The 69774-nt window shown below is 50.7% G+C and overlaps 2 protein-coding genes across 4 annotated transcripts; one reads left to right on the forward strand and one right to left on the reverse strand.

Annotated features, from left to right (window-relative positions):
• Positions 1 to 576: 576 nt before the first annotated feature.
• KCNJ1 (potassium inwardly rectifying channel subfamily J member 1) lies at positions 577 to 16626 on the reverse strand. Of its 2 annotated transcripts, none has more exons than XM_064732052.1 (3): positions 16549 to 16626; positions 14292 to 14362; positions 577 to 1715 (listed from the first exon to the last, which is right to left on the reverse strand). In XM_064732052.1, exon 3 carries the CDS (start codon positions 1690 to 1692, stop codon positions 577 to 579), a length of 1116 nt encoding a protein of 371 aa, XP_064588122.1. In that variant the 5' UTR covers positions 1693 to 1715; positions 14292 to 14362; positions 16549 to 16626. The 2 variants fall into 2 exon arrangements, 1 of the variants encoding a protein (XP_064588122.1); XR_010442735.1 differs by lacking the exon at positions 577 to 1715 and adding an exon at positions 13897 to 14089.
• An 18502-nt stretch (positions 16627 to 35128) lies between these two features.
• On the forward strand, positions 35129 to 56668 carry KCNJ5 (potassium inwardly rectifying channel subfamily J member 5). 2 transcript variants are annotated; one of them, XM_064732104.1, is made up of 3 exons: positions 35129 to 35486; positions 43755 to 44701; positions 55894 to 56668. In XM_064732104.1, exons 2-3 carry the CDS (start codon positions 43762 to 43764, stop codon positions 56244 to 56246), a joined length of 1293 nt encoding a protein of 430 aa, XP_064588174.1. In that variant the 5' UTR covers positions 35129 to 35486; positions 43755 to 43761; the 3' UTR covers positions 56247 to 56668. The 2 variants fall into 2 exon arrangements, with proteins under 2 accessions (XP_064588174.1, XP_064588175.1); XM_064732105.1 differs by lacking the exon at positions 35129 to 35486 and adding an exon at positions 41358 to 41453.
• The last annotated feature ends 13106 nt before the right edge of the window (positions 56669 to 69774 follow it).

Consider the following 69774-nt stretch of genomic DNA (forward strand, 5'->3'; position numbering starts at 1 on the left):
TTCTCTATTTCCTAGCCTTGTCCCATCCCTTACTGCTCTGTCCTGCAGCTGTACCAGTCCCAAAGAAAGAGGGAAGGAATTGTTCAAGAACATTCAAACGTGCTCAAGTTCCAGAGCCAGAGACTCTGTTTTCATAGAGGACTTCGGCAACCAGAAAATTTTTTGAGGTTTTGGCTCCTAAGTCCTTTAGGTTTCTTTAACTTTGCCTTCTGTCTCGCCTTTTCACGTTCTCCTTCCAGCAGATGTGTATCTTAATTGTCCTAAAATTTCTTTCCATCTTTTCAGGCTTTTTAACATCTTTGCACACCCCTGAAAACTTCAGTGAGTTGGACACTCCAACATAGCAGCTTCATTAAATGTCCCATGGATATAAAAATATAAATTCTATGAAATATATATAGTGTAGTTAAATAGTGATCACTGGTATGCTGCTCCTCTTTGATTGGAGGCTTTTGAGGAAACAAATGCTGGGTTAGAGCAAACCCAAACTGTCTTTCTGTTTTGTTTTACTGATTATTTATTAATCCTCTCAAGACTGAATTCTCTCTGAAAACTCAGCCCCACGAACACCTGGCACTACATTTTTGTGTCGCTGGTTTCATTGACTTCAGACAAGACAAAGCCAGGGTTGTCATAACCCTTCTTCTCTTTGGCTTTGGCTTCCTTCTCATTGTAGAGGCAGAAGGCACAGTGGGGAGTCTCCACGGCCACTGTCTTGCTGAAGTTCTGGAAGTCCACTCTGTATTTCCCTTCTTTGGTCTTGGACACGATGGGAGCAAAGCGGTACCCCCAGAGCACCTCCTCGGGGATGTAGGACGTCCTCACCTGGCAGGTGGCACTGGTGGCCTCCACGGTGCCATCCAAGAACACCACCAGCTCAAAGTCCTGCTGCAGGAGGGTTTCTGCTGCCATGTGGAAGAAGGGGCTGTTCTTGTCTATGATGTGGTAAATGGTGAGGGGCGAGATGAAGAAGAGATTCTCGTTGCCGGCGTCCACCAAGAACTCGATGTTGACCTGGTCCAGGATGATGGTCTCCCCCTCGGGGGTGATGGTGGTCCTCAGCAGCTTCCCGTAGATGTGGCTCCCGATCAGCAGGCTCTTGCGGAGGTTGGCCACGCGGATCAGGAGGCAGAGCTTCCCCCCACGCTTGCTGATGACAGCGTTCTTGCTGAACGTGATGGTCTTGGCCCGGTTTTTGGACCTGGAGATCTTGGCCAGGATGGCCCCACACATGAAGGAGTTGATGATGACGCCCAGGATGGACTGGAAGATGAGCAGGAAGATGGCAGTGGCGCACTGCTCCGTGACACACCTGAAGCCGTACCCGATGGTCACCTGGGTCTCCAGGGAGAAGAGGAAGGCTGAGGTGAGGCCATTGATGTTCTCCACACAGGGGGTGTGGTTGAAGGAGGGGTTGAACTCGGGCAGGTCCTTGTGGATGTAGGCCACGACGTACCAGAGCAGCCCAAACAGGAACCAGCTGCCCAGGAAGGCCGAGATGAAGATGGTCATCTTGTACCTCCACCTGAGGTCCAGGATGGTTGTCCATATGTCGATCAGGAAGACAAACCTGGACTGCTCCACGTTGCCAAACTCGATGTTGCACCTGCCATCCTTGGAGACGAGCCTGGCGCGGCGCCGGCTGCGCTCCCGGAGGCGGCTGCTGAAGCGCTCCCGGAGGTAGCTGAACATCCCCAGCTGCTGCTGACAGGGCTCTGCAGGGCGAGAAACAACCACCAGGAGGGTTTAACCTCTGCCTGCAGCCAGGGGAAACTCTGACACAGGCCCTTGATTAGATCAAAGTGATATAATTTGCATATTTTCCCGCAGTTGGTGGGGAAGAGTTCCAGTGAGCTGGGGAGGAAACTCAAGAGTTCCTTGCCTAAGGAGCATTCCAGCAAAAACCAATCATTTAGGCTTGCTCAATAAACTCTGAGCAGTCAAGTGTTAATATTGTCCTGTGCTCGGTTGTGTAAGTGAAGCCTGGAGCAGCAATAGCTCCATCATGGGCATGTGTGGGGGAAACTGCTGGGTTTGGAGACCTCTCTGCCTTTTACGAGATGAATCCTGGTCTGTTGATGCAGTTTTCTGTTTATCTTGACATTAGGAGACCCTGGATGAAATGTGGATAGGAAATTTAGGGACAAAGGGGAGCAGATGCAGAAAGCATAATTAAGGCAAACAGTTATTTTTAGCGTTGTTAGAGATGAGTTTGGAGGTGTGAAATTCAGACCCTGGAATCACACAAGCATCTCAAATAGGATTATTAAGTGAGAACAAAAGAAAATATGAAACTACAGCAGGAGAATTTGGGTGTTTGCTCACCAAAAAGGTGATGCTAAGACTAAGAATATATTTCTGAACCTGATCCTTTAAAGGAAAGTGTATCTTTCTGTCCCTCTTATTTTGTCCTGTATGTCCAACCATATTAACAAAAGGCCCAGGGAATAAGAGTCATTGATGGAGAAAATGCTACAGATGTGTTCAGACTGGAATTTGGATCACCCTATGTCTGAAAAATTCCAGTGTTGGAGCTCCTCAGACACACAGGTGTGGGGAGAGGCTGATGCCCTGTGGAGTCACACACTGCCTGGGGTGTTCCTGGGCCATCCTGGGGCCTGATTTTGACCCAAAACTTAAGAGTGTTCTCAGAAATGATTGATTTCTGAGTTTATCACCCTTGAAGCATAAAATGTGTTTGGTTGCCAGAGAGGATGTTGGATTAGCGCACAGTGAGCCTGCCCTGGACCCATGTGTGCCTTTTTCTCTTGCTTTTGTTGAACAAAATCCTTCTGAGTGCCTGAATGAGCTGTGTGCTGTGATCGTGTGTCCTGGGGCAAAATGCTGCAGCTTCCAAACAAAGAAAGAACTTGAGGGGAAAATATTCCCAGTGCTGACTCACACAGGGCTGTTCTGGGCCTGCTGGGTGTCTGAGGAGGAGAATCCCCAGCCACACAGAGTGAGGTTTGGGCTCCTGCAGCTGCCAGGGGATGCTTCCTTTGGGAGAGCTGCGAGTGCACCTGGAACGAGGAGATGTTGAGGGCTTTGTGTTTCTGTTGTTACTTTGCCTTTCCAATAGGGAGGGACAGTAAAACAAGCCTTAGGGATGACATTTTTAGAGCAAGCTAAAGATGCTACACCCTTATCTCAAACCCTGCCTCCTATCACCAGCCCACCCAGGCTTCCTTTTGGGCAGCAGCAAAATGCTCGGGCTCAAATTGGTGGCAAGAGCACTGCCCAAGTTTTGCTTGATTTCACACCCTTAAGTATTTGTGGCAAGAGCTGTTTACCTCTCCTAAACTCTAATTTCATGTATCCAAAATGAGGATAATCCCAAGTGAGCTGTTAGACACTGGAGGGAGTTTCTTGTGAAATTTGTCTTATTTAAATGCAGCCATTTAAACTGTGTGCCAGTTGTACAGCTGACACAGGGACTCCAAGTGCCCCCTCTGAGGGTCCCCTTGCCACCACAACAGCTCTATGAAGTCAAGAATTGCTGTTTGGCAAAGTCCCTTAACCCTGTAATATTAATTTAAAGAAGCTGCCTGATGTCTCAGCTGGCCAAAGCAGAAATCCTCCCACTGGACCCAGTTATAGGCACCAGAAAACACCTTCACAGGGGTCAATCAGGAGCAAAGAGAAAATATTAAATGATCAAGGACGGAGTCTAAGTACAAAATAATTGCATTTTGTAAAGCCAGAAGTAATTCTATTATTTAATGTCCTTGTTAGTATCAGCAGCCCTAAGAATAAACTCATTTCTATGTCTCTTACAGCTGCCTTCTTTCTGCACTTGGACTGAATCACCTTCCTCCCCTGCTCAATAAAAGAAAGAAATGAAGGTCACTTTGTACTGTACCTTTTCACCCTTTTGCTGTTGAATTTATTGGTTGCATATGGAGCTGACAGAGGTTAAACTTTAAGCCTGTATTCAAGGAAAGGGGAATGAGTCACACTTTCCTGAGCAATTCTCAAGTTTTATTTTCCTGATGCATTTTTAATATGTCCATGTTAATGCATAGTTTGAACAGAAATAAAAGATTCCTGTGCAACACATTATTCCAAGAAATGATCCAGGGTTTAGACTTACTGTGCAAAAGCACCCAACTTCAGCTGGCCCTTGTGTTCATTTTCTGCAGGAATGTGAACATTGGCTTTACCAGAATGGCAGGGTGAAATTCTGGGATGCCTCACTTTGTACATCATGAGTTGCACTTGCACTCCTTAGGCATAGAGGGGCTCCTGACCTCAGGGAATGGGTGTGGAGGGGAGAAATCTGCAGGAATTCTGGTTCCTGATCTGCCCATGTCCTCGCAGCAGGGGTGATGACAAATCACTGTCACAGTTCTGATCCAGCTCCACTGACACCTCCTGGAATTCGGGTGAGGATCTGAACAGATAACAGCCACAGAAGAGCTGAGAACAAGATGCTCAGCCTGGATCCTTGAAAACAAGTCCCCAGCTCCAGCATTCTTCTCCTGCCTCTTTAAATTATCCATGGCCCCTTCTAAGGCTCCTTTACAAGCCCTCCTTAAGCTACCCTGGAGCAGATCAAAGAGGCAGAAGAATTACACCTCTCTTCAGGCAGGTTGACAAAGGAATTCTCCTTTCAACAAATCCTTTGCCCCCACACACAGCTGAAATGTGTTGATTTGCTTCAGCAGGAGAAAAATTCCCTCCTGGATAAGCATGCTGTGAGCATATCACCGACTGTCTGGAGGAGATTATATAAAGTTATATAATACAGCAATTAAAAGCCTGTTAATTCAAATCAGCAAAGGTGCCTGACTACCTGCTAGCTAATGTTTACCAGGATATGTTTCCTGTTGGGCCCAAGTAAACAGGGCAGTGCTGTCTGTGTGGAATTCTGTGCTGTGGGACTCAGGGAATGCTGCTGTCCCCGGGCATGGAGTGTTTACGGAGGGTGCCCTGCTCAGTTCCTGCACAGGGGCACATTCACCAATAAAAACCCCAGGAACAAACACAACCTGTCAAGGTTAGCTGTGGAAACAAGGAGCTCCCACTTCCCTGGCCCAGTCTTTTGTTTCCCAGTGATCACCAGAGGAAGGAAAAAGTTCCATGTTTCCATTCTCAGCTTTCCCAGCACTCCAGCAGTGCCTCCACCCCAAATATCTGAGCTGTTCCCTGTATTTCTGCCTGCTCTCTGCAGCCCTGCAGGTGGGTGACACCAACCCTGGCAGGTCTGAGCAGCTGGAGCTCCTCTGCTCCCTCAGGAATGTTACTGAGTGCTTCTCTTTGCCCTTGCTTCCTTTCAGCTGATCTGTTCTGAAAAGTTTGGACGTGGGGGATAACGACATTCAATTGTTCCTTGGGTAAGTTTTAGTGCAGGGAATTGGCTTTAATCCCAGCCACGTGCAGCCCTTGAGGAGATCAGAGGAGGGAGGAAGGAAAAGGTGTTGAATATTTGATGGGGGCCTGATAAGAGCAAGGTTCCATCTCCTGCTCTGTCCCTCAGTTTGGTGTCTGTGGCTCCAGACTCCTTCCCTCCCTGCAGCAGAGGGTGAGGGAGCCAGGCTGGCACCAGGGATCATTAGGGGGAGACAGAGCAGCTCCTGAGCCCGCAGCCTGCCTGGAAACATCTTTGTTAGGGATTCAGAGGAAGTTCTAAGCAGCTTAGCTAGAAGAAAGGGGATACAGAGTTAAAGGATTATTTTTTTTTTCAGTCCTGTTCAGTTCTTTGCAAAACTCAGATCTTCTTTCAGTCCTTCCTGTGTTTTTCTTTTTGTTGAACTTTCTCTGAACAAAGTACGTGAAATATCCAATTCCTAATACCTTATCAAATCCGTTTTTATTAGAATAGCAAACTCTAACACTTACTCTGATGGTGTGTTATCTGCTGGCTGCTCCACTGCTGAGCCCTCTGGGGAGGAGAGCTCCTCTGCCCTGTGCTAGCTGCCCAGGGCAGGAATGGGATGGGATGGGATGGGATGGGATGGGATGGGATGGGATGGGATGGGATGGGATGGGATGGGATGGGATGGGATGGGGCTGTTGGGATGGGATACACCAGGAATGGGCCTGCTGGGATGGGATAGCAGTTGCACCATTCTGTCTTGTTGCTTATATCAAAATCAGAATCAAGGACGGCCACAGAAAGCTGAATCAATTGGGAGTGGAAGAAAATCCAAGGTGCCTGCAGCAGCCAGTTGGCCTTGGGGTCTGTCTGTAGAGAACCTGATTGGAACCATCCTCTGAGCATCCTGAGGGACACATCTGCCAAGGGACCAGACCTGCTGGCACTGGCAAGGTTCCTTCTTGGCCCTGGCAGTGCCACCATGGAATATTTATCCTTGGCAGCAGTTGGAGCTCTGAGCAGTGTGGCTGTGCCTCAGAGTGTCGCCTGACATGCCAGCTCCATGTGGGAAATGTGATCCTTCCATCCGGCTCAGAGCTAAGCTGGAGCCTTGTCACAGCTCCAGCCCAGTGACTGCATTTGCCTAAAGCCCAAGTGGAATTTCAAGTGGATGCCCCAAAGGATCTGATCCCCTGCCTTGCCCTCTCTCCTGCTGAACAGAATTACTGTGAGCTCTCTGGGCTGCCCCTTTCCATCAGGACAGGCAGGGGGACACCTGGGGGCATAGTCCATAATATCCCCTGGGAAAATGGAATATCCTTGGAAGAGGTGTGTCCCAGCCCAGATTTCTGTGGGAGCACACAGCTCTGCGTGAGCAGGGAGAAGGGAGAGGTCTCAGAGCTGCAGGAAGCAGGACTGGCCCGGCCAGGCCAGCAGGGCCACCACCAGGACATGGACTGTCCCCTCCCTTGCTCTGCTCATGTCCTGACTCTGTGGAGCAGAGCCCTGCCAGCTCTGACACCTGTGGGATGCAGGGACTCCACAGGAGCAGTTGTTGCTCAGGGGACTCAGGCACCCCAGAAATGCTGCCCTGCCCTGCCCGGGGGGCGCTGCCCCTCTGCCTTACATGAGACCTTCTCACTGTGCCTGGCACCTGTTCTGTAGGGTTTGGGGCTGATGTGCTGCTGCTGAGCAGCCCCAGTGTGACTTGGGTGCCCCTTGGAGCCACTTCCATCATATTTCTATGATAACAAACAGTCACTAATTCCACCATGTGCCCTGTACCCATGGTTTGAAAGGAGGGGCTGCAGTCTCCCCCTAGATGTGAAGGGAAGAAATAATTCCCTCATGGGAACACAGGCCAGTGAATACATGAAAGAACAGGCACTGCAGCACTGGGGACTCAAGCAAATCTGGTTTTCTGAAAGCTTAGGAGTGTTTGGGGTCCTCGAAGGTTAAAATATTTACCTCAGATGTATAAATAAAGGATTTACAGCAATAAAGACATTACTGTCATTGTTAGCAATTAACAATTCTGTAATTAGTGCTGCACAGAAATTAATCCAGGGCTGCATTTGCTGGGGGAGAACTAAAGGCTCCAGCAGACTGGGAGCAAAGGACACATCCCATACACAAACCTGGGAAGGGTTTGGGAGAGGAGCAGAAGAAGAATTTCCTCCTGTCCTGGCCCTTGGAAACCCCTGTGGCTGCACAAAACCATCTGCCAGCATTCAGCAACAATCCCTTTCCAGGCACCAGAGCAAACATCAGAACTGGATATTTTTGCAGTGCCAGGTTGGTTCCATGGCTGGCCTGAACCTCCTGCTGCACCTTCTGCTGGGACAGGGAATTCCCAGGCACAGCTCAGGTACAGCCACGCTGGGATGTTGTCTCTGCACACACAGAACTGGGAGCTGAACTGTTTCTCCAGCAGGATTTCTCATTTCTATTTTCAGACAAATGGGTTTCCACTGAAAATACTCAGGTTTTAGTAGGAAATTGCTGTCTAAGAGAAATAATTTCTCAAGCAAATTCTGTGTTTTGGGATTTTTAATTTGGCAAAAAAATCTCCACAAATAATTCTCATTGCAATAGGGTTGAGTGTGACATGTTGTGGTTGCACAAGAAAGAAATAAAACGGGATTTAACTCACCCTCAATGTTGCACTAGATTTCTGTTCTACTTTAAGACAATTGATTTTGATGGGCTGAGGAGCCTTGAACATAAAGGCTTTTGCTTTTAGCTGAAATGTTTCATGGAGAAAGGCAGGTTTTGTGTGGCTGCTCCTGCTCTGTGTTGCCAGACAAAAGCACTGCCCCGTGAATGTGTGAGAAGGGCAGATGGAAATGGGCTCTCACCTGGACATGTGGGATTGATCTGAATGCAGTGAACCCTCAGCAGCGAGGCTGGAAGGCAAATGCTGCACAAACACCCCCAAAAAGCCACAGGGGAAAGGGGCAGAGTCATGTGAGCCAGTTGTGCACATTGCCCATGCTGGTGTTCTTTGCTGAGCACTTAAGGGTTGAATCATTAACTCCCGTGGTGTTTCTGCAGGCTGGCAATGTCAGGTGTCAGTCACAGCTGCTGCAGAGCCCAGAGGCAGCTGGGGCTGGGGACACAGCAGGGACAGACTGCCAAGGCAGAGGCACCTGTGAGCAGGGACAGGGCTGACCCTGCTCTGCCCTCAGATCCCTCAGCACCCAGCACTGCCTGGCAGCTGAAAGCTCTGCCCCTGTCCAGGCTTCCTTCCCAAAGTGCTGTGGGTTTATCAGATACTGCTGTGCTGCTGCCCCAGCCAGGCCCCAGAACTGGGGTGGGGGCAGAGAACTCAGCACTGGTCAGCTCAGAGGGTGGGAACGGGCATAGGAGAGCAGTGCAGCCCCTCTGGGTCACCTCAGAGGGTTGGGAATGGGATCTGCTCCCTCAGGGCACAGGAGAGCATTGCAGCCCCTCTGGGTCACCTCAGAGGGTTAGGAATGGGATCTGCTCCCTCAGGGCGCAGAAGAGCATTGCAGCCCCTCTGTGTGGGTCACCTCAGAGGGTTGGGAATGGGCTCTGTTCCCTCAGGGCACAGAAGAGCATTGCAGCCCCTCTGGGTCACCTCAGAGGATGGGGAATGGGATCTGCTCCCTCAGGGCACACAGGGAGCATTGCAGCCCCTCTGTGTGGGCTCTGCACAAGGACAGAAACCACACAGCAAATGCTGAGGGACAGAGTCCCCCCATGGTGGCCAAGAGAGCAGTTCCAGCTCTGGAGCAGGGACGTGGGAAGGGCACTCAGAGCACACCAAGGGCCTGGCTGGCCCTGCCACACCACACTGATCCTCAGGGCAGGGTTTGGTGGGAGCCAAGGGGAAGGCAAAGAAAGCCCAGCCCTGTGTGGGACTGCAGGAGGAAGGGCTGCTCTGGGGTTTTGGGGTACAAAGAGCTGCTGGTAGCCCTGGTGGTGTGAGTGCCACCCTGGGGTCACTGCTCTGCTGCCATCTCTGCCCTGCTCACAGCGCCAGGGAAAACCCCAGCCAGGCAGGGAATGTTCCCATGGAATGTGAAGAGCACTGTCCTCACCTGAGGCTGTAATTCCAGCCTTTGGTGCTCACCAAGGTGACTTTGGTTTCCCAACTCCCCCTGTGCAGCCTGGCTGGGTGCCAGGAGCCCGAGCAGGGCACAGAGGCCTGTCACACTGCTCTGAATCAGCCAGACTCAAAGCCTGCTGTGCCAGGTTTCCACTGGGAATGGCAGCCCCTGAGCAGCTCCCAGACAGCAGGGCTGGAGAGGAAAGACCTGGGGATGCACAGCAGGATGGGGTGGGTGGGAGCTGCCCCTGAAATGCTCATGGCAGGATGCACTGGCCTGGAAACAGCAGGTGCTGAGCTGGGGCCCTGACTCTGTGTGCTCACATGTTTCCATCTCTCTCTAACTCCTGGTCCCTGTCTGCAAAGGAAATCACAATCATTTCTCTACTTTACATGCAAGTTGAGGCTATTTTAGGGCTGAGGCTGGGGTTTCAGCAGGTGCTGTTTTAGTGCTCAGCACCTCTGCCCTGCCCTTTGGAGTACTGCATCTGCCTCAGTAGGAACTGCAGGGATCCCTGGGCAACTGTCAGGGATTCTGGGACCTTTCAGGAGCACTGCTGTGCTATAAATAGAATTTATTGTGATTTGTTTCCCACAGAAGGCAGTTCTTTCACATTTTATCCCTTTCCTACTGTAAACACAGACCAAAGTGAGGGAGGCTTTCTCTCAAGATCAAAGTGTGTGTGGAACTCTTCCCTTGGATCATTCACAGCACTGCACTGTGTGTGAAGCATTTCCCAGCTCTGCCTGTCTCACCTGCCAGGGATTAAAGGCTGCACTGCAGCCTGAGTTCTGTGCTCATGACTTAGCACCTCACATCCCCTTCTTCAAATAACAGTACTTTCATAGTAAATCCCACAAATACATCATTTACAGAGGGCTTTTCTACTCTTAGTTCTTCTGCTGCTGTTCTGTCTGTCCCTGGCTCTGCTGTTGCTTGGATCTGGCTTTGTTTTGCAGTTGAGTTGTCCTTGTTTCCTGAATTTCTGTGTGTGGGATCAGTGTCTCTCAGACAGGAGTAGTAACAGACCCTGAGCTTCACGATCATGTCCCAGGCTCCTCTCAGTGTGTCCTGCCTCTCGTTCAGGAGCTTCCTAGCAGATGTGTTGAAAGGAACATCACTCCAGACTTGCTCTGCATTAACAGACATTTTGGACTTCAGCTTCTGAATTCACTTTTTACCTCAGAAGCATGAAGGCCCTCCCTGATATCTGCAGTCAAAGTCAGCTGGGCACAGTGGCACCACAGGGAATGGGAGGATCAGGGGGCACAATGCAGCTTCTTAATTCTCCCTGTACCTCCAGAAAGCAAAGAAACCTCTGGTGACCCCACAGAATTGCTCAGAAGGGAAAGGATTTGTTGCATTCCTGCACAGATGCACTTTCCCTTTGGATAATACAGGTTTTCTGCCCTGTGAATTCCTTTGGCTGCCCATGGTACGAGCTGAGCTGACACTGAAGTACATCAGGCACTCCCTGGAGATTTTCCCTGCTCCCCTTTCGCTGCCTGGTCCTGCTCTCCTGAGCTGCTGCAGGCTGATGCTCCACCTTGAACCAGCCCAGGCTGCACAGCCACACACCAGGCACCAGGAGGATTCCTGCCCATCACAGGTGCTCCAGACTGGGACTGATGGGTTCTGTCCTGGCCCTGATTCCCAAGATTTTCAACAACATCCATTCCAATCTCACCGCGGCAATTTCCATCCCTCAGCTCTCCCTGGCTGCCTCCCCAAGGTGTGGATAACAGCCCAAATCCCAGGGATGCACAGCACAGCCTCAGCCCCTGCTGTGGCCTTTAGGCTCAGCCCAAGGCTCAGGCTGGGAGAACCTGGCTTCAGAACTTCCCAGCTGAACCCAGAGCTGGTAAAGGCATTTTGTGCTCTTTCATACAGGGTCTGATGAAGCAGATTTTGTCCATCTGGATTAGAGTCTGCTTGTGCCCAGCAGATTGGTTAAAATGTTCCTGGGATTTATTACAGTTTAATGCCATGGAAGCTAAACAAATTTCAGGAACAATTTTGAGGCTCAGATCTCAGCAGGCAGCTATTTGCCTAATGTCCTACTTTTTCATACATCTCCTGCAGAAAGAAAATAGCTTTTAGTTACACGGGAACCTGATTATTGCCTGAAATACTGGCACTGCAAATTGCCCCTTTTCAGGCCATTTCCTGCTGTCAGGGCATGCTCAGTGCCCTTGAAGGTGCTGGGGAGCACGAGCTGCAGATCTAAAGGCAGGAACACTCTGCTTTGCTTGGGATTTGCAATATTTCACCAGCAAGGCTTTTTCTATCCCCATCCTCCAGTTACTTTTGTGCTCCTAATTATTTCTTGGAGTGTAATTGACTTGCAAGACATTCTTGGCTTGCAGAGTGCAGGGAGTGAATTATTGACCCGTCACATGGGTCATTGATGTGAGGAGACGTCAGAACAAACTGGGTGCAAAGCAGCTACTCTGCATTCCTAATAGCAAATGTAAGCCATTAATAACTGTGCTGCCTGCTGCACTCAGAGTCTGCCCAATTTGGGTTTGACATGCATATGGCTGAGTTCATCCTCAGTGTAATTTGAAATTCATTGGGCACGGACTTCATCTCCTTCTGCCGCTTGAAAATCTCTCCTGTGCCGAGATGTGCTATGCTAATTCCAGACTTTATGGCTGACTTGAGATGTTACATTTGAAAAATCAAATCCAATTAAATCAACTTATTACCAAGGTCAGAGACCAGCATTCAGTGCATTCATTCCTTGCTATTTCACAGCAAGCAGTAAACTTAGGGAGCAGATTCTGTCTTAACCCAAAATCCAACTGATCTGTTCTAATCAAATGGCTTTTGGCTGCAGGACCTGGGAAGTGCAGTCAAGTGACAAAGCATTCCCAGAGTCCAAATAGCTGAGTTCCCAACTTCCCACTTTTTTTGTGTATTATGGGACAAATATTCTCCTTTTTGTGCCTGTTTCCCCATCTGCTCGTAAGATGGAAGAGGAAGGAGGGGGTTGGGGGGATAAATTCAGTGACTGCAAAGTTTTGAGTGTGGAGCTGTGGGCTGGTAACAGCATCAGCTTGCTGTAGTCAGAGTTAGAATGGAGCACAGATTTTAGGAGAGTCTCAAGAGATGCCCCATTGCTATATTGGCAGGCACCTGTTTATTATCTGTGAAGGGAAAAAAGTTCTGAGAGTATAATATCTCAATATTCTCAGCAAGGAGTGAAACAGAGGGAATATACAATGGCTTTTGGAGGGGGGCAAATATAAAGCTGATTTGCAGATCCTTTTGCAAATTAAAATCTTAAGTTTGGATTTATGATGAGCTCCCACACTGTGCAAGGCTTTGTATTTAAATTACACCATCACCAAGTGCCCAGTGGCTCTTTCTGCCTCTTGTTTTTCAGCACCTAATGCAGTTCCTGCAGGAGGTCCTTATGTTCCAGACAGAACCAGACAGAAAAGTGAGAGCAGTGTTGACCTCTTGGACTCCCTTTACTTATATCCCACTGTTTCATTTCCAGGGAAAAACAGCTTAACCTGTCCAGGCATCTACATCCTTCCCACTCATTTAGGAGCTTAAATCTGGATGGAATTTTCTGTGGTGGTGATTCATTCCACCAACCTGAGGGAACTCATTCAAGTGACTCTGGTGCCTCAGAATTCCTCTCAGCTCTCACAAACTGGCATTTCAAAATGAATTGTTTCAAACTTCCCTGGATCGTCAGCTACACAAGCAGTTCTAGGTACCAAGATTCCTATTTTAAGTTTTTGCTTCTGTTAAGTACCTAAGTTGAACCTGGGACTAAATTACTTCCAAAACTGAAGCTCTGACCTCAGCCATTAATGAGCTTTTAAAAATCTTGTATCAGTTGTGCCACTTTATGTAGGATTCAATTATGCAGCAAACCTCAGATGTTATTTGAGCTTTCCAAAGTTCTACTAAAGTGGTGTAAAACCCATGAAGGATTTACTCTCACCTCACTTTACCCCTTCAAACGTTTGAAGAGCCCAGGCTGCTCGTTTAAGAGAGGCACCAGAGCTCAGTTTAAATTTGGGGCTGGAGGAGCTGCTCTTCATGGTGTCTCCTCTCACCCAGCGTGACAAGATTAGACACAGCCCCCAGATTTAAACAAGAAAGGGAACTGAGAGAGACTCTCTGGATATTAACAAACCTCCACACACAGGGTGGTCATTCAGGTCCCAGCAGCTCTGCCCTGTGATGCACACTTGTAGAACTGCCTGGTTGTACCTTTGGGATGGGCATTCCCAGGCTTTGAGCAGTCCCTGGCAGTTTGGTGCCCATTCTGGGTTCCTGTGCACAGCTCTGCCCACAGCACATCCTAGCTGGGAGGGTTTGTTAAAGTGCTTTGCCTTTCTCATGGAATGCTGCAGAGAAAACAGGTTCCCATGTGCCTGCCCTGCTTTCCTCCTCACCAAACCCCAGCCACTTCAAACCTCCACCCTGGGCAAAGCAAGAAGGGAACAGACCCTTACCTGAGTGAGGCTCAGCAGGGAGGGTGAGCCCTCATCAGCCCTGGGCTGCTCCCAGCTCCTGCTCTGGGGACAGGACTCCTGATGGGGCACACAGAGCCGGGACTGAGCTCTAAAGCTCCTTTTCTCTGTGGGCAGGCTGAGCTGCACTCCAGGCAGGGTGTGTGGTGCAGCTTTGGGATTGTGTGCCCAGGGCACACACAGCGGGCACTCCTGGGGCAGCCTGGCTGGGAAGGGGAAATTCCCGTGTCAAACTGCCCTCATTCCTGCTGTGATCCAAAGATTTAGGGATGTGCCTTGGTCACAGAGGGCTGAGGTGAGCTGCTGAGCCCAGAGCAGCCCTCTGGAGCTCTGAACTCCTCTTGGGAAGAGCCTTTCCCACCGCCACCCCTGCTAGAGCCCCACAGTTCCCCTGGATGTGCTGCTCACCAGTGCTGGGCTGGGTCCACAGGGCTTCTGCCAGAGAGGTGAATTCCCAGAGCTGCACTCTTACATTTCTCCTGTCGAGGACAAACAACAAATCTGGATGGAGCTGGAACCCAGCAAGAACCCCATGGCAGGAAAATGAAGCATGGGAGTCTCCTTCCCCCACCTCCCACCATTCCTTCACATCCAAGCACAAATCCATGATTAAGGCTTAGTGCCCTTTGCCCTCATCCTTCCCCACTCCACACAACGCTCCCAACAAGCAGGGCTGTGTTTCCAAGTCTCCACATGCTCTCCACTCAATGTCTTCTGGCCAGCCTAGGCTCTGTCTGGAAACAAGGACCTCCTGCAGGAGCTGCAGCAGATGCCAAGCAGTAAAAGGCACAAAGAGCCACTGGACAATGGACTGAGGTACTCAGAGAGCCCATCCCTGGAGTTCCATGCCCTCTGCATCCAGCTCCTCACTCAGGTGCTCTGTGCTGCCTTGTCCAGCTCCCCTGGACTCTGCCAGGCAGAGCCTGGAGGGCTCCAGCAGCCCCAGCTGTGATCAGGGACCCCGAGCCAAAGGCTCTGTGCCCATCCCAGGGACATTCCCTGTGCCACAGGCTCTGTGCCTGTCTCAGGGACATTCTCTGTGCCAAAGGCTGTGTGCCCGTCCCAGGGACATGGAGCCAAAGGCTCTGTGCCTGTCTCAGGGACACAGCCCTGTGCCAAAGGCTCTGTGCCCGTCCCAGGGACATGGAACCAAAGGCTCTGTGCCCGTCCCAGGGACATGGAACCAAAGGCTGTGTGCCCATCCCAGGGACATGGAACCAAAGGCTCTGTGCCTGTCCCAGGAACATGGAACCAAAGGCTCTGTGCCCGTCCCAGGAACATGGAACCAAAGGCTCTGTGCCTGTCCCAGGGACATGGAACCAAAGGCTCTGTGCCCGTCCCAGGGACATTCCCTGTGCCAAAGGCTCTGTGCCTGTCTCAGGAACATTCCCTGTGCATGAAGAACACCTGCAACTGTGAGAAGCTCTCACACTGCACCTCTTTGGGCTTTTGGGACAGAGTTTAACTCCTGAGTGGCAGCTCTCAGATAAGCACCTATGGAAAAAGGCTGTGCTATAGGAAATAAAGGCTGAGTAGCAATGGCCACTTGTTCCTCTGTGATCATTTAAACCATTACCTGGCTATTTTTGTGATTCTATAGGGGAAATTTTCCCCCTCTTGTGCGCTGAGGTTGCATGGTGCAGAAAATTGGTTTGTTTAAGCAAGAGTTCTTATAGTGTCTTTCATCAAATGTTCTCTGAGAACATTACTAATAATTCATTAAAGCAGCACTGTCAGCTGGAACACTTTTAATTACCATTTTCTGACAAGCCAACCCTTAAGTGGTATGCCCTGATTTTTAAATTTATTACTAACACATATGCAGATTTTTCTCTTTCCCTGCTGATGTTTATAGGGGATGAGAAAAGCAATTGACTGTGAGATTAAGGAAGTGAACCATGCACTACACGTTGTCATGCCCAAAATGGAAGAGAATTTAAGGGTGGTTACTTTTTTTAACTTTAGAAGTTTTGAGAACCTTGTTCCTAGAGCTCTGAGCATCTTCTGCAGCTGAGCTGGGGGAACTTGTGCTCTGAGCTGTTGCTTCTGGGGAACTGAAACACCTCCCAGCTCAGGTAGGGCTGTGGAAACCCTGGGCTGATGCTCATTAACTGTCCACTGACACACACTTGATTAGCCCTGCAGTTACTCTGGAGTTTCACTCTGAAGCCCAGGTGGCTGCTGCTAACCCAGGGTTAAACAGCAGTGCTGCAGCTCCCACACAAATCTAACATGCCCTGAGCTTGTAGCAGCTTATCCCAGCCCAGTTTTTCACAGAGCTGAGGCTGAAGGCCCCTCTAGCCCCGTGGCACTGTCAGAAATGCACTCAGCATTCCCAGAGAGGAGCAGTGCCTGAGCTGCCATCAGCTGCACCCAGTGGCTGAGGGGACTCCAGCACACGCAGAGGTTTTTTTGGCAGTGTTCTCCTCAGTAGCTGCTTAGTGGGAGAAGAAACAGAGGCAGAGAAGTGGCAAAGAGCTGCCCAAGGAGAGGTGAGCCAGTGACAAGGCAGACTAGAATCCACATATCCTATTCCACACAAAAAAAAAAGAAAAGAAAATTTTCATTCCCTTGCTGTAGTCCTGACATGGTAAATTTGTGCAAGGAGACAGAAGGGACAGTCTAGGGAAATATGGTGGGGAAGCAGTAGCACAGAGCCCCTTACCTTGTGTCTCAGCCAGTGCAGCAGGGAGATGGGAGAGGAGCTGCCTGTGTCCCCCAGAGCAGGGAACTCCCACAGAACTTGGGTCCAGCAGCTCCTGCATCAAGAGAAGAGAGCCCAAGGCCCTCCTTGGCTTTTATGTGTGGCTGTGGCAGGTCACACTGGCTGCCAGCTCATCTGTATGCAATGGCTCATTAATGCTGGGCCTCATCTGCACGGGGCATGTGGAAGGCAGGGGAATGGGCTGCAGGAGGGATGGGGAGGCACTGAAGAGCTGGGCTGCCAGAGTTAAACAGTAATGCAGCCTCACCTGGGGAGCTGAGCTCCTGCTGCTGCCCAACGCCCAAGCCTCGTGTCCCAGCCCAGCAGCACAGGCACAGCACAGGGGCCTTGGCCAGGTGTGAGCTCCAGGCCTTGAATTGCATGGGGAGATGGTTTGGCAAGAACCAGGTGCCTCTTGATGCCCCCCCCTACGCTGCAGAACCCTCTGCAGCCTGGTTTAATGGGGCTGTGCTCTGGGAGCTGGCTGTGTCCTTGCACAAACTCCTGGTCTAACTTCCCCCAGATTTGATCTGAACCCCTGAGTCCATCTGGGCCCTTTGCAGAGGGAGGGCTGCAGGAGTGACCTCAATGGGGCTGCAGGAGTGACTTCAATGGGGCTGCAGGAGTGACCTCAGTGGGGCTGCAAGAGTTACCCCTCTGCTGTGGGGCTGCAGGAATGACCCCACTGCTGTGGGGCTGCAGGAGTGACCCCACTGAGACTGCAGGATTGACCCACTGAGGCTGCAGGAATGATCCCACTGAGGCTGCAGGAATGATCCCACTGAGGCTGCAGGAATGATCCCATTGAGGCTGCAGGAATGACCCCACTGCTGTTCACTCCTCAGGAGTGACCCCACTGCTGTGGGGCTGCAGCAGTGACCTCACTGAGGCTGCTGTCTCTCTCTCTGCACTGCCATCACCTTGGAGCTTAGAGAAATGTCCATCTTTTGTAGTTCTCCATCTTCTGCATCCTGAAGGACCAGGTGACCAAGGCCTGGGATGATCCCACCCACCTGCAAACATGAGGTGTCTGGTAAAGCAGTTCTGGTTCCCTTGTGCCCAGGAGGCATCTCCTCTCCTCCCTCTCAGTCCAAGGCTGCACTGCCTTGTGGAGGTGCCCATCCCTCTCTCTCAGCAGAGGATGGCTGGGGCAGGCTGTATCCCTGCTGTAAATGAAGGAGTTCTTCCCTCAACAAGCCCAACCTGGAAGCTGCTCTCCCCTTGGGGATAGAGCAACAAGTGCCCAGTGCCTCTGGCCACCAGCAGGGACAGCTGCAGATGGGATCCTCCAAGGCCTGAGGAACTTGGGAACAGGTTTGGATGTTCCAAACGAGTTCTTTAACAGCTGGGCAGAGGCAGGTGTGCTCAGAGTGAACAGAGGAGCTCTGTGGCTCAGGGAGGCAGTGCTGGCCCCGCAGTGCTGTAAGGACAAAAGCACAGGAACAAGGAATTAACTCTGCTATTAGACACCCTTGTTCTAATAGCTCCATCATTAATAACAATTTGATCTCGCTCAGGCAGCCCTTTTCATCTGCAGAGCATGTCAGTCCCTCTGTTTCAGCTCCTGGCAGGCAGGTGTGTCACACCAGCACCTTTGGGCTTTTACAGCACCAGGAGCTCAGGATGGAATTGCTCCAGACCCTTTACCAGGAGCTGATTGATGAGGTACACCCTGAAAGAACCTGGTTATTTTTATACCCTACCTACTACACTCAGGATTCCCATCTTTTTCACCTATTGGCAGTTCATGATGGCACAAATTAATTTTCTTGCATCACTTAACACACTGCAGATTGTTTAACATAATTTTCCAAAGCATCTGGCTGGTTCTCCTGCACTGAAACTCAATGGGATTTTTCCCTCTAGCTTCAAAGAGCATAGCTGAGCCCTTAAAGGGATTTACTTCTGTTAAATATTATCCTCAAAACTGAGAAATTAAAAGCAAATGAGCTTTCTTCCTTTTTCCTCTAAGACATGTCAAAAGAATATTATAAAATAGAATAGCCTTCCCCAGCTTTCAGAGACTCCCCAAGTGAATTTCAATTGCAGGTTTTTAGGAAAGAGTGTAATTAACAACTTTATTCAGTCTGAAGCTAGAAAATACATTCTATATTTAGCATGAAAAAAAGCAGAGCAGGAGGAGGGGAGTAAATGACCTAGATTTTCACAAATGACAAATGACTCCAAGGTGCTTGGAGCCCCCTTGGATGGCAGGGATTCCCACGAAGTGCAGAAGGATTTCTCCTCCTTGTCTCTCATGTTGGACATTCCAAACCACCCAAGGCATTCTCGGAAATCCAAGGGGTTCTATTTGTGAAACTGTTTATTTATTCACCTTGGGTAATATTCCCAAAATTGCATCCATAACCAAGCAATTAAATCCCATTTTCAGCAGCAACCTTGGTGTGCTGGCAGCTCTCCTAATTTCCAACACTGCCCACTTTTCTGAGCTTCCTTCATTGTTTTCCTGGAAATGTGTGTGATGAGAGCACCTCCCACCAGGAAAAATGGGGAAAACAAGGCATGACTGAGCTCCCATTTCCAGAATGTCCCTTGCTATATTTGCATTTTCTTGTCTTTCAGCATTCTGTTTGCCACGATAAAGGCAACATTTTCTATAAAAAGCAAGAGCCTGCTTGCCTACCAGCAGTTTTTCTGTCTAAATGCTGATAATCTCTGTTCTGTCAAAGGAAACATCCAATGCTTTTATCTCTTGGAATGGTTATTTATGGAGAGGTCTCTCGAAGATGCAATCAAAGATACAGACATTAAAAATAGGAGGCGAGTGAGTCCTGCAGGCGTTGTTTATTCATTAACCTCGGTGCAGGAATCCTGGCAGCCTCCCAGTCCCTATTTACTGTGTGCTGGGCACGGGAGGGATGGAGCTGCAGTGCAGTCCCGGGAGAGATGATCCATCCTTCCCAGGCGAGGTGATCCATCCTTCCTGGAGAGGGGATCCATCCTTCCTGGAGAGCTGATCCATCCATCCTGGAGAGGGGATCCACCCTTCCTGGAGAGGGGATCCATCCTTCTGGGGAGGTAATCCATCCTTCCTGGAGAGGGGATCCATCCTTCCCTGGAGAGGGGATCCATCCTTCCAGGAGAGCTGATCCATCCTTCCTGGAGAGGGGATCCATCCTTCCTGGAGAGCTGATCCATCCTTCCTGGAGAGGGGTACATCCATCCTGGAAAGGTGATCCATCCTTCCAGGAAAGGTGATCCTTCCTTCCTGGAAAGGTGATCCATCCTTCCTGGAGAGCTGATCCATCCTTCCTGGAGAGCTGATCCATCCTTCCAGGAAAGGTGATCCTTCCTTTCTGGAGAGATGATCCATCCTTCCCTGGGGAAATGATCCATCCTTCCCTGGAGCGCTGATCCATCCTTCCTGGAGCGCTGATCCATCCTTCCCAGTAGAAGTGATCCATCCTTCCCAGGATCAGGCACACAGCGGGTTCCAGCTGTGCTGGAGCAGCAGGGACGGGGGGCTGAGCACTCACTCTGCTGTCTGAGTGCCTCTGAGTCACTCCCAGAGCTCCATCCCTGGGAATAAGCACAGTCACAGCCCAGGGAAATGTGAGAGCAGGGCTTTGGCTCCTCTTGGCTTCCCCGCCAGCCTTCCCTAAATAATCCGAGCACGCAGGCAGGCAGGCAGGCAGAGAGTGTAAATCTCTGAGTGCCTGCAATGGAAGAACAGCCTTACAGATGGAGTAAATTATACCCCTCATCCCTCCCAGCACCTTCAAGCCTTGCTAGTAATGAAAGCAAAGGGTTTGTAATCACTTCAGCCTCACACGTTCTGAGCAGCAGCTTGCTGAAGCCTTGTCCTCCTCTGCTGAGTCTAATGACAAAATCTAAATGCACAGGCTGTTTAAATGCTGGCAGTGCATGTGGGAGCCCAGAAAGGCCGAGACCAGTGGGATTGGACTCCTGAAGGTCAGACACAGCATCAGGGCCCTTGTGTTCTCTGCTCTCTCCTTTACAGAGCACTGAGGATGGGCCCAGAGAGGGGAAATCCCTCCTCAGACTGGACAGCCTGAGAGATGCCCTGGTGAGTAATCATGGGATCACAGAATCATGGAATATCCTGAGCTGAGAGGGACCCACAGGGACCATCCAGCCCAGCTCCTGGCCCTGCACACGACAGCCCAACAATCCCTCTCTGTGCCTGGAATGTTGTCCAAACCCATCCCTACACTGCCCCTCCAGAGGATGCTGAAATCACCCTGAGGTCTCCCCTCAGCCTCCTCCTCTCCAGGCTGAACAAACCAAGTTGTTTTGTGTCTTTCTGACATGTTCACACACTTCATTTTTCTATCATTTTCAGAGAACTGATGACAAGAATTTAGCACTATCTCTGAGTTGTTACACTGGAGCAGCTCAGCAGCCATAAAAAATTCCTAAAACCGTGGGATCTGGAATGCCCCCGGGTCCCTGGCAAGGCCTCAGGGGACAGCACCTCTGCTGGCAGTGCCACGTGGGGAAAGAGGGGCTTATGCAACTCTGCTGATGGAGGGAATTATCCTGCAGCAAAGCTCCTTACCTGTATTTACTTGTAAACTCAGCTGCTGGGCAGAGCAGGGAGCACCAGGGAAGCCCTTTCTTTCCTGGAAGTGTAGGGCAGGAGGCACTGCCCAGAGGCTCCTCTCTCCATCCTGCTGGGCTCAGCTGCAGAACCAGCACGGGATGGGGATTCAGGGAATCCATCAGGGAATCCATCAGGGAATCCATCCAACCCCTCCCAGGGATGGGGCATGGGATGGGAGAGGGATCGGAGCAGGCAGAGAGTGGGATCAGAGCAGGGATGGGAGCAGGCAGGGATCAGAGCAGGGAGTGGGATCAGAGCAGGGATGGGAGCAGGGATCAGAAGAGGGAGTGGGATCAGAGCAGGGAGTGGGATCAGAGCAGGGATTGAAGCAGGGAGTGGGATGGGAGCAGAGTAGAGATTGGGATCAGAGCAGGGATCAGAAGAGGGAGTGGGATCAGAGCAGGGATCAGGGCAGGCGTTAGGGCAGGGATCAGAGCAGGGATTGGGATCAGGGGCTTATGGCACCTCACATGGAGGGTGTGCAATCCCTCCTGCACAAACAGCAGGGTCATTTCCCTTTTCTAGTCACTGAATCCTTCTTTCACAGAGTTAAGCTGAGCCTGCAGAAGATAAGATAAGGCTTGTACTGATAAATAGCCATGTTCCTGCATGGGCAGCAGTGCCTTTGTCACCTTCCCTGCTCTCTTAAGCAAAGGAATCAGTAGAAGAAATGAATGAGTGCTCTGAACAGTGGCACTGGCACCTGACTCAGAGGTACCTGAAATCTCTCCTTCTGCTTGGAGCAGAAAAGCAGAAGTTTGACACCCTCTGTGTAGGAAAGTGTTGGAAGCCACGAAGAACTGGCCAGCAGGTAACACCTGCTGAAGTTTTGCTCCCAGATTTTCAGCTGGGTTTGTCTGGTACCATCAGGTTTCTGAGGGACATTGGAGCTCTCAAGCTCTCACACTTTCTGGTACACATTATGGCAATAAAAGTGTTAATTAGTAGCTGCAACTCACTGACAAAGTTAATTAATTGGGTAGAAGAAGGAGCACAGATGTCCCAGGTACAAACAACATCCAATGTTTTTCTGAGCAGCAATTGAGCAAATACTCTGAAGCCTTAAAATGAGCTCACACTTCATTTCATCCTCTGCATGTTTCCTCTCACATTGGTTACCAAATAAACACACTTCTGGAAGCTCTAAAAAGGGCATTCGGGGAAGTTTAAGTTGTTCTCAAGGGCCTGACATGTTCCTGAATTGCCATTTGTGAGGTGCTGTCCCCACACCAAACCCAGAGAGTGTCCAGGCTGTCAGATCCAGCTTTGCTGGGAGCACAGAGGTGTCTCCACACAGGTTTTTCTCTGGAGCATGTGTCATCCTGCTTGCCTGGGCCAGCCTGGAGCTGGATAAGGGGCAGGGTGGCTCAGCCAGGCATGGGGACTGTCTGCCAGAGTGAGAATATCCAAACAGGAAATAGCACATACGGGTATATTTGGCTTACTTCAGTTGTCTTCTCAGGGCTGTGTTCAACATCACCAGCAAAATTCAGTTGGGAATAGAATATCATCTCTAGTTCTGGAGAATGGGTTCTGGAGAACCAGATATGGACTTGTGCTAAATCTGCTGTCTGAGCTTCAGTGTTTCCAGCCCTGGTACTTCCCAGATGAAGAAAGGAAGAGTTCTGAATAGCTACAGCCCTGCCTCACTCCGCTTAGCAGCAGCCACTCCTCGTGCTGCTGTTCCCAAAGCCCCTTGACAATGCCATGGGTTGATCCTGCTGCTCCCCAGCAGTTCCCAGATATTGCCATCCCTCTGCTCTCCTCTGCAGCAGGACCTGCTGGTGGTGGTCATTGTCCCCTTTGGGATGAGCATTAAGGTCACCCTTTGGCTCCATGTCCAACTGGCCATTTTAGCCTTCCCTCCCCTCCAGCCTCAGGACTTCATTCCAGCTGTTCCCTAAGCAGGCTGCCTGCACTTCACACACTTCAGACTCAGGTTTTGTGGGAATCCACAAAATCAGAGGGTTTTGGGAAAGTTGCAAAAGGCAGGTCTCAGAGGCAGAAGAACTGTGATTAGAGCTAAGCAGCAGCCATGAGATGGATCAGCAGAAAAATTATTTAAAAAGTAGAAGAAGACAAATAGAACAATGGTCTGTGTATTAACGCGTGTCTAGAATAACTCTCTAAGCTACAGAAAAGTTTATCTAGCAAGATATTAGGAAGTTTGAAGCTTAATAATGGAGCTCTGTGCATTGAGCATTAGGGGTTACAAGCAGGTATCGTATTCAAAATAAGCAAGCATTGTTTTAACCAAAGGCATGTGTGCTTATAGCAGTTGGATGGAACTACTGTCAATATTCTCAATATGCTTTTGCTTTGTGTGATTGGTAAAAAAACTTATAAAGTGAGTTGTAACATTAAGTTCTTTGTCTGCTGCCTGGGATGTGAGCTGCTGGCATCTTCCCATTGTCATAACCATGTAATGAGACTGATGCTGGAAAATAAAACAGCTCAAGGCAGTTCCTCAGCAGCCCTGTCCCATTTGTGATTTGTACAGAGACCCTGGCTGGCAATAAGGTTTTCCTTGGGTTTGATTATTACTGCTGCTCTCCCTTTGGACAGCACCAGTAGGTGCTGTGAAAAGAAACAGCACAGCACAATCCCTGTGCAAGGTAGAACATTCTGTGGTGCTTCATGCTGAGTCATCTGCAGGTCCCCAAGGGCTGAAAGACAGCATCATTTATTAATTATCAGCACTAGTAAGTGAAACCCACCCTCTCTCTGGGAATGCAGGTGAGACAGAGAGAGGCAGGAAGCAGTCACCATTCTGCTTTTCCCAGAGGATAACCAAGGCAGAGACAGGCAAAGGCACAAAGCCTGGTTTGATATCCTGACCCACTGATCTCCCCTGGGAGCCAGGCAGAAAGTGAGAGCACATTGTGTGAAGGAATTACAGCCCTGCTGAATTCCCTCAGCAGAAAATGGCTGGGATGGAGCCCATGGTGATAGGAGAGTGAGGAAATGAGTGAGTTGTGTGCAATGATTGTTTATTTAGTCATCTCCCGAGAGCACTGAGGTCCCAGAGGCTGCAGAGACACACAACAGGCTAGTGAGGAATCCAGCACATCCCCTCCACGTGTTCTGCTCTTTGTTCTGTTCTTTCCCTGGGAGAAGGGTTCTCTTTGCCTGCTGTCTGAGGGTAGCTCATGTGGGGCCTGGCATTGTGAGATTTAGGCCAAGCCTCCATGGGAAGAGCTGGGCTCAGGAGCCAGGCCTGTAGTGCTGAGCAGGGGCTTGTGCTCCATGAAGGCAGTGCCAGGGGGAGCTGGAGCCCCTGGATCCCTGCCTGCCTCCCTCAGGAGCTGGGTGGCAGCTTTGTCCTTGCTGCTCAGGGCAGCACAGGGGGCTGGCAGCCCCACACTTCTCCCACTGAGGTTGCCATTCCTTTTGTGTGTGGTTGCTGCTATAGAAGGAAAAAGCATGGTTCCCTCAGCTGGGGCCTGCAGATGCCTCAGGGCTCCCTTTGCACATTTCCCAGAGAATGGGGCACAAACCAGGCCTTGCTTTGGAAGATCAGCACCTGAGGGATGAAGGATGGCTGATGTGCAGAGTGAGCCCACCAGGCAGGGCTGTGCCAGCAGGGAGGGAGCTGCTGCCACCCAGGGTGAGAGAGCAGCCTCAGGTGCCAGCCTCAGGTGCCAGCTCGCCCTGCCCCATGTGCCCAGCACTGGAGAGACCCGGGGGCAGTGCCAGAGTGGCTCCTGCTGGCTCAGCTTGGCCAGGCTGCTCAGGGGCACACAGCTCCCTCCAGAGGCAGCTGCTCCAGAGCCCTCCTGCTGCAAAGGGCAGCAGGAATTCAGCCAGCTCTGAGGCAGGTTGGCTCCTTATCTCTCTCAGCCTGAAAAAGCCTACCAAGCTGGGTAGATGAGACACTCCTCTGCCCTTCCTCTTACATGTGTCCATACCCTGAGGTCTCCTTGTGCCAAAGTTTCCCCTTTACAAAGATTTTACTCCACAGAGACTCTTTCTGGAGACGAATTTGATTTATGGCCAGGCAGGCACCTCCAGCTCCTGCACCAAGGTTTTTGGGAGGTCTCCATGACTCACACTGAGGTGAAACTTGACTGCACAACCTTTTCTGCAGATGTCCCAAAACGTGTTTGTCCTGCACAGTGCTTTCTAAAACTGTGAACTCCTACCTAGGCCTCATATATGGGTAAAGAACTTAAAATCAGTGTGTCTGTGCCATCAAACTATGGACAGAGACCTTGTTTCAGTAAAGCTTCTGCTTCATGCTTAGAATCATAGAATGGTTTGGGTTGGGTTGGAAGGGACCTTAAAGATCATCTGGTTCCAACCCCTGCCATGACCAGGAGCACCTTCCACTAGAAAAATTATGCTTAACAACAACAAAAAAGTTTAATCTTTCTTTGCAAATAGGGTGTGTGGTTAAATAACGTCCTAGAGATGTGTGGCTTTGCCCCAGGACTGGGCAGGAGAGGAAAAACCAGTGTGGTGGCCCACTCCCCTCTGCTGGGCTGTGCAGGGACTGCTGGAGGCAACACTGGCTGCTTGTGGTGGGAAAACCTCTGGAAAACATGAAATAAAGGTGGAGGACAGGGGTGAAGGTGAAGCTTTGGGCAGGAAATGTTTCAGCATTTTCATGCCATACCTGCCTGAACCCTACAAAGATCCATCCTGCTCCTCAAAATAGGCCTGGTGCAATCAATTAAAAAAACCACTCAATCTTTTGTCAAAACCCTTTTGCACAGCAAATGGTGCACTCAGAGAGGCTGAGCTGTCCATGCAGGTGTGGTTGTCCTGCTGATGTTTTGGGGTGGGGATGGAGCGGCCACACGGGAGCCAAAACAAGGCTGGTGGAAGCACTCCCTGTCTGTTGGCTTCAGCAGTTTTAGCTCAGATTTAACACAGCTCAGATGAAAGCAGCATCTGGTCCAGGCACAGCAGGGAATTTTCTTGGCCTTGGCTCCGAGTGCTGCATAAATCTTGGATAAATCACCCAAAGCAACAATCAGAGCCTTTCTGGCACCTCAGGGACTTTGCTGGGTGACAAGGTGTGTGCAGGCTATCAGCAGAGATGAATCAATTCTCCACTAATGGGACAGTGCAGAATGCACGAGTTGTGCTTTTGTCAGAGTGGAAACACCACAGCCTCAGGCAATTTCCGTGCTGAGCTGACACAGCCCAGGCTCCTGCTCGGAATCATTCTGCCATGGCAGCGCCTGGGGAACTGCCAGGAGCTCACCACAACAAAGACCATGGCCATATGGCATCATATTTCCTGGAGAAGCTTATTTTTATGCTTTTTGACATGCCTACAATTCTGGTGTTATGCCTCATTTCCACTGGTAGGTCCTGGGAAATCCAGTCCATAATTCCTCTGTCTGTTCTGCACGGAGCAGAGGGACCCTGCAGTTGGCTGAGTTATGGCTGTGGTTGTGCTCCATGCTGAGAAGGTTTTATAAAGCTGAGATTACACTGATCTCCTTCATCTTGGGCTCAGATACATCAAACAGAGGATGAAATTCATGACTAACCAGAAAGTAAAGTAAATTTCATCCATCTGGGTGAAGCATCTTTTCTCGTACAATTTTAGCACTAAGCAGCAGTAAAATTTGCAGTTGGTATGTGGAGTGGCACAGGAAGAAGGCCCAGGCAGATCCAGGCTGAAAAAGAAAGTTCCACTGAGGGCCTGTGGGGTGAATCCAACAGTTCTGCTGCAATTTCAGAGAGGTGTTGCTGCTGAGTGAGAGCATGGGAGGGAGCCCTCACTGAATCCTGCAGAACTGCAGGGAGGAGTGGAGGTTGCAGAGGACCCAGTTTGACTCCCAGCAGTACAGCCTCATTCCCAGGGCTCCCTGAAAGGTCCCTGCCTCTGACCTGCAGCAGCTTTCACACAGCTCACAGCAGAACTCATCTGTTCACTCCTCGCGAGGACTGGGAACACTTGGAGGAAGATCTGCCAATTAAGGGTTCTCCAAAGTGCTGGGCACTGCCCAGGCTCCCCCAGAGGGTGCTGGCACTGCCCAGGCTGCCCAGGGAATGGGCACAGCCCCGAGGCTGCCAGAGCTCCAGGAGGGTTTGGGCAGCACTGCCAGGGATGCCCAGGGTGGGATTGTTGGGGGTCTGGGCAGGGACAGGGGTGGGACTGGGTGATCCTGTGGGTCCCTCCCATCCCAGGCTGTCCCATGGTTCTGTGAAAAGCCATTCTGCAGCTGGGGGTCCCAGCTGGGGAGGGGCAGGGTCTGGCAGCAGTGCCTGTATCCCTTCTTTTTCCAGGGAATTCAGATCCCACAGTGCAGCACGAGGGCGCTCCAAAGGGTGTCCCTCCTCCAGCCCCTCAGGAGGACAGGAGGGGTACGGACAGGGGGTATGGACAGGGGGTGTGGACAGGGGGTGTGGACAGGGGGTGTGGACAGGGGGTGTGGACAGGGGTATGGACAGGGGGTGTGGACAGGGGGTGTGGACAGGGGGTATGGACAGAGGGTGTGGACAGGGGGGGTGGACAGGGCTGCCAGGCCCTGCTGTCACAGCCAGAGGCCTGAGGGCCCTGGGTCCCACAGCAGAGGGGGTTCTCCATCCTCTGCCCTGTGGGAGCAGTGAGGGATGCGGAGCCTCCCAGAGCCAGGAACTGGGGGAGGCAGGAGCAGGGGCACCCCAGAGCTTTGGCACATTTTGCCTTCAGTGCTCGAGCCAGGCACTGCTGCAGTTTTATATTTATGAAGCCGTGCCGGGGGATTGCTGGAGAGGCCTTTCATTTCTCCTGGTTTCACTCTGAACACGCCTCTCTCGGGACAGAGGGAACATTTTCGGTGTTATTGAATGTCATTTCTGTGCAAACTGAACAGGGGAAAAATATTCTGATAATAACTGGAATATATGGAGGGTGGTAGCTCCTTGCTGCTGATTTTTTTTTTTTTTTATTTTTCTCCCTCTGATGAGAGTTTCAAGGTCAGCTGGCTCCACAGACACAAATATGCCAGGAACAAAATGTGCAGATGCTCAGGAGTGTGGGACAGCCACGCTGGCACTGTAAACAGCCCTGGCTCGTGGCCAGCACTGCCTGCACCCAGCATGCAGGAGGGCTCAGGAAAAAGCACTTTATTCCAGCCAGATCAAGATTTATCTTTTCTCTCAGCAGCATCGTTAAACGTGAGTTATTAATATTTTTGTGGGAAAACCTGGATTCAGCACAACCTCAACATTTTATTTGGAGGATCAGGAAGGGTTTTATTTAGAACCCAAAAGCAACATCTGAGTGCATAACAGCACTGAATGAGTGGCTGGAACAAAAACAGGGGGGAAAAATGGTTCTATTCCTCATTGTGCTGCTGATTTATTGTGTAAACATAGACAAATCTTTCACTGTAGCTCTTGCAGTTTCTACACACCCTCTCTTTTCCCTCCTAGATATGTCTGCTTTTGTCAGTTACTTGTGTGAACTAAATATCAGCCAGTCAGGCAAAAGCTGGCAATATCTTCCTCCAGCAGTCTCAGGCAGACTTAAAATATTAATGCATTTTATAATGTACTTATTTTTTGTAACTGTCAGTCGTTGCTACCAAGACAGGGAATTCCTTATAAATATTGAATGCTGCTGCAAGGCCTGCAAATAAAATTCTAGAAATGGTTCTCTCGAGCTCGCAAATGACTGAAAAACTGCTGAAAACCTTGCTAATTTTAGTAAACTCTGTGGAAATCCGAGTTGCGTAAGTGTTTCTGGGGTTTTCTAATGAACAGCAATGGTTGCAGTGGTGGCTCTGAATTCAAGCAGTGCATGCAGGCTCCTCTCTGGCCACAGACACTCTGGGGACAAATGGAATGATTGGTTTCACTGTGTAAGGCTCCCCTGAAGGCATGGGTGCACCTCAGAAATCAGCTTGAAGGTCTATTTAGTGTCAAAGAATTGTGATGGAGTTGTGATTCTCTGCAGAGAATTTCCCTGTAGAGCATTTCCAGCCCATGCAGGGCAAAGGGAGCACAGCCAGGAGCTGGGCCAGGTGTGGCAGCAGCCACTCCATGTCCCTGCTGGGGCAGCAGCAATTCACTGTTTGCTTCTTTGGGACCCTCCCACCTAAAGAATCCCAGGGCAAGACTGGACTGGGAGCAAGGGAGGGTGAGACCAGCTGCAAGGGCCAGTCTGCTTTTATCTCCTGAGAACGGATTGCAAATAGTATCAAAACATGGCATTTACACAAATTGCTGCTGCAGGGCCTCTCGTTGTTGCTTTGCTCCATGGATTGTGCTTTCTGCTCAGTGACCACAGGATGGGCTGGAAGAGGCTGCTTATGGCACCCTGATCCCTCTCCAGGGGATCCCTGGTTCCCCTGATCCCTCTCCAGGGGATCCCTGATTTCTCTGATCCCTCTCCAGGGGATCCCTGGTTCCTCTGATCCCTCTCCAAGGGATTCCTTTTTTTCCTGATCCCTCTCCAGGGGATCCCTGGTTCCTCTGATCCCTCTCCAGGGGATCCCTGGTTCACAGGGACACAATCCAGGCCTAGAGGGAGCACACTGAGCTTTGGCTGAGCTGTTTCCAGTGCACAAAGGCAACACTCAGTGTATGACACTCATGCAGAGACATTTGTGGGATCTTTCAGTGCCAATTAAATCCCCTGGAAGATTCCTCATAGGCAAATGAAGGAATTGCTGGCTCTACCTCCTGTCCCTGTCCTGCCAGTGCTGGGAGAGCCACGAGCTGGAGCGGAGATCTGTGTTCATGAAGGGGTTAATGAGTGGCTGGTTTGAGAACCGGGCTGCCCCTTCCTGTTACACCCCATCCCATCCCATCCCATCCCATCCCATCCCATCCCACCCCTCTGCAAAGGGAAGGCTTTGTGCTTCAGCAGGGAATTAATGTAAGAGATCCCCACCTGGACGAACTGAGGCGTTGGCTTTTGTCACAAACCTGTCCAGCTCTGACAGCCCAACAGGGAAACTGTCCCCTGGGTCTGCCCCATCAGTGTCTGACCAGTGCCTGTGTGGCTCCTGAGCTGCAGGCAGGGAGGAGCCCGGCTCTGGAGAGGGGCTGTGCCCTCAGGGGAAGTGGCACACAGGGGAGAGAGGTGGCACACAGGGGAGGTGGCACACAGGGCAGGTGGCACACAGGAGAGGTGGCACACGGGAGAGGAGAGGTGGCACAGAGGGGAGATGGCACACAGGGGAGGTGGCACACAGAGCAGGTGGTGCATGGGAGAGGAGAGGTGACACACAGGGGAGGTGGCACACTGGAGAGGTGGCACACAGGAGATGCCACACGGCTCCGCACTGTGCCCATCCCGGGGATCCTCGCCCTGGCACCTACCGGGGAAGTTCAGCCTTAGGTGCTGCTGCTGCACCTGCAGAACAAGAGTGTAATTAGCGTTAATTAGCACGGCGCTGGCTCAGAGCAGGGCTCACCCACGGGCGGGCACTCCCGGTAAAGGATGCGAGGCTGGGCTGGGATCAGCGCGGCCCCAGCCCGGGAGCCGGGGCAGAAGCGCATCCCTGCGGGCTCGGGGATCCTCATTATCACATCAAAGCACGTCCGGCCCGACTCCTCCACAGCCGAGCGGGGGAGCTGGCTCAGGAAACTTCCCCTCGCCTGCTTCCCGAGTTTCGTTTGGATTTTGGGGGCTGGATAAGCCCCAAACACAAAAGGAAGTCGAGACGGAGTGGGTGACTGTCACGTCAGGATTCTCAGAGCCTCAGCTCCCGTTCAGGCGAGTACCAGGGGAGGCTGGAGGTGGATGAGCAATCCTAGGAGCTGTTTCCAGCACTGCCTCTTACAACTCTGTTTTCTTCTAGCGGGGCGGCTGACAAACGGGAAGAGACATCTCTCATTCCAGAGATCAAATTGCACAACAAATTAAAACGCTCCCTGGAGGCACCGCTGCTCCCTCTCCTCTCAAGCCAAAGCCTGTCCTGACTGCAGAGCAGGTGCCCCTGTCACCGGGGCTCACTGTCCCTTTGGGTGACGAGTGTCAGGGCCAGGCTGGCCTCAGCAGAGGGGATGGCTCATTTATAGCCCGTGAAACCTCAGGGAAATGCAGGGAACTCCCCACTGGCTCCCTGGGGCTGCCCTGCTGTGTTCTACAGGAACCTGCAAAAATCCAACCGGGTCATTTTAGGCAAGCTTTTGATATAGGTAGGATCCTCAGAGAGCAATTTAGTGACACCAAAATGAGATTAGAGCTTGTTCTTGTTGTTCTGCTTGCAGTTCCAGGAGCTGAGCATTCCACAGTTGCCATAAATCCCCCCTGTAAATAGCTCTGGATGTCCTTTGAACAGTACAGCTGTTAGAGCTTATGAGCACCCCCAGGAAAATCAAGATGTTGCACTGATGTGAAATCTGTACCTCTGTGCTCCTGGAATTGGATCCTTCATCCCATTCCAGCACAAGGTTTAATTTGGCTGCCTCCTGCTCCTACCTGTCTCTCTGCATCAGCTGGAAAGGAAGGAGCAGGGCTGCTCAGACTCAGAGCAGCGCATCCTGAATGCCACTGCCTGAGGTGAATCCCATCCTGAACAGAAAATCAATCCCTCTGCATTTCCATGTTTCCATCCCAGCCCAAAAATATCCAAACTGTGCTGCCATTTGGTGTTAAATCAGCCCTTCTGCAGCCTGCTGGTCCCTGCAGCTCTGGAACATATTTCAAACCTGTGAGGCCATTGAAAACTTTTTCACCACCTCAGCAGGGGCACAGTGATGTCACCGGAGTTGGTTTGCAGCTGAAAAACTGCTCTGAGGTCTGGCTGGTCTTTAATCAGGACAAATTGGGAGATGTCTGTTGAAATAATACGTGAAACACGGCAGAGTTTGCAGTGTAGGGATAAGGAAGCAAAAGCAGGGACTCACATGGACCAGGGGGAAGCGATCCTGCCTGGTGATCAAAGAAAAGCTCCTGAAAGGCCTTTGGTGCTGGTGGAAGCAGTGCCTCTCCAGAGCCCTGCCTGGCATGGCCTGGGCTGTGCTTGGTTTGGTGCAGCAGGCGCAGAAAGGCAATTCCAGCGTGAGCTGGGTGGGTCTGGGGTCAGAAATTCTGCTCTGACACCCGGCAGAGGGGTGGGCACAGCGCTGTGCAGTCCCACAGGGTGGGCAAGGGTCCCAACCATCCACCTGCCACGGACAAACGTCCTTACAGGAGGAGCCTCCAAGCCTCTGCAGCTGGAGAATCCATGGAGGATGTTGGGGACACTGGGATTTCTGCAGCCGCAGGGGCTGGGCGGGCTGCGAAAATCCAGGGCCCCGTGTAACCCCTGGTGTAACCCTGCTTGTGTGGCGGCGTTGGGGCCGGTTTGGAGGGATGGCCGCGGTGCCGGCAGATGGCAGTGCCTGTCAGAACTCCAGAGTCGGGAGAGCAGAATTCCAGCGCCGGGAGCCCCGGGAATCTGCCCGAGGCGGGAAAGGCGTCAGGGACACGCACGGAGCCACTGGAGCTCCGGTGCCATGGGAGCCGTGCGGGCTGGCAGACACAAAGACAGACACACAGACAGACACACAGATACCCACAGAGACCCACAGACACCCACACAGACAGACACAGACACACAGGCACCCACACAGACACCCACCCACACAGACACCTACACAGACACACAGACAGACACCCACAGAGACACCCACACACAGACAACCACACACAGACACCCACCCAGACACACAGACACCCACCCAGCCAGCACAGACCCCTGCGAGCCCCCCCTGCTCCCCAAGCCTCTCCCCGGTCCCAGGGCGGCCGCTCGGGCCAAGGCCACAGTGGAAGGGCCGATCCCAGCCAGGCCGATCCCAGCCGGGCCGTGACACACCAGCCTTGCACACACTGCGCTCCTCCAGAGATCCCTTCTGCATCTCCCAGCACAAGAATTCATTGCAAATCTTATTAACAGAGATGAGATGAAGGAGGAAGCAGAGCTGATGCCATTCTGAAGGTGGCACTGTCCTTAGTGCTGGGGAAGCAGCGTCCAGGGACCTGCTCTGAAAGCCAATGCTGTGGTTTAGGGGGGCTGACTCTCCCACTGAATGAATTTTTTCTTTAGTGCTTTTTAAGGAAGTTTGAATGCTCATTAAAAATACCCAAAGTGACTGTACTCCCCAAACAACACTTTTATAAAGTTATCACAGACATACCCCTAAAAGGTAAAAGTAATTCTGCTCAAAAGACATTCCTGACAGTCATGAGCAGGCAGAAGATCTGATGGAATTTCACAGAATCTGATGAACAGTTCCTTTCCATGGCCTTTGCTTTCCTTGCAGGGGGTTTCAGTGCTGCCTGGAATTCAGCCCTGAGCTGTTGCAGCCTTGCTGGGCCAGCCTGAGCTGCTGCTGGGCAAACAGGAGCCAGGCTGCTGGGCTGAGCTCCTGCCCACGCTGTGCTGCAGTGGCAAACACCAACCAGCCCGTTAGAAAGCTGAATTACATCCCCAAAATTGATTTTGATGGCTGAAATCCTTGGTCTGGCTCCAGATTCCTGTCCCATCTGGACAGATCCAACATCCACAGGAAGAACCAGAGCACAGATAAAAGGAGTGTGTGTATAGAGATGGGCTTTCTTCTCCCAGTCCCTGGGCAATATGACTATTAATAATATTCAAACCTGTGGTTATTTCCCTTTCTTCAGCATGTCTGTCTTTGATTTTCCCAGTCTAGTCTCCACAATAAGGTGTTATGTAGGTAGATTTAAGCTGGTTAAGACCAAGTTTTCTGATTTGCATGAAGTTCCATTAGTTCTCTTTTTCTCCTGTTCAACAACAACAACAAAAAAAAGGAATGCAAATAATAAATTGCAAAATGTCTATTTAGGAAAATAAAAATATCATTCCAATGCTAATGTATTCCATTAGTGATAGGGTAATTTTTAAAAAAAGAAAAAATTGAAAATTATTCAAAGGAGAACAAAAAGTAACTTGCAGGTTTCAGCAATACCCACACAATCCTGCACCCTGCTTTGGTTTGGGTAAGTTCTCTTTTCCTGACCAGACAAATCTTCTGTGAAAGCTTTTCTGATGGGCTGTAATGTGTGTGCTCCTGGAAGAGGGAATTAGGGAGGACAGGGGGACAGGACTGGCAACAAAGCCTGGGGGTAACCTGCAGTCACCAGGCAGATCTGCCTGAGATATGCAGCTGGCCTGACATTTGCTTTTCAGAAAAGGAAATATTTCACTAAGCTGGGGAGACAGTGTGGTATTATCAGTGACAAAGGAAAAAAATAAAATAAAAGAAGAAGAAAAAAGAGGAAGACAAAAAATTACGGCAAAGCACTGAAGCACTTCGAGAGCACTCCCGGGGACCGGCTGGATCCCAGGCAAACCCCACAGCTCGGTCGGCAAACACAATGGCACAGCCTGATGGAACCACGCCGTCCCCTTGCCCCCACTGTGCCGGGTCCAGCCCGGCGGAGTTTCCACGGTGCCGGTGACGATTTTCACACGTGTGAAATGCGCGGCTCTCCCTTCCTCCTGCCTCTTAGGAGCTGCTCTGTTTGTGTGCTGCTGACAGCCCCCAGCCCCGGAGGGTGCGAGCCTAACCAAGCCCCAGAGGGTGCCAGTCCAGCCCCGGAGGGTGCCGGGCCAGCCCAGCGCAGCCCAGCCCAGCCCGCACTCCGGGCAGGGCCATCCCGGGCAGCGCTGGGGGAGCCCCCGGAGCCCCTCGCTGCGGGTCCCGGGAACTCGGAGCTCTTTCCCGAGCTCGGAGCCCCTCGCTGCTGGCTCCGGGAGCTCGGAGCTCTTTGCCGAGCTCGGAGACCCTCGCTGCCGGTCCCGGGAGCTCGGAGCTCTTTCCCGAGCTCGGAGCCCCTCGCTGCCGGTCCCGGGAGCTCGGAGGTCTTTGCTGAGCTCGGAGCTCTTTCCCGAGCCCCCGCGATCCCGAGCTCCCCGGGCAGGGACTCGCCTCTCCGCCTGCCCACCCTCCCTCCTCCGCTCCCGGCAGCGCCCAAACCCCTCCCTCGACCCCCGCCCCTGCGCTCACGGAGAGCAGATAAGGCTCCGTCACACGCAGCCTCCCGCCCTCCCTCTGCCCCAGCCCTTCAAAGCCGGGAGCGCCGCGGGTCCCCCGGAGCGGGCGGAGCAGGGCAGAGCGGGGAAGGCAAGGCAAGGCAGAAGTGGCACCGCCGCGGCGGAGGAGGGCTCGGAGCAGAGCAGCAGATCGGGGATAGCCGGGCCAGGGCGTGGGCAGCCCGTGGCACATCGATGCTGGCTGCCCGCGGGCAGCGGGAGGGAGGCGGCGGCCGGCCCGGGGCCCCCGGGAGCAGCCCGGCTCCCTGGTGATGGCATGGACCGGCCGCTGCTCCCGCAGCCTCGCCCAGCCCCGCGCCTGCCCCCCGCCAGCCGACCCCCGAGCCCCGGCGCCACCGATGCGGAGCCGCTCGTAGCGAGTAAGTTCCGATTCCTTTGTTATTCCAGGGCACTCCCGAGCTGCTCCGGCTGCAGAGCGCCGGGACGAACGCAGAGCTGTTGGGCCAGCGGGATGCCGGGCTCCTGCGCCCGAACCTGCCCCGGTGCGAGCTGTGGACAGGTCCTGCCTAACTCACAGCTGCCTCGGAACTCTTTGGGAAGGCAGGGATTGGATGTCGAGCTTGGGCAAAAGCGCTGTCAGATCCAAAGGTGTGATGCGGGAAAAGACGTTAAAAGATAGGAACTGCTCAGGTACAGGATTAGTGGAGATCACTGGAATGCAAAGGGCACCAGGAGACTGATCAGTGAGCAGCCCTGAATTATGGAGCGACTCCATAATCCTTATCTGGAGCCCAAGATTAAATTCTTTCATAATTAGGATACTTGCCAGTCAGCTTGGAGTTACAGAGCCCTGGCAGTGCAGTCTCAGATGAGGAACTGGCACATTCAGCCCTTGGAGGGGACAGGGAATGCAGTGCATTGGGTATCCCTCGGGGGTTATGGCTCTGGGAGGCAAAAGCATGACTGATTTTTTTACCAATGTCCTGTTGCATCACTCAGAAAGGCGCCTAGGGTTCTCCTTGTGCCAGCACATGGTGGTTGGGAGCACCAGGTTAACTTTTACACAGCCTCTCTCCCTTGGGTTTGAACAGGGAGTTTCAGGAACCAGCCAAGAACTGGCAGAAACTTACCCTGTCCCAAAAAACTTACCTCTGGCTTTTGGAGATTCTCGTCAAGCAGCTCCTTCCTCCTGCACCCTTTTACTTTAAAGTAGACTTGGATTTGTGGAAGAAGAGCTCAGAGGGAAACCACACTGGCTTTTCCCACTGGTTCTCTGAGCAATCCAAGCAACCAGGATCTCCTGAGAAGGTGGGGAGTGTGTGGGGCAGTGTTTGTGCTGGGGGCGTTATTTCACTTCTGGGCTTCAGTTCTTTGGCTCACTATTCCTACCCACTTGGAGATAAAGGATTAGGATCATTTCTGTTTCCCATGGCAGAATATTTTCCATCTCTGGGAGGTTCCAGCCCAATTATTTGAGGGGGAAAAAAAAAAAAGCAAACAGAGCTTTGGAGTAATATTCCAAGGCAAATCTCCAGACTCCACTGTTTAAGTCACCCCCTTTCTGTTGGGTTTGAGATCAGGAGAGGCCCTTGGACATTTGGGGCAAACACTGGCCCTTGCCCAACAGTTTGGTATGAGGTCAATTTGTCCTTCTGACTCTGACCCCTTTCTGCAGCGGGTTCAAGCACTGCTGAAGGCCTTGGGGCAAAAAGAGCCTGTGTTTGGTAAATCCATCAGTGAACTCTTTGGGTGCAAGGTACTGCAGAAGTGTGAAGTGGTCCAACAGTTTAATGTATTTTTCAAAACTTTTATTGGACATTTTTTATTTTTGTTGTGTTTTTTAAAGCAGCTGCAGATTTCAGAATGATTCTCTTTTGCTGCGATGGTAAATTCCTAAACAATGGAGAATGGGAACATTGCTGTTCCTGGGGCAGGATTTTCTCCTAGAGCTGAGATTCCGCTTTCTCAACATCCAGTGTTTGCTGTTCACAGTAAACAACCAAGAGCAGGAGAAACAGGAGTGTCTGATGAGGACAAAGGTGTCCCTGGCTTTGTTCAGTTGTGTTGGTTGAAAGACAATGGTGAGATTTTCAGTAACACCATAAGGTGTCCCTAAAATAGAGCTGGGGTGAGAGGCCAGGGACAGAGAGGCTGCAGAGTGCCTCAGGCACAGCCACTTCCTTGGAGGTGGAAGGATCAAATTGATTTATTTCCAGGCTTTATTTGTTGTTGGTAGAGAAAACATCATTTGACTGTTCCAAATCGTGGAAAACACCTAAGAGCACAATATTGTGTTTGCATCCTTTGCTCAGGGACTGGCCATACTCAAGGTCTTTAATGCAATGAAGTACAAGAAAATTGCCTGGGAGTGACATGGATTAAATCCTCCCATCCTTCCTGTGCAGTGCAACTGTGCTGTAGGAGATAGTCCCAGTCTTCTGGAAACTCCATATTCTCCAGTCCTGGTGCTCTAACAAGTTGTAAAAGCCTGAATGATGCCTCAAAAAGCATTTCCTAGTTTTCATCTTCTTTTTCTGTAAAAAAAACCCCACCCAGTCTCTCCTGATCACAGTTTTATTTCTCCACTCTGTTCTGTATCAGTTTGGAGTCATTATATTTAATGCAGCTGTGAACTTGGGAGATGTGTGGGGTTTTTATACTTCAATCCATAGCTGAGGGAAAAATGTATTTGAAACCTGTAGCTGTTTGAGAGAACAGAAACTGCCTTAGTTGGCTTTGGAAATAATCTTGCTGGGTTATTCATCTGGTGGATCAGGCTGTGGAGGCTGTGCAAAGAGATCTTCAGACACACCTGAGGCAGACATGGACTGCATTCCCTGCTGCTGGAGCGGGGGAAGGAGGAAAGAGTTCTGCAGTGAACAGGGGCTCATTAGGGATTTTGGAACTGCTAAATTTAATTCCTGCCCTGCCACAGACTCCCAGTGAGTCTGGGTGTTGAAGAACTGTTTTTGTGAGTGATTTCCCCCATCCTGAAATATGGGACATAGAGCCCTTCCTTGGTCCAGGCCTCTTGGAAAATACATCAATAAAGTTTTACAGCATGTGATATCTGTGCTGAGTGCTGTAAAACTCTTAGATACCCTGGAGAGTCACATTCCTCCCTCACAACTGACAATGGAAGGGTCCCAGGATCTCAGAGGAGAAGGATGGGTTGGGAGGTAACTCACAGGAAAAAGGAAAGTGCAAATGTCCATAAACCCTTCCTTGGGGTCAGATTGGCTCCCTGGCCAGAGAGATTTTCTTTGGAAAGCCTGAGCACCTTCTGTTGGGGTATTCTGAGCCAAGGGCACTCTGGGCACACAGGAGCTGTCACAGCCCAGCTCTGTGACAAGCACAAAGCCACCCTGGCCCTTCAGGTTAAGCAGCAGCCACCATCTCTGTGACCTGGCAGCAGGGAGAGGCCTCCTCAGCCCCAGGGGAATCTGCTGACACATCCTGAGGGCCAGGAAAGGGCTGCTGAGACCGAGGGAGAGGGAGAGGAGGAGAGGCACCTTCCCAGCTCAGTGCTGAGTGAGATGATGCTTGGAGAGGCAGTTACTGGGGTCAGGGAGCTTTGGAACCATGTTTGTTTGTCAAGTGCCACAGGTCTCCTTTCTTGTGCAGTGTCTTTGAATCTTTTTCTTTGGCTTTCAAGGGCACAGCTCTTCTGCAGCCTTCACTCCACCTGTGGATCCCCAAGCACATCCCAAAGAGGCAGCCACCAAAACCCCAAACCTCTATTTATATCAAGTCAGAAAGACAGAATATTCCATGGTTTCCCCCAAATCCACCTGCCTTTCCTCACCTTGCATGCTCAGGGGTGTGTGGAAAGGCAGGCTGGTGGAGCTGACTGCTCAGTCCCACTCACACACAGGGAATAAAAGGGTGGAGGAAAGATGCCTTTCTCAGGGAAATCCAGGCCCCACCTCAGTCAGAGCCTATCTCAAGTCATTTTTCCTCAGATTGTCAAAGGCCATCTTCTCCTAAGACTTCTCCTTCCTCCATCTTTCCATGAGCACTCAGTGTTCAGCAGCCAATGCTTTTATTCTCTTCAGTGCTGCTGCTTTAATTTCCTTTATTCCTGCACTTCCTTCCCTATGTTGCTCCTGTCTGACAATTAAGAATTTCATTCCCTTGCAGCACTGTAACCTAAAGCAGAATGATGTGGCCCAGAGGAATCTGGGCACAGTAACCTGCTTTATGGGGTGTGGGCCAACAGGCAGCAGAAGAACCAGGTCAGGTTTTTCAGTAATCTCTGTTCAGTATTTTTGGTTGCTTGTTGAGAAGTACAGGACTCATTGTCTGGAAAACAAGAAGATAGGGTTAAGGGAAAAAAAAAAATTCTGGGAAGTTGTGGGAGGTTTGCTAAAGAACAGTTGCTCAATTATTCTCCCAATGTGAGAAAACACAGGCATTGGGTTTAAAAGAAACAAAAAGAAGTCTGCTTTTACACAGACTCGATGACAGATTCACATCTTTAAACTCCACCTGCCTGTCAGTTTGGTCCTTTCCAGCATCAAATCCCATCCCCATGGAAATTTGTGTGTTTACTGCAGCCAGATCAGCAATTGTTTAAGTGGAAAAAGCCCCCTGGTCAGCAAGGAAAGAAGTTTCTCTAAGTGTTTTATAGTTTTCCCTTCCTTGATGTCTCTGGCAAATTGCTGGACCAGCCAGGAGCACACCAGCTCTGTCAGGAGGGCTGGGAGCTGCTCTGGCAAACCCTGACTCCTGGAGATTGTCACCCCACCCCAGCCTGGCTCCTGTGCAGCAGATCCCAGCCCCTGAATGTCACTGCCTGCCCCGAGTGTGTCATCTGGGCAGAGCTGAACATCAGCAGGGCTGATAAAAACCTCTCTGCAAGGCTGATAATGCACTGACTCACAGCTCCTCATGCAGTAGCCTGTCCTAAAGGAAGGAAGCTTTGTACAGAAGTGACATTTTTATTATCCTGGCCTCGTTTAACCAAAGACAGTAAATGCCAGAGAAACAGAACAGTGCTGTGCCTGTAAGAGGCAATTTCACCCCATGGCTCTCTGTGCTGGAGGAGCAGGGTTTTACAGGCTGCAGCTGAAATCTCTGGGAGATGTATGAACATATTTACCATGACCTGGCAGAGATGCTTATGGCTGGCAGCAGTGGCTGTGCACTGCACTGGGAAGAGTTAACCAGGTCCTTCCCCAGTTACCCTGCTCCTCTCAGAGCCTCTTGTCATTTGGGCTAAAGTTCCCCAGGGCAGTAAAAATCATGACAGCAAATTTTCTAGAGGATTCTGGTGCCTGGGATCTCACAGACCATCCACATCCATATCACAAATTTTACTGTTGAGGAATTAAGGCAGAAGGAAGAGCAGTGATTTGCTCAGAATTAGAAAGCCCTGGGATCATTTGGAGCAGAAAGCTGGATAGTGTGCAACCATCCAAAGCTGTGCTCACACTGCTAACCAGGAGCATGCTGTTTAAAGACTGCAAAGCAAAAATTCATATGCTTAATTATTTTCAATAACCACAGACTGAGGTTGTGCTCTCATACTACAATAGGAAAGTTAAAGATGAAATATTGGTAGGAATTGTAATGCCAATGAAGCTGTCAGTGAACTTCTTATCCAGCAGGAATTTTTCTGCTTTACTGGATCACTTGGAAGGTGTTCCTGAAGGTTTGCAGAGATGTTTCAGCTGAGCTGTTGCTGGAGATCAGTAGCACCACCAGGGATGTTGCCAGCCCTGTGAGTGTTTTAGTTAAAAAGGTTCCTCCGTACTTTCGTTAATGGGCAGTTCCTCAAACCTGCTCCACCAGGGTGATCTTTCCAAGGATTTAGGATTTTTGGTTTCTTTTCCTCTATTCTGTTCTTTGTACTAAGTTTTAAGATCCTTTTGGTCTCTTTGGTGTGAGTCTAGAACATGTAACCTTCCACTCTAGATTGAAGTTTGGAACTGGATTGTTCTCTCTCCTGTGGTGCCAGCTTCGAATGTACTGTTATAACAAAATTATCTTTAAAACAAGCCTTTTAAAATTGAAAGCAACAGGCAACACTTACCTGGTTTTACATTTAGATTGATGACAAGCTTTTAAGTCCAAATGGAGTAATTTTAGATTAATCAATCAATGCAAACATACATCGAGAGTATTATTTGCGAGAAGGAAGTGAGGAGGTTTTTCACTACCTGATTTCCAGGGGATGGGAGGCTTCTTTCCCTATTGAAGAGGGGGGAAAGTGCGGGATTGTTCTGCCATGTGCTTTCACATGTTGGGAAGTGAGTCAAGCTGTGCCTTTGTCAGTTTTCAGGATCTTGCAGCACTTTGCTCACGTGTAAAGAGACAAACCTCAGAGCCAGGCCAGCGGGTCGGGAGGCTTGCATTGCAGCAGGCAGTGAGAAGCAGCTGAGGATGTGAGTGAATAAACCCGAGCCCGCTCTCAGGAGGGACAGACACAGAGCAGGGGTGACTCTTGTGTCCAAATCCTGGCTGGAGAAAGGGAACCCACAGCCCTGGGATTGTCTACCCTGTGTGCAGGGTGGGTGGCAAACCCAAATCCCCCTGATTTCCCATCCCAGCAGCAGGAATGGCCATTCCCAGCCCCTGGTGGGGCTGCAGGCTCAGCCCTGGCCCGGCCCTGTGAGCAGGGCTGTGGCAGCAGGCAGCACTCAGCCCTAGCCTGGCCCTGTGAGCAGGGCTGTGGCAGCAGGCAGCACTCAGCCTGGCCCGGCCCTGTGAGCAGGGCTGTGGCAGCAGGCTCAGCCCTAGCCTGGCCCTGTGAGCAGGGCTGTGGCAGCAGGCAGCACTCAGCCCTGGCCTGGCCCTGTGAGCAGGGCTGTGGCAGCAGGCAGTGCTCAGCCTGGCCCTGTGAGCAGGGCTGTGGCAGCAGGCAGCACTCAGCCCTGGCCTGGCCCTGTGAGCAGGGCTGTGGCAGCAGGCAGCACTCAGCCTGGCCGGGCCCTGTGAGCAGGGCTGTGGCAGCAGGCAGCACTCAGCCCTAGCCTGGCCCTGCTCACAGGGCTGTGGCAGCAGGCAGCACTCAGCCTGGCTGGCCCTGTGAGCAGGGCTGTGGCAGCAGGCAGCACTCAGCCTGGCCCGGCCCTGTCACAGGGCTGTGGCAGCAGGCAGCACTCAGCCTGGCCCTGTGACAGGGCTGTGGCAGCAGGCAGCACTCAGCCTGGCCGGCCCTGCTACAGGGCTGTGGCAGCAGGCAGCACTCAGCCCTAGCCTGGCCCTGTGAGCAGGGCTGTGGCAGCAGGCAGCACTCAGCCTGGCCGGGCCCTGTGAGCAGGGCTGTGGCAGCAGGCTCAGCCTGGGCTGGCCCTGTGAGCAGGGCTGTGGCAGCAGGCAGTGCTCAGCCTGGGCTGGCACAGATGGTTGGGCTCCCTGCGGAGCCGAGCCAGCAACAGGCTCCGGCTGCTTCGTTGGAGCACTGATCGATGGTGACTTAGACAAGGGCCACAAGGAGTTCTCTGCCATTATCCAGACTTGGCTGCAGCCGAATGGAAGTGAAAATTTGTTGTTACATTTATTCATCCTACCTCTGCTTCCTTCCCGCCCACCCTTTGTGCTTTTTAATACCGAAAAGATGGAGCTACTTTGCTCGGTCTTAAAAATTGTCTCTCCCAAGATACTCTTAATTGTATCTCTACACCTTTTCTCATTCACAGGCACATAAGAAGATTAAAGACAGAGGGAGCAGTAATAGATTTAGTTAGGTTTTAATGGGATTTGCAGAGGACAATACAGGGAATGAACGCCATAGAAAATATTGCTGCTCTATCTTTGATATCCCTAAGGCTCCTTAGGTAGTCTTTGACAGAGATTTTGTCTGTGCCCTGCATCCAGAGTCAAGACTCTCATTTTTTAAAGGAGTATCTAATCATCTCTGTAAACAGGATGTTACATTGGAACTGGCAGACAGCATTGCCGCCCTCATCTCGTGTTATTTATTTGTATCCTGGTAAGCATTACTCTGAATGTCGACAGTGGGCTTTTTAATAGCTCTGATGCATTCCTAAAAGTGCCCAGTGATTTTGTCTAATGTCAGGTGGAGCAAAGGGGTGAGCTCTGATAGATCTCATTAACAGCAGGCCTGGATTCATCACACCCTCACACGTGGGATTCAAGATTCTCAATTAAATGTTTATTTCACGAATAAACTTCCAGAAGGTGATTCAGCACTCCTGAAACCTGGGTTATCCCTGGAGATTCCTTTCTCTGCTGACTGCAAGGGAAGCCTTCATGCATAATTTAGACTCATGTGAGATTTAGGTAGACAGTGGTGCTCAGCATTTTCTCTTAATTTCTAAGGTTTCTCTTGATATGCACCCAAAACCTGAGGCATGAAAAAGCTCCAGTCCCTCCTGAAAAAATGTTGATGTATTTTTACTTTGTTCTGAGTTGTGATCTTAAGCAAATTTGGTGTGTAAAAAAATCTAAGGACAGAAAGAAAACCCAAAAATGTTCCAAGGTTTAAGCGTTCCACACTCCCACAGTGTCCCCATCACCCCAGTAGTTGCTGATGTTTGAAGGGCCTGTGTGTGATAAATCAGTCCTTAATTCTGGCTCACTGCAGGGCTATGTTTAACAAGTGGCTGTTGTGGGAGAAGTGTGAACCCTCCAAAATCAATGTCCTGCTGGTCCAGACAGCGAAACAAAATGACTTTTTTCTCTTTGCCTTCTGCCTGAATCTGTCCTTCCTTGTTGCGCAGCCCAGCCATGGCTGGAGATTCCCGGATCTTCATGAACCAGGACATGGACATCGGGGTCACGTCCCGGGAGCCCAAGAAGATCCCCAAGCAGGCTCGGGATGACGTGCCCATCGCCACGGACAGGACCCGGCTCATTGCCGCCGAGGGCAAGAAGCCGCGGCAGCGGTACATGGAGAAGAGCGGCAAGTGCAACGTGCACCACGGCAACGTCCAGGAGACCTACCGGTACCTCAGCGACCTCTTCACCACCCTGGTGGACCTCAAGTGGCGCTTCAACCTGCTGGTCTTCACCATGGTCTACACCATCACCTGGCTGTTCTTTGGGTTCATCTGGTGGCTCATCGCCTACATCCGGGGAGACCTGGACCACCTGGAGGACGAGAACTGGATCCCCTGCGTGGAAAACCTCAGCGGGTTCGTGTCGGCGTTCCTGTTTTCCATCGAGACCGAGACGACCATCGGGTACGGCCACAGGGTCATCACGGAGAAGTGTCCCGAGGGCATCGTGCTGCTCCTGGTCCAGGCCATCCTGGGCTCCATCGTCAACGCCTTCATGGTGGGATGCATGTTCGTCAAGATCAGCCAACCAAAGAAGAGGGCAGAGACCCTCATGTTCTCCAACAACGCCGTCATTTCCATGAGGGACGAGAAGCTCTGCCTCATGTTCCGGGTCGGGGACCTCCGCAATTCCCACATTGTTGAGGCTTCCATTCGAGCCAAACTGATTAAGTCCAAACAGACCAAAGAAGGAGAGTTTATTCCCCTGAATCAAACGGACATCAACGTGGGATTTGACACTGGAGATGACAGGTTATTCCTGGTGTCCCCTCTCATCATCTCACATGAGATCAATGAGAAAAGCCCCTTCTGGGAGATGTCCCGCACCCAGCTGGAGAAGGAGGAGTTTGAGATTGTGGTCATCCTGGAAGGAATGGTGGAAGCCACAGGTAAGACCTGTCAGCAGTCAGTCACTGTTTTGAGGAGGAAGGGGGCACAAAGCATTGTGAGCAGTTTGGCATTAGGATTTCCCTGTCCATGTTACCTGGCCTGGGAACACAGTGAGGCTTGTCCTTGGGTAGCGCCTGACTCACGTGGGGCATCTGAGATAAGCAGCAGTGAAAAGTTGGGCCTTTAGCTCATGCTGTAGGTTTCACCCTCTTTTTTGTAGTGTTTCACCCTCTCTTATAAGTCTGGGATTGAAGTGAAGGGGTTAGTCCTGGAGCTGCTCATAATCACTTAGAACTGATCCAGGGGAGAAAGAACCAATGGATTAAAGGAATTCTTGAAGTCTGTGGTGGTCTTGTTTCCTGTGATCAAAAATCATGGTGCAAATCTTCTCCCATTTCTTCCCTGTATTAAAGATAGGCTGTAAGTGTGCTATTTTAGGTACTGCTGTAGTGTTGATTTTAATGGGGGCTATGAAGTGCCCAAGTCTCACTGTATCCCATAAAGCAGCACGTGCTGAGGCTGAATGACTTGCACGTGGTGCAGGACACACATTCCCAGAAGGAGCTCAAAGAGGAAAAATACAGAAACTGCTTTTGTGACTCTTGAAGCCCTGCAGCTGCTTCACAGCTCAGACAAAGCCGGGTAATGGGAGATTAGGAGATATCCTCAGCCCATTCCCAGTTTCTCCTAGGGGTGTGTTTGTGACAGCCGATGAAAGAACTCTGTGTCCATGTATAGTGACTCTGGAAAAGGGATAACCCTCAGCTTTCCCGGGAAAGGCAGCTGAGGGAGGGATGGGCACAGAGGCTCCGTCCCACAGGTATCTCCCCCGGGAGCTCTGGCTGCACCTGCAGTCATTTCCATGGGTCACTTCCCCTCTGCTCCGGGTTTGGGGAGGAGCTGGCAGCTCTTCCTGCTGCACTTGCAGCACAGGGAGTGTGTCCAAGCCCCCGAGATGCTCAGGTGCATTCCAGGCAGGGTTTTCCAGCCTGGGGTGGCCAGAATGCCTTGATGGAATCATGGTCTGCAGGGGGAAAGGGCTGCAGGCAGCTCTGAGGAGAGAATTGCTGGCTAAAGATGGACAAGCAAAGTCAGAGATGCAAAAAAAAAAGCTTTTATAAGCAGTTTTCCCCTTTGGTGTTTCAGGATTTTAGTAATGAGCCCGGAGTTTTCCTGTGGGTGGTGGTTGGAGTTTGTTTTCCATCTCAGTGAGGTTCTCTGTGAGTCATTAGCAGGGGTTTTCAGCTTGTTACAAGTACTCAGTGGTGTCAGCACCCTGTCTCACAGATTCTGCCCCTTGCTGACTGTTAATGTTATCCCCTCCTGGAGATCTGCTCATTAGTTACAACAGCCAGAGGAGGAAAAATCTCTCAAATTCCTGCCTCCCAAACCTTTGCTCCCAAAGGCAGCTGTCCAGAGAGGTAATTCAGTGTCCCAGAGTCTCCCTTTAGGTGATCAGCAGTGGTTGACTTCCCCAAACAGAGCTGATGGTGGGAGGTGATGGATAAATTACATTCCACTGGGGCTGCAATATGTGCTGTGGGAGTGGAATTCACCTGGCATGTCCAGGGAAATGCTCTTCCCCAGCAGAGCATTGTAGAGACGTGGCAAAGGAAGGGGTGGGTGGAAAAGACTATCAAAGGCAAGGATTTGTAACAGTGACTTATTCTGCAGCCTAAACATTTATTAGAGGCTGGAGCCTCCTAATCTGAGCGTGGAATGCAGCTCCTTGTTTGTCCAAAGCCTCTTTCCTCGTCACAGAGTGACACTGAGAGTGCTTTGAACCCCTGCTGCTCTGCCTTCCTCCAGCAAGGCTCAGCCTCGCTGGGGATGTGCGAGAGGAAGTCATTATCAATAACAACCTCGCAATTAAAAGCATGGCAGAGGAATAATATTGCCTTACAAATGGGCTCCTGTCCCAGAGGGATTGCACAGGCCAGGCTGTAAGGATATTAAGGAGCATACAGCTGTGGAAATGAATTATCCTGGGCTCACAAGGCAGCCTGGGAAGTCCCAGCCTGGAGCTGGAGGAGGCATTTTGCACAAACTCGGAGCTGAGTGGACTTTGGATGATCCCAGGATCCAGTTTGGAGGCTGGGATGGGTCAGCCAGGGGAGTGGGGTATTTTGAGACAAGAAGAGTGGCTTGCAGAGACAGTGTTTGTGCTTTCCTTCTTCATCCTCACACTTGGGAATATTGATAAAGCAGTTTGGGGTTATTAATCCCTCCCTCCACACCTTCAAATCTGCTCCAAGCAAATTCTTAAGGTGCTTCCCTGCGCGTGGCACTGCTCAAGCCCCATCTGCTCTCAGGTGTGGTGTGATATTTACTCCCAGCAGGACTCTGTTAAATCCTGACACTGTCACAGCCTGCTCGGGTTCAGGGCAGTGTAAAATACAACAGAGCATTTGTTCCCTTAGCAACCCCTACGGAAAATGAGGACTCCACCCCCCAGAGTTCAGAGGTATACAGCTCTGTTTTCCATAAGGTCTTTGGAAAGCAGGTCAGAAATGTGATTGGCAACATATCAATGACCACAGAAATGGAAGCACAACTAAAAGTGGGGATATTTTTCACTGATAATTTGGGACAGTGATTTTATAGCTATTTTCAGTAGATTTAACCAGGCACACACATATTACAAATGTAATGTATTGTCTCCTCTCAAACAAGCCGTTCTATTTACTGACATTTAAGTTTAATTCTGACCCAGTGCAAGGCAAAGATGGTAAATAGCTTCAAATGAAAAGTGTAGAATAAATTCTGAGGAGTTCAGACCCTTCAAGTCATTGGGTTTTTTACAAAGTGAAACGCTGTGACTTAAAACAAAGATTTTGTGTTTCAAGTTATCTTGGTTTTTCAAAGGTCTGAGTAACAGCACACTGAAGAACAGCAGCTCACCAGCCAGCCTGAAATGCAGTGGGTTTATTTGGCTGAAAAAGATAAAAAAGCTGGTGTTATTGCAGTGAGAGCCGTGTGGCACCCAGGGCTGCTGCACTGAGGGACCCCCAGAGCCTGGCACAGCCCCAGGCTTTTCCCATTTGTGTTTGGGTTGGGTGATGGGGCTCCACGAGACGGGGGAGAAGGCCAAAGGGAGAGTGAATTTCTGGGCAGATCTGTTGTGGTCACTGCCGGGTGAAACGAGCTCTGTGAAGACAAAATCAATCTTGCTGACAAGTGTTCTGACTCCCAGGGGGCTCCGTGGGCATCTGGGGGCAGCAGCATCACCCCCAGTGCTCCTGGTGAGCTGGGCACAGGCATTCCTTCAGGGAATCCTTTATCTCTGCCTTATCACAAAGGGACTCTTGTCAACATCAGCTGCCCCGAATCTGACTTGCAATAGAAGGGATCAAAGCAAAGATGGAAAATCTGTTTGCACAGTGAATACATTTTTGCTTTCCCTGCCTCTCTGCTCCCCAAAATCTCAGGGCCAGCCTGGTGAAGGACAGCTCCTGCTGCTGGCCAGAGCTCCTGCCCTTGCCCCAAACTGGGCAGTGTTTAAAAGCTGCTGGGACAGGGGAAGCAGGGCAGGTGCAGGCCCCCTTCCCACGTGCTGCAGTCAGCTGGGCTGTGGTGAAGGATTTGGCTCATCTGGTTAGGGAACATTAGCAAGTCCAATTTGTTAAAAGACTGTTTTTCTCTGTAAGCCATCACTGCATGCGCTGACATACTCTGCATATCCTACAAGACTTCCTGACAGGTAATTTAAAGGGACTGTCTTCTCTCCAGCTTTACCCTCCCTCTGCTGTTTGCTGACAGTTATCCCAATCCTGGATCCAAATCCTGCTTTTTCTGTAGCTTCCTGCTGCCCTGGTTCCCTGGGCACAGCATCCAGCACTGCTGCTCCCTGGGCACGGAGGCAGCAGAGCTTGTTACTCCACTCCTGGTCCTCCCTGGTTTTCATTGCCTCTTTTTCCCAGCACAATTAAATAAGGCACAAGAAACACTCCAGATGCCCGATTAGTCCAGTCAGTAAATGAAGTTTTAATGAACTCTTATGTAAGTACAGGTATGTATTTTTCTGGCTTAGAGTCAGTGTGATAAAAAGGGATTTAATGATTAGAAGTAATTAACCCATCCTGTCCCTGTGGGAGTGTAGGCAAACAGCAGAGTTTCACACCTCAATTCATCCACCTTTACAGAGGACAGAGTGCAGTTTCCTGGCTGTAAATGGAGTAGTCACAACAAAAGATGTGCTGAAATTAATCATGGTTTTCATGGGAGCACAAAGGAAGGGTGAAATTACTGAATGGAGTTTCTGGGCATTCATCATCTGGTTTGGGTTGTCTTTGCATATAAACAAGTTTTCTGCAAGGAATGTCTTGCAGAAGTGTTACAGACACTGCCTAAAAAATGATAGGAAGAGATGTCTCAGGTCACTGTGTTCATGAGCTGGGCTGTCCTCTGGAGGCAGAGGCTGGCACTGGTGTCTGACGTGCCTCTGCAGTCCCTGTAAACCCTACAGGAGTTACCTGGTGAGAGCTTGGCTGGGCCTGCTGGAGACATGGCAATTGAATCGAAGGTCTTTACATCATAAAGTCCTTTTATTATATTTTTTCCCAGTGCCTAAGAGCTTTTGCATGCCTGGAGAGCATTCAGATAAATTAAAATCCTATTACTCTCCTCTGGCATAAATATCAAAGTGAATCAAGCCCAGCCATGTCCTCTAAAGGAGACAAGCACAAGTAATTGGAGGACCATGCTCCTACCTTCTAATATTCCTTTTCAAGCTGGAAGAATATTGACTTTTTGGATGTTACAGTGTTCTTTGGTCTAATTAACACAGAGGGACTAATAACTTTTATAACTTACCATATGCTAATGCAAATTGAAAGACACATATTGCTTAATTACAGCAATAGAACTTTAATTTTTTATACCTTTTCCTTGCCACCCATAAACTTCCATCACTGGCACTGCACGTCCGAGTCCATCAGCTCCTGGGCAGTGAGTGTCCCACAGCTTCAGAGCATCCAGGAGGAGGAGAAACATCATCCTGGGCACAACAGAGAGGGCAGAGGAGGGAGAGCAGTGCCAGCAGGGTCTGTGTCCCTGGGGCCGAGCGGATCTGGCCCAGCCCAGGCAGGCACATGACATTTCCCAGCAGATAATCACTGAGCTCCCTGGCATTTCAATGAGCACAGTTAATTTTAGCCTGATGAAAAATGTTGTCTTGACAGCCCCAGGGGCTGGGCTGTCTCTGCCCACTGAGGAACTGCAGGCCACAGAGCAGCACTGGGAGGTTCTGCTGGGGATGGATCCCATGGAAGCCTGGGGAGATTTGGAGCAGCACTGGAAGGTTCTGCTGGGATGGAATCTCATGGAAGCCTGGGGAGATTTGGAGCAGCACTGGGAGGTTCTGCTGGGATGGGATCCCATGGAAGCCTGGGTAGATTTGGAGCAGCACTGGGAGGTTCTGCTGGGGATGGATCCCATGGAAGCCTGGGGAGATTTGGAGCAGCACTGGAAGGTTCTGCTGGGGATGGATCCCATGGAAGCCTGGGGAGATTTGGAGCAGCACTGGGAGGTTCTGCTGGGATGGGATCCCATGGAAGCCTGGGTAGATTTGGAGCAGCACTGGGAGGTTCTGCTCAGGATGGCGTCCTGTGGAAACCTGGGGAGATTTGGGGTTGGCAGAGCACCCTCTGTGTCTCCCCTTTCTCTCCCATTAACCGAGGTCACCTGGCATGGGATGTTTGCCAAAAATCAGCATCTCCAAGAGCGGGAGAGAGCCTTTGGTGTCCCCCAAGCAGCTGCAGCTGCAGATGGGGGTGCTGAGGTCTGGTTTAGCCGGGCACCAGGGGCACTGTGCCCTCCCAGGCTGGGCTGTGCTCCAGGGCAGAGCAGCAGGATCAGCCGTGCTGAGGCGGCTCCTCCCGAGCCCTGGCAGCAGCTCAGACATTCCAGCTCTTTGATAACGACTGTGATGACAGCAGAGAGCCTATTCCAGCGTTCCTGGCACTTGTTCTACACGCTCTGCTCTCAGATGTGCTGAGACACGGCTCTAATACACATCACAGCCTGCTGGGGCTGCTTCCTCTGCTGGGCAGGAGGAAGGGGCTGTGCAGGGAGCATCCCTGGCTGCCCTGAGCAGGAGCAGGCACAGCTCAGTTACTGATCTGATCTCAGTTACTGATCTGTGCCTCCAACCCACAGCTACAAAACCCACTGAGGATTCTGCTGTAGTGAAATTATCACTAAATCTCGGTGCAAAGCTTATTGCACAACTGGAAACCAGGACACAGTGCCATGGTCTCCAGCCCCTCCAAACCCTGGAACTGGTTCTAGCTTTACTGAATCTTGGTGCATCTGCTTCTAACTTCAGACAAGTTTTATCTCTGGTTTCCATTAAAATCGAGTTTTGTTTGCAGCATGAAGGTGAGCTGCTGCAGTAAGAGATGAGAAAACTGCAACTAAAAGTGGACATCTGAAGATTTCTCATATCATTGCATGTTTTCCTCAACAGACACATTGTACACATTTATCTTAAATGTACTTTTTCATTTTAAACCAGATTCTTTAGGAGAAAACGAAACTTCTAATGGTCTTACAACCCAGAAAATATGATAGAGTTAAAAATTGTATGTCTGTGAATTCAAGTACATCTACTTGGACTGAAAGAAGGAAAATGAGGATATAGGGCCATGAAGATGATGGGATGGAGCTGCTCTCCTGTGAGGCAAAGCTGAGACAATTGGGATTGTTCAGAGGAGAAGCTCCAAGGAGAGCTCAGAGCCCCTGGCAGGACCTGAAGGGGCTCCAGGAGAGCTGGAGAGGGACTGGGGACAAGGGATGGAGGGACAGGACACAGGGAATGGCTCCCACTGCCAGAGGGCAGGGATGGATGGGATATTGGGAATTGTTCCCTGTGAGGGTGGGCAGGCCCTGGCACAGGGTGCCCAGAGCAGCTGGGGCTGCCCCTGGATCCCTGGCAGTGCCCAAGGCCAGGCTGGGATTGTGTAAGGTGTCAATGTTTAATGTCCCTTCCAACCCAAGCCATTCTGGGATTCTGTATTCTTTTGGCATGAAGTTTATTTAAATGAAACTCCCAAATAGCACTTCTCTATATCTGCACAGTTTAAACCCAGAATATGTAGTTGTGTATTCTTTAAGGGAAGGATTAACAGCCTTTTACTGGGGCCATACATGCTGTGGTTAATTCTGCAAGAAATTCAGAGAGTCTGGAATCTCTCTTCAGTACTTGTGCTCCCCAAAGTGTCAGTGCTTCAGTGCATGAGTGATGGAAGAGCAGGAATGTCACAGTTGGTGTGGCACCCAGATCTGGGTCTGTTTGCAGCCAGGGGTTGCACTTGGTGATCCTTGTGGCTTCCTTCTAATTCAGGATATTCTGAATTTGGATTCCGCTTGATGGATGGGAGCATATGGCAAATGATTCCCTATACCCAAGACATCCCACAGCCTCAGATAAACCAGAATGAAATGAAACAGGTGATTTTTTTTCAGGGATACACAATGGAACAGGTGATTTTTTTCAGGGATGCACAATGGAACAGGTGATTTTTTTCAGGGATACACAATGGAACAGGTGATTTCTTCAGGGATACACAATGGAACAGGTGATTTTTTTCAGGGATAAAAATGAAACAGGTGATTTTTTTTTTCAGGGATGCACAGTGGAACAGGTGATTTTTCAGGGATACACAATGGAACAGGTGATTTTTTCAGGGATACAAATGAAACAGGTGATTTTTCAGGGATACAAATGGAACAGGTGATTTTTCAGGGATACACAATGGAACAGGTGATTTTTCAGGGATACAAATGGAACAGGTGATTTTTTCGGGGATACACAGAGGTCTGAGTCTGGGGGTTGCTGTGCCCCTCTGCAGGGTGGGATGTTCCAAGCACGAAGGGTGCACGTTGTGTTCCAGTGGCAAGTGGCTGCATCCACGTGCTCTTAATAAAAACAAGGTTTATTGTTTCCACACCTCTTCTGTCATCTTTTCGCAGTCACAGAGGCAATAATTAGCTAGGGACATTACAGATGCATTAATTAACCAGGCTGGAGAGCACAGGGCAGCCTGCAAAGCAGGCACTTAATGGAATTTGAAGCAGAGACAATGGTGTTGTTTACTGGGTGATGTGGGAGTTGCCAAGCAGTGTGTCCCCACGCAATTAAACACCACTGCACATGTGCTAAAAAGGAATATTTGAATGGGATTATGGAGCAATTACAAGTTGTCTTATTGTGCTGGCTCAGTGTCCCCCTGGGGTTACAGAAAGCAGCTCCTGCAGGAAGCTGGCAGCAGCAGTGTTTGCTTGCTGAAAGCTTTCCATTGTTCCTGCCCTAATTGAATACTTAGAGCTGGACTGGGATGGTGTCCCAGGAGCTCAGGTTCACTCAGGTGCTCCCCCAGGGAAGGAGCTATTTCAGGCCTGGATTATAAGGCAGGAGTTCCCTCAGAGGGCCCCAGGCCCCCACATTTCACAGGGAGGCCCCATCTTTGCCCTGGAGACTCCTTGATGGTACCTTGATGCAGCACTTGGAAAAGCAGGGTAAGAAGCAGCTGGTGCATCCACAAGACTGATCCTGGAGCCTGCAGGGTCTCCTCTCCTGCTCTGAAGGAGGCACTTGGAGGCCTTTGGGATTTCTGGTGCCAAAGCAGCGATGTGCAGAGGGAAAAGGACTGGTTTATTTTAGCCAGCTGCTGGTTTCCAGCCTCCTGGCATGGGGCAGCCCCAGGAAATGGGATCAGCTCTGCAGCCCTGACCCCCCAGACAACAGGAGTGAAAGCCCTTGCCTGGGTAGGTCAGGGTGGGATCAGTGCCTGTAACAGCTCCCCTGGCAAAAGCTGTACCAGGACTGGGGAATCAGCACTGCTGGGGCTTCCAGGGAGTGAGGAGCTGGCCAGGGCAGGGGCTGACCCTCCTCACCCCAGGGCTGCTGATGCTGCACATGGCAGAGCCACCAAAGGCAGGAGTGGCCTCACCTGCTCCTTAGCTCTGCAGCAAAAGCTGAGTTTCCTGAAAAGCCACTGAACTTCCACAGAGCTTCTCCACGAGGCAGCAGCACTTGGGGTGGTTTTCATTCCCTGGCTGTGTTTCTCAAGGCAGCCTCTGCACTTCCCAGTTCCTTCCAGCCCAGGAAGCAGCACGCTGGAACACTGTGACTAACGCTGTACTTGTTGTTCCTGCCCAGAAGCAAACACTCCTGCAGATCTTGAGGCGAAGGATTGGGTTTGCAGCCTGTGCTACAGAGCTGCAGATGTCTCAGCATTGCGTGTGTCAATGTCTCTTCCCCTTTCAAGGAACAAAATACTCCTGGCCTGGTGGCTTTAAACCATGGAAAGCACTAAGAGGCTTTCAGCTGTGCAGAACTTGCCTGTGTGGGTGTCTTTTAATGGTCTGTAGCAATTATATGAACAAAATATTCCTCTTTTCACAAAGGTGGATTTTTTTTAAGGAAAGGTGTTTTCTGATTGCTCTGAGACTTCAGTCACTTATGAGCTCACAGAGTGAGGATATGTCATATGCTCTTCCCTGAACCATCTGACACTGAGATTTCTTCTCTCTATGCATTACTTTAGATTTCTGTCCCTGTGCTCTGGGCTGCAAGAATTAGACTTGCAAGTATTGGCCAGAAACTGGATCAAGGCATGTTTTGAATCTATTCCAGTCAGGCCAATCCCTCACCCTCTATGAGAGAACAGTGGGAGGACTTTGTGAGGTTAACTTTTTACTGGAAATCAATTCCAAAATCAAAACATAATTAGGGAAAAGAGAAGAAAAATATTTGGAAGAGAAGATAGCCTTGACACTGGCAAGTGATTCCAAGAGGATTTGCTCACAGGTGTGCTTATCCCTGCTCTGCAAAGCTTCTCTTTAAACTTGCTCAAAGTAAATAAGCTCTGATGCATGGGGCTGAGGAGCAGCGTGACAAGTACCAGTTCCTGTGAGCCTGTTCATTCAGACCACAGCTCAGCAGCACAAGGGCTTGATCCATCCTGGGGATTCAAAAGCCAGCTGGGAAGGGAACCCCTCACCTTTGGGCTGAGCATCCAGGTGTGTGCAGGGAACTGTGGCACTGCTGCATAGGAATTGTGGCACTAATGCACAGGAATTGTGGCACTAATGCAGGGGAATTCTGGCACTGCTGCACAGGGAATTCTGGCACTGCTGCACAGGAATTGTGGCACTAATGCAGTGGAATTGTGGCACTGCTGAACAGGAATTGTGGCACTAATGCAGTGGAATTGTGGCACTGTACCATGAACTCTTCCTCATTCCTTAAGAGTTACATCTCTCTTTTCTTATGTCTCTTTCACTGTTTGTTATCTTACTATAACTAAGCTCAAAGACACTGCTATCTATGCAAGTGCAAGACTTAGAATTAGCCACAGTTTTGTACTTTTCTAGTCTTTAGCTAGCCAAACTCTCAACATGGCACTGCTGAACAGGAATTGTGGCACTGCTGCACAGGAATTGTGGCACTAATGCAGGGAATTGTGCCACTAATGCAGTGGAATTGTGGCACTGCTGCACAGGAATTGTGGCACTGCTGCAGGGAATTGTGCCACTAATGCAGGGGAATTGTGGCACTGCTGCACAGGGAATTCTGGTACTGCTGCACAGGAATTGTGGCACTAATGCAGGGGAATTATGGCACTGCTGCACAGGAATTGTGGCACTAATGCAGAGAATTATGGCACTGCTGCAGGGGAATTGTGGCACTAATGCAGGGAGTTGTGGCACTGCTGCAGGGAGTTGTGGCACTCAGGCAGGGGATTGTGGCACTGCTGCACAGGAATTTGGCCCTGCTGCCGAGAAGAAGGGATGGTGGCAGCCCCGAGGAGGGGCTGTGTGGGTCGGGGCTGGGGCAGCACTTGCAGGGCTGGGGTTGTTCCAGTAGCATCCACCGGGAGCTGTTTGTGTCAGGCACAGAAACAGCAGCTCGGCAGAGCAGGGGAGGCAGAGAGAAGCTGCTTAGAGCCTGCAAACCCCTAAGCACGAGGTTCAAGAGGTGGAAGATGCCGATGTGAATGCATCCCTTTCCCTCTGGGTGCTCGGCTTGTTCATGATAGAGGCTTTTTGAGGCTTATTAAGCCAAGACTTTGCCGTGTCCCAGAGCAATCAGGTATGGAAAGGACACAGAAGTGCTTTTAAGTGCCAGGCGTGGTTGGGTGAGCACATAAGGAAGCTTTGCCTCTAACATCCCTCTCTTTCCACCCAGGGATGACTTGCCAGGCTCGCAGCTCCTACATGGACACCGAGGTGCTGTGGGGACACCGCTTCACCCCCGTGCTCACCCTGGAGAAGGATTTTTACGAGGTGGACTATAACAGCTTCCACAGCACCTACGAGACCCACACACCCGTGTGCTGTGCCAAGGAGCTGGCCCAGTCCCGCCGGGAAGGGCAGCTCCTGGGGCCCCTGCCCAGCCTGGCCCGGGACACAGGGACAGCCGGGGAGGATGAGGAGGAGGAGGAGGAGGAGGAGGAGGAGGAGGAGGAAGGCAGGGAGCCGGCGGGACTGAGCGGAGCCAACGGGACGGCAGGAGAGGGGAAGGAAGAGGTGCCTGTATAACCCTGGAGCCGCTGGAGCACAGCCCTACGCCCTGCTGGGACACTGCCCTGCCAGCCAGGCACCCCCTGGCAGCCAGGGCTGGCATTCCTGGCCTGCTGCTCATCCTGGGGTCACTGCACTGCACCTGCCTCAGATCCCGCCGTTCCCTGAGGCTCTGAGCTTTGCCCTCCTCTGCAGAGCACCTTATCTCCATGGACAAGGCCCACTCTTGTCATCACTTTCAAAAGCGAAATTCCCACTGCTGGTTGTTTCAAAAGGTGTTCATTGGATGTGCAGAACTCTGCCCCTCTTGCCAGGGGGTTTGACCACTCCAGAATGTCCCATCTCAGTATGAAGAATGTGATTTCATACCTTCACTTAACTTGTGAGTCAATGTATTGTAGACATTGTTCCGGCTAAATTAAAAGAAAAGGTAAAAACCACCCTGCTATGTAGTGAAGTGTTTTGCCTTCATGAATTTTACAATGTTAGTGTTTGCTTCCAGGATTACAGTCATTGGGGTTTATTTCCTACAAAATGTCTGATATGAGCAGGGCACCTTTCCCTGCAGACCTTTCACATGTTTATCCAATGTTTTGTCTTCTCCAGCTGAGGTGTTTTGTGTACTCTTTTCATGGAATCTCTGACACATTTCGTCGGCTACCCATGGTCAGAGAAAGTTTTGATTTTGCCCCATTTAAGGTTTTTTTCTGGCCTCAATGTCCCAGTTGCAGTTCCAATTGATGATTTAAAACAAAGGATGTAGTCCCCTGGGGGTTAGAATGTTCTGGAATTTCAGAGGCTCTGGAGTAGGGAGACTGGATAAGTGGCAGTTTGCAAAATTCGCTGCTCTTCTGCAAAGCACATATTTAAAATAAAGGTTGAAGGGCCGATCTTCCTGCAGCTAATGGGAACACACTGACATAACTGAAGCCAACAATTTTGATCTTTAGAAAGAAGCAGAAAACCAGATTTCCCAAAGAGGATTGTCTCATCCAGAAAACGAATGAAGAAAAGCAATATGTGAGATGAAAGATTTCCACAAATTTCAACAACACAGGGAAAAAAAAATGGCCTTGTTGAGGAAAATCTCTTCCCTTGGTCCTAAAACTTTGGTGGAAAAAACAGGCTACCTGCAGAATTCAATCTTTAGTAAAATAAAATGAGGAATACATAATATGCAAGAGTTATTTTCCATAGAGAAAGGACTGTATCTTTATCTGGGAAATAAATGTGCATTGTCTGGACTGAGCTGCACACCCAGGATCTGAAATACAGTTTTGCCTCTTGATTTTAATACAAAGACAAGATAAACTGGAAATAGAAAGCAGTGGTTTTATTGACATGGAAACAAGGAGGAGAGTGCAATCTGCAGGGGTCAGAGATATCATTTACTTAGAGATGTAATCTTATAATGTAGGGAAAGAGAAATTTGTGGGGGCTTTTCTGAGGGGGTAGAAAAATGACCACAACATGGCTGTGTTGTACCTGAACCATGCTAGGAACCAGCAGCCAGCTTGGCCTCCAGGGTACAGGAATTATCTCTCATTTTTACAGCACATTTCAAGGGAAGGAACTCCACTGGAAATGCTCATCAGTTCTAGAAAGCATCTTGCAGGCTCAGAGTGGCCAGAACTTTTCCAGAGGTTTCATTTTTGTTTTTCTGCTCAGGTTCTTTCTCTATCCTGAGCCTCAGAGGAACAAAGAGAAGAAAACAGAGAGAAATGAGATCCTTAGAATGGCTTGTTCATTTTCTGAGACCTTCTCACCCAACCTCTGCACGGTAATTACGTGTCAAAAATCCAAACTGGGTTTCAGATTTTCTTCCTCTGTAGCTGAAGTGATCTCCTGCTGCAGGAGATGGAAATGGAAAGCAAACCTGCAATGGGTCTGTGCAAGTGAGAGCCCTCAGAGGGATGTTACAGAAACCCTGCCCAGGGAGAGCCTTGTCCAGCTCAGCTGGACATGAGAGGGGTTTGATGGGTCCCTCCTGTGAGGTCCAGAGCCTGGAAAATGGCACTGGACCCCCTCTCACCTTCCTCCTGCCTGGCTCTTGCCTCCCAGAGAGAAAATGGCCACCTGCAAATATCCCAGAAGCTCTTCAGTCTGCTCATTGCCCTCAAGATCTCATCCCACAAAGCTGCTCCTTCCTAAGACCGTCGAGTCTGGGAATTCATACATCCTCCTGTAAGGAGTTTGGGTTGTGCAAATCCATCCCAGGGCATGGGGGTAGCACAAGGCTTGTTCTGTGTTTGCAATCTGCAAATGTGCCCCAGTGGCTTCCTGAATTGAGGTTTCAGCCTGTGTCTGCCTGAGCTGAGCTCAGAAATTTCCCTGGTTCTGGCGGATGGAGAAACCCCCTCCTGCATTCCTCATTGAGCTGAGCAGATCCAGAGCAGAGGCTCCCCCAGGGCTGGGGGCGCCCTATGTGCTTCCTGTATTTTCAAACCATATTTTCAAGTTGGGAAGCCTGGCCACCGTTTCTGGGGGTTCAGGGACCCCTTCCAAAGCCTGTCAGGCAGGCCCCAGGGTCGTCCTGTTCCTGAAAGAGTTTTAATTTAGTGAATGTATTGAACTTTCCTGAAAGTGAGGGAGAGCACCTCTTCCAGAATTGTCCTCTCTGACAATTGGATCAGTTTCCCTGCTGTTCACCAGCGTGTGCAGGACAATAAACCATGGGAATAAAAGCATACAAGATCCACTCTTTGCTGTAATGAACATTTAGATACAAAGCTGCATCTCTTTTGGGAGTTGAAATAACTCACACAGATACATCCACCCACATAAATACCCCATATAAACTCTACACTCATCAGTGTACTTTTAAAAATGTTAACTAATACTCCACAAGAAACATTTATAACCTGTAAGCATGCTATTCACCCATGAATAACCATTTCTATAATGGACCCAGTAAACAAGCTAAAAATACATATTCAAAACATGGAAAACATCTGCTTTATGAATGTATCACTGATAAGGCAAAGTCACAACAGAATCCATCCACAACTCATGTAGGAGCCACTTATGCATAACAGGGGCTCTCAGAGGCTGCCAGTGTTGTGTGTGCAAACATTTCCACCTGAACGCTGCATTTTAACACAGCACCTGAGGGCTGGCTCATTAACCATGAGCCCAGGTGCCTCTCCACACTCTGTGTGTCCCCAGCAGGCAAAGCTGCACCCTCAGAGCATTTCCCAGCAGCACAGAGGCAGAGCCACATGGCACAGCACAGACCCTCAGCAGTGCAGAGCAGGAGGGGTTGGATGCCAAGGTGTGCTCCTGCCCTGCAATCACCCATGAGAGCTTTGGAGCAGCCAAATCTGCATTTCCTGGTGGGCAGCACCTCAGGAGGAGAGCTGAGGGGGCAGTGGAGGGGCAGGGGGAGCACAGCAGAGGCTCTGTGCTCACCTGGGCTTTGTGGGAGGCTTTGGGAATGCCCTGCAGGGAGCCTTGCACATCCTGTGGTTTATTTGATCAGCTGCTTTCCCAGCCCAGCCTTTGAGCTGTTCTGTCCTTGGGCAGTGCCACTGGTGCTCATGGAGGGCCAAGCTGCCCTGTGGGCCTTGGGTGCTTCTTTCTCCTGTGTGAATTCCCATATTTATGCATATTGAGACTTTTCATTTTGACTGGAGTTCATTTCATAGACTGATCTGAAGATAGAGTGGAAAAACCCAGCCTTTGCCTTGGCAGATGGTTCTGGGCAGGGGTTAATCAATATCCCTCTTAGAAATGTACCTTATTTTTCATTTTAATTATTCTGGTTTTAATTTTCACTCATTGCAAGACTCATCACTCATTTTAGGCTTAAATTTACCGCCCCATTGTTTTCTCTCTCTTGTTACTATGAATATATTTCCATCAGAAAGGGTGGATCATGGACCTGAGAGAAGAGGGAATGTTATTTATGCTCAAGTAATTAATACCCAGTGATAAGCTCCGTTTGCTGCCAGCCATATCTCCTGCAATATATGAGGGGCAGGTTGCCAGGATGTGTTTAACAGCAGTGTGGTGGAAGACAGAGAAGATGCTTAATTAAGGTACAAGGAAACCAGGCAAGCTTTCAGAAAAGTGGTTCCATTCAAAGGCCAGGGAAGCAGTGGTGAACTCCTGAGAGTCTGCTGGAGTGGCACCAGTCAGGCTCCATTTCCAGGCCCGCTTGGTCTCTTTGGTGGCTGTGAGGAGCAGCAGAATCCAGAGTCTGGCATTTCATTCCATGAGGAAGTCAGGGCTGAGTTCTGATTTCATTTTGGGCGATCATTCTCTCTCAGGGAAATGGGGAAATGTTCCAGGGCAGCCCAGTGTGTCCCTCAGCTTTGCCAACAACTATCAGACCTGAACTTGTTTTTTAAGTCCTACCTTAGGGAGTGGAGGGGAAAGTTGCACTTTGAGACACTTCTGTGCATAAGAAAATGCACACAGGGGTGTCTGTGCTGAACTGGTGCTGGTGGATCATTTCTGCTGAAAAGTGAAATCTAATTCTGCAGCTTTGCTGAAGGAAGTTTGTTACTCTCCTTGCAGGACTGAGCTGTCCTGCTTAGCTAGAACCAGGCAGCACAAACATGGAATTGCTTTCCCAAGAAGGTGAAATCCGAAGTTCCACTAAAATCTGTGCTTCACATATTGGGGTGGATGCAATTCTAGAGCTGCTCCAGTTTAGCAAGCACTGAAAGTGGGGGCAAATACAGACTCTGGTTGGGTGATCTGAAAGAATGAATGAAAAAAAAAAAAAAACCAACAGCCTGGTTTCATTAACTCCAGTAAAACCAGGAGTAACTCCTCAAAATCAGAGCTATGTTCTGGTTGGATTGGTGATGTCAGAACCAGGACATGAGGGGGTTGTAAAGCTCGGCTTTAACTCATGAGTATTTGCATCATGGTCCATCTCTGAGTAGGGCAGAGGAGGAAATCAGGGCCTTTCTGTACCTGGGGATAGAAAGGAGCTGATGCATTCAGCACAGTGGATTTGCTGCTCTCTGGGTGTCTCTCAAATCCCAAAAGGACAGGATGGCCTCCTGATGCAAGGAGGGGCAGGTGCAGCACTGCACAGCAAAGAGCTGAGCCTTCCATTTACCAAAGCCTGCAAAGAGCAGCAGAGGAGGAGGAGGGCAGGCCTGGAGCCATCAGACAGGGCTTGTTTGCCCCAGGGGTGACAAGGGCTCCGTGTCTGCTCAGTGCAGCCAGGGCTGCTCTGTTCCAAGCAGCAAAGGGGGGCAGCCAGGGGTTCCAGCTCAGGGAGCTCCATCCCTACCCAGTCTGTGTCACATTTAACTGAGTCCCGTTTCCTATCAAATAGGGCAAGTTATTTAAGGAAGGGTGATTCAAAATTGAAACAACTCTATCCTTTCAAGCCTCATCTTGTAATTGAAATATTCATAAAGCTCTTCATTCAGCATGAGACCATTGCAGGAATATTTTAAGGATTTCATGCCTTTTGCAGTTACAATGTGCAAATTCAGCAAGACTAGTCTGCATTTTAGGAGTGCAAATGAATCATATTTTTGACCCATCTTTCTTTCATTATATTTTCCTTTATGGGATTTTCATCAGATTGAAAGAGATTGTGTTTTTACTGTGTGTACAAACAGCTGCTATGGGTTAGCCTGAGAACCACTGAATTCACTGTCCTGGTTTATGAATGTTTTGGGGATGGATGTCAAAAAATACTAATCTTAAAATCTGTTCTTTCTTAATTTTACTCAGGTCCTCATATCCTGTGTGATTTAGAGATGAAAACTAATGCAGATAAAGCCCAAGATTAATAAAAAACATATTTCCATCCCAAAGAGGAGCAAATGCTTCCACAATTCCACAATTTGTGGAACGCCAAGCTGCCCTGTGTGCCTTGGGTGCTTTTTTCTCCTGTATGAATTCCCATATTTATGCATATTAAGACTTTTCATTTTGACTACAGGTAATTTTTAGACTGGTCTGAAGATATAGTAAAAAACCCCAGAATTCAGAAGTGCCTCATGTTCCAGTGTGCAGCTCACTGAGCAGGACACAGCCATTCCCACCTCCCAAAAGTGCAAGAAATGCACGCTAGGAAATCAGAGCAATAGACCTAAAAGCACCTGGGGAGAATCAGGCTGACAACTCCAACCCTCTGCTTGCTGCAGATTTATCCCTGAATGAGGAGAAAACCTGACAGTAACAGGGAAATGAATGATGGGGGAGCTGCAGGGTGCTCCCCCTGTGTGTGCTGCCGCTTGTTCCATTGCGTGCCCGTCATTTTTGTGCCAAACAAATGAGCAGCAGAGCCACTGAATCCGTGCCCCATCTGCCTCCAGTCACAGCAGGGCTCAGCTGCTGCCCTGCTCCCAGAATAGAAGGAGGGGAGGCAGTGCCAGGTGCAGGCAGAGACAGCCTTGGCCTGCTGGACCCTTCCAGGGAGCCCAGGAGGGCTTTGTCCTTCCCTGGCAAAGCCTCTCCGTGCTGCCAAGGCAGATAAAGGGATAGAAATGGCACTGGGGCACTGAGGGGAGCAGGGCCAGGACAGGGCTCGTGGGGCTGCTGGGACAGGGAGAGGAGCTGTTCTTCCATGCTGGGTTTCAGGATGTCTGATGTGATGGGATCAGGGCTGCTCGCTGCCCTCTGCTTCACCCACACAGCTCCTCTGCCATCTGTGCCAGGAGAGCTCAGCTCCGGGCTTGTGTCTGCAGAGCCTGAGCTGGGCAGCTCCTCCTGCATCCCACATGCAAAATTCAGCCCCTCTGCAGCTCCTCCTGCATCAAACACCCAAAATCCAGCACCTGTGCAGCTCCTCCTGCATTCCACATGCAAAATTCAGCCCCTCTGCAGCTCCTCCTGCATTACACACTCCAACATCAACACCTGTGCAGCTCCTCCTGCATGACACACTCCAACACACATCAACACCTGTGCAGCTCCTCCTGCATTCCACATACAAAATCCAGCACCTGTGCAGCTCCTGCTGCATCAAACACCCAAAATTCAGCCCTGTGAGCCCTGTGAGGAGCTGGTCCTGGCTGGTGTCCCTGAGCAGCCAGCCCAGCACAAAGAGCTGCCCCTCACTGCAGACAGTGTGGGGAAGGCTCCATGACCAGGGGCTGACTCTGAGCCCTGGGTTTGTCCCTGCCTCCCAGTGACCCCACACAATTCAGTGCTCACACCTGTGGCTTTGTGGGATCTGTTTAGGCTCCAGCTAAAGAAGACGCATGAGCATGTCCTGAATTTTAAATGGGTTGGTTTTTGGAGCTGGGGCTTTATGGCTGCAATTTAATGTGTTTGTTCATCCAGGTTTGTACAACAGTGGGGTGGGGCACTGGCACAGGACATTGTGCAGCCCTTGAGTGCAGGGTGGGACAGCTCTCTGTGCATGGGTGCTGGGGATAAGAGCCAGGAAAAACTCTGTTCCTATAGAGGGGACTGAATTGGAGACTCAATCGGGGGAGGAAAGCTCTGGGAATATCAGGCCATGTAACCATGCAAACCTGGGACATTTCATGCCTGCAAAAGCTGCAGGCCCCCGGGATTTTCTGTTCAGAAGTTGGGGTCTACTGTTGGGGAAGATGAAACAGGAAAGCCTTATCAATATGATTGCCTGGCAAAAGATTTTGAGAATATAGAAACTATAAGTGAGATTGAAATGAAAGCAAGCTTTGAGATCCCTGAGTTACTGACCAACCGGAAAACAATGGTGTGCCTGGCTGAAGGTGATCCCCTTCTGATGGAACAACACCCTCTGCTTGCAGACAGGCCCAAGGGTCAGAGCAGACCCTACAGCTTGGCAGAAGGGGCCCAAAGAGGAGTTTTTAGGGTTTAAAATGTAACACAGTATGGTAATGTAATGATTCTTATAGGCTGTATGGAAATGCTATAGGATTTGTATCTTAGATTGGTTAGTGACAATTAGAATCTTCAGCACAGAAGAAGATTTATTGTATTGTAATGGGAACCTCACTCTCTCATCCCCTTTACCACGCTCTTGCCTTCTCTCTCTGGAGCTCTCCCTCCCTCTTTGGGCCTGCTCTGAGCTGTGCCTGGCAGCTCCCAGCAGGGCCCTGCACCCAGGCCCTCTGCAATAAACCCCAAGTTCCAGACCTGGCTCCAGAGATCTCTCGTCTCTGTCAGTCCGTCCGTCCGTCCCACCCCCGTCAGTCCCTCCTACAGCCCACAAACCACATCCCAGCTGGGCTGTGGGACACACCTGCACGAGGCAGCCTGGCAGAGGTGGGAATGGCTCCCCATCCCCAGGCTGAGCTGTCCCTGCACAGTCCAGCCCTTACAGGGACCATGATCAGCCCTTGCTGTGTTTTGGGGGTAGACAAGGAGGATCTGTAGAGTTCTGAGAAAAAGCAGGTTCCATACCTGGAACAGTAATTGCTCCATTTACATAAAACATATCCATTAATTGCCTGAGTTTCTGTACTCCCTGATGAGCTCCCTGCCTCCCCAGACCTCACATGCCTCAGGCTTTATTTATAGGTTCCCCTGACCTTTTCATTACTCAGAATCTCTCATGGATCCTGTCCTCTGTATGCTACCACATCACTTTTTCTTGTCCCGTCTGACATTTAATTTTTATTAACTGTGGTGTGAGGTAAAGCTGGTTTTCTTTGTTTTCCACACTGTGTTCTTCTGCTCTCCAGGCCACAGAAAGTCACTCCAGAATCACTTGAGAGAATTTTTTCCTTGACATTCTGAGATTTTCCAGCAGGACATGGAAGATTAAACCTGGGTTTAAGGTTAATAATGTCTCCCTGAGCCCATGAGAACTGTGCAGTGGGTGCATGAACAAGAGCCTCACTGCTGACCTGCAAGGGTCTAAGTGTGGGTCAGTCCCCTGTACACACCAGAAGGTGAGCACTGGTCCTGGAAAGCCCCTCTGCACCTCCTGGTTCTCGGCTGGCTGGCTCTCATTCCAGTTTGTGCAAAAAGCAGGAGCACACTCTGGGATTTGGGTATGATGGAGACATGTTGTAGTTTTCCAGCCGTGTTTAACATGTTTGCCACACCCTTTGCTGAGGAATCTCTTCTTGTTACTCATTTAACTGAATAATCACATTAACTCGAACAGTTTAAGCAGAAAGCATCCAAACCAGGAATATTTGGGAGAGACAGATAAAAAAAATACTTCCATTAGCTTCCCCTCATTTGGAAGGTTCCTACCAATTAACAGCAGCCTTTGTTCACTCTTGGATGATGTGTTGTCTCCTGAACTTTACTGGCTAATTAAAAAATTCTTCCCTCAAAAAAATGAAATCCTCTTCATGTTTTTGGTGAGTCACGGTGCATGTTTCAGTGAGAAGTGCCTCACGCTGAATTTATAGCCTGCATGAATCTGTATACAAACATGTTTGTACAAACATTTATTGGAATGGATCCACAGCTCAGTTCTGACATTAATGGACAGCAGAGAAGCACGAGCTAATGCCAAATCTCACTAAATTAAATCTTTTAATTCTGTTCAATAGAGCAGCTAAATTCCCAAATGCAGGGAGGGACAATCTCAAATGCAGGCACTGGATGAGTGGCTCGAAAGCAGAGGGAGTGCACGGGGGGCTCCAGGTCAGGGAGCAGAGGAAGCTGCCAGGAGTGCCCAGCTGGTGCCAGAGGCAGGAGCAGTGCTGGCCAAGCCCCCCCAGCCATGGAGAAGCCCTAACAGGACCCAGCAGACACTGCTGGGGGAGGACAGCCTGTGGGTCTCCATACCTGGACTTTGGTAAAGCCTCTGCCAGCCCTTCCCAGAGCATTCTGCTGCGAAACCCTGTGCTGGTGCCCGGCCGGTGTGCTCAGGTAACCCCAGCACGGTGGGGAATGGGTTAAACCCAGCTGGGCAGGGCTGGCGCTGCCCAGGGCTCAGCTTGGCACCAGGGCCGGTCCGTGTCCTTCTGGAGAACGTGGGGAGGGGATGGAGGGATGGAGGGCACCCCTGCCAGTGCCCCCCGGCTGGGTGGGCTGTGGTGTGGCTGTGGCTGGCTGTGTGTGGTGTGGCTGTAGGATTTGTGTGGCTCTGGCTCTGACTGTGGCTGTGGGTCTGGCTCTGGCTGTGGGATTGGTGTGGCTGTGGTGTGGCTCTGGCTGTGGGTGGCTGTGGGATTTGTGTGGCTCTGGCTGTGGCTCTGTATTGGAATATAAATCCCAATATTACCAGGTAGATTGTGCCTGGGCTAGTTTGACCCTTGCTGCTGGGCCAAGAGTGGAAACTGTGGTGTTTCACCTCAGAGACACCTTTAGCTGGCTGGATGCTGCAGCTGGGCAGTGAACAAGTCCAGGCTTCTTAGGAACTCCGTTTACCTCAGGTGGAAGGGCTTCAGGCTACGGTGAAGAGAAAGGAGACGGATTCTGTCAGAGGGTTAATATCCAGAGTTTTATTCCATGGTCACAGAGGTCTGAATGTCAGGTAACAAGAATCCCGAGCACATGGCTTGATTGGGCTTTTAAGCTCCGGGGGGAGGGGGAGGGAAGGGACAGGTGAGCCACCAACCAGGTGGGAGGGGCAGGGTCTCAGGGGAGGATGACACCCAGACAGGCCAATGACCTCTGGGCATAGGGGCATCTTTTGAACTTGACCAACCACACGATGACCTTCCTGGAATGGTAAGCCTGATTGACAGGACTCACTCAGCAAGAGGGCGAGGGGGAAGGGAGAGAGGTCTTTGCCACATCTGGGAAGGGACTTAGGAAGTAAAACAGGAAGTTACAACACATTGCAACAGCTCTGGCTCTGGCTCTGACTGTGGGATTGCTGTGGCTGTGGCTGTGGCTGTGGCTGTGGCTGTGCTGCCAGGCAGGGTCTCTGCAGAGGGATGGGCACGGCTGGACCCTGGATCCAACAGGGCCACCAAGGCCAGGTGCCAGCTCCTGCACCGGGGTCACACCAACCCCTGGAGCTCCAGGCTGGGCCAGAGGGGCTGGGAAAGGCCCTGGGGTGCTGTGCCAGTGGCTGGACACAAGCCCAGGTGGGCAATAGCCACTGGCCCAGGGCAGGGATTGTCCCCTGTGCTGGCCCTGCTGGGGCACCTCCAGTGCTGGGGCAGCCCTGGGCCCCTCTGACAAGGAGGACATGGAGGGGCTGGAGTGTGTCCAGGGCAGGAACGGAGCTGGGAAGGGAATGGAGAATTCCTGAGGGAGCTGGGCAGGGGCTCAGCCTGGAGCAAAGGAGGCTCAGGGAGCCCTTGTGGCTCTGCACAGCTCCTGCCAGGAAGGCACAGCCGGGGGGAAACAGGGACAGGAGCAGAGGGAACGGCCTCAGGCTGGGCCAGGGCAGCTCAGGGTGGGCACTGGGGACAATTTCTTCACTGAAAGGATTGTCCAGCCCTTCCACAGCTGCCCAGGGCAGGGAGGGTGGAGGTTGGAATTCCCATTCTGTGTCACTTGGGGACATGGTTTAGTGTGGCCTTGGCAGTGGGCTCTTGTTGCCAAGTGACTGCTGTTGGTGGTCCTAGAGGGTTTTTCCAGTTCTGTGGCTCTAATGCAAAGTTTTCTATGTGAATATTGATATAGTCAATATTCCAAAATGATGGAATATTTCACAGTGCTTTTAGATTAAAAGTTGAAACCAAATCTCTGAATTTCTCATGGGACTCTGGTATTATTTACTGAGCAATAGTATTGTGCTACTGTGTGTGCAGGGGAATATCAGATGTCTGGAAGAATTAATGAATATTCAAGGAATTCTGCTTTGCAATGAGCTTCAGCTGAAAGCTGTGTTCATTCATATACATTTAAGTAAAGCTTAGATTTTCTCGTTTTTCATAAATCTTCTTTCGAAGAGAGGAAAACAATCAGGCTGTGCTTTTATAGAGCGAATTTAAAATTAAAATTAGACATTTAGGTGTCATTTCAGTTGTAAAGTAGCCCTTAGTCTGATGGTTGGAACAGGATTTCCAATTATGTTTAATTTGTATGCACAGGGCTTGGTTAGACAAAGTATTAAGGATTCTTACTTGTTCATAATATTTCTATCATGTGCAGGGCTTTTCAACACCCTCTCTAAATTAGTTCTTGGAAGCCCTTGTTCACTATATTAACGTAATCTATCCCACACATAGTAAAACAAACTGTTTGGCCTTTCAAATGAGAGGACCCCAATCTTAATAAATATTGAATTATAAAACCCCTGCATGGGGAATACAAGCTAATTCTTTTCTCTTTGCACCAGCTGTGAGCTGCTCTGTGTGATGTATGGCACAAACTCTCCAGGAAAGAGGAGCAAATTGAAAACACCACCCCTGTGGGTTCCCTTATTAGACTGGAAGTGACTGTGAAATTTGCAGGACACAGCTCATTAAAACAAGGCTGGCAGTCTGTGACCCTGGAGTGAGGAGATCCATGGAACACAGGCTGTTGCTTTGACTGGGGGAAACTTGGCTAGGGAGGAGAAAAACGTGTGTGGCTGTTTGTTAACCCCCTCCTCACCAGAGATCCCTGCGAGGTGCAGGAGGCTGGGCAGCAGTGGCTCAGGCCCGGCTGGAGATGAAGGGATGGGTTCCTGCAGAGCTGCTGGTGTTCCCCATCTCAGCTCCACACTCCAGGGCTGGTTGTGCTGCTTGGGCACTGGATGGTGCAGAGGAAATATCAGTGCCTGGGTGTTCCATCAGTGGGAACTCAGCACAGCCCAGGACCAAGGGCTACAGAGCTGCTTCTTCATTACTGAGGTATTTAATTGCTAATTATTTAGTGATAATTGCAGGGGGCCTCCTGACCCAGGCAAGTGCATCAAGATGAGATTTCCACAAAATTCCAGGATGGGTCAGGCTGGAAGGGACCTCAGAGGGTCAGCAGGTCCAGCAGGGCCATCCCAGAGCACGGGGGACAGGATTGTGTCCATGTTCTGCAATATCTCCAGGGAGGAGACTCCACACCTTCCCTGGGCAGCCTCTCAGGGCTGGGCACTGCCCAGGGCAGCAGTTCTGCCTCCTGTGCAGGGGGAATTGCTGGGCTCAGGCCCTGCCCATGGCTCAGGGGGCACTGCTGGGCCTGGAGCAGAGCCTGGGCCTGCTCTGACCGGGGACACACAGGGACGGACAGGGACAGACACAGGGACAGACAGGGACACCCAGGGCTGAGGCCCCTTTCACTGGAGCTCCTCTCCAGGCTGAGCAGCCCCAGCTCCCTCAGCCTTTCCTGGGCACCAAGCTGCTCCAGGCCCTGGCTCAGCTCCGCAGCCTCCACAGGCCCCGCTCAGGGAGGAGCCAGGGCTGGGCCCAGCACTCCAGATGTGCCCCCAGGGCTGGGCCCAGCACTCCAGATGTGCCCCCAAGACTGGGCCCAGCACTCCAGATGTGCTTCCAGGGCTGGGCCCAGCACTCCAGCTGTGCCTCCAGGGCTGGGCACAGGGGCAGGATCCTTCCCTGACCTGCTGGCAGTGCTCCTCCTAGTGCTTCCCTGGATATACCATTTGGCTCCTTGGGCCCCAGGACAAAGTGCTGGCTCATGGACGTCTCCATTCCATCCTGGGCTGTCCATGGAATGATCTCTTGGAGTACCTGGTGTTGAATTCCATCCTTCTGTGCTCGGTGTGTGGAAAGCCTCAGCTGCAGAGGAGCTGTCCTGGCTCTGTAAATCAGCTCCCAGCACTGTC

Source organism: Zonotrichia leucophrys, chromosome 24 (assembly GCF_028769735.1).
Source record: "Zonotrichia leucophrys gambelii isolate GWCS_2022_RI chromosome 24, RI_Zleu_2.0, whole genome shotgun sequence".
In the NCBI taxonomy this organism is placed as follows: domain Eukaryota; kingdom Metazoa; phylum Chordata; class Aves; order Passeriformes; family Passerellidae; genus Zonotrichia; species Zonotrichia leucophrys.

Excerpts from the sequence above, each read along its gene's own strand:
- KCNJ1 (XM_064732052.1), bottom strand. The coding sequence starts at position 1,692 with ATGTTCAGCTACCTCCGGGAGCGCTTCAGCAGCCGCCTCCGGGAGCGC.
- KCNJ5 (XM_064732104.1), top strand. The coding sequence starts at position 43,762 with ATGGCTGGAGATTCCCGGATCTTCATGAACCAGGACATGGACATCGGG. Across the intron at positions 44,702-55,893 it reads AGGAATGGTGGAAGCCACAG|GGATGACTTGCCAGGCTCGC; the intron begins GTAAGACCTGTC and ends CTTTCCACCCAG.